This window comes from Schistocerca serialis, chromosome 3, assembly GCF_023864345.2.
Source record: "Schistocerca serialis cubense isolate TAMUIC-IGC-003099 chromosome 3, iqSchSeri2.2, whole genome shotgun sequence".
In the NCBI taxonomy this organism is placed as follows: Eukaryota; Metazoa; Arthropoda; class Insecta; order Orthoptera; family Acrididae; genus Schistocerca; species Schistocerca serialis.
Genome location: NC_064640.1, coordinates 465,976,259 through 466,048,347, shown reverse-complemented (window position 1 = coordinate 466,048,347; position 72,089 = coordinate 465,976,259).

The window sequence follows — 72,089 nt, the reverse complement described above, 5'->3', positions numbered from 1 at the left end:
ATTAAAATGCATGTCGGAGTCTTACCCAAGGAGAAGGAATTGAAGACGACATGTGACGTGTATCCTGTATTCAGGCTGACAACAGGCCGTGAGAAACTATACAGAATTCTGGATGGTTGCACCCAAATATTGGCTACTGCAGAAATGGCATTTAACAGACGTAAAACTAATTTTAGGTGGCCAGCGCTATCGCTGAGATTAATTAAAATTTGAGGTTCTGTCACTTGAAAAAATCACTGATGTGCTTAAGCAAGTAAATCTTGAGTCAATGTATGAAGGACACATGTTGACAGGAAATTTCTTCGTGGTTTGTAAATTGGCAACTGATCTCATAAAAGGAATGGACCCCCTGAGTGACTATGCTGCATTAACTGATGCTGGGATGCGGCGAAGTTACCATGCAGAGAGGAACAGAGTCTGGGAGGTTGTTTGCATCTATGTGTGGACTGTCATAATAGGCGAATTGAGAATAGTTATGAGGAGAAAGAAGACGATGACGATTCGAGGACTGAATAAGTACAAATGAAAAGAGACACTGAGCTTCCCATTCACGAACGGGTAAATCGGATCATGAACATAGGAACAGAAGACAGAAGAACTACGCTCAACCCTACTTGAAAATCGCGATGGATTCCTGCTGAAGACATGTGCAACCGACCACTTCCAGTACGTGTTAAAGAGAGCCAATGAACATCAAACATCCTTTGTAACTCTGTACGCTTTCCCATCAGCTCACCGAGAAAAAGAGCATCAGGAAATATTGGGAATGTTACGAGAAGGGATAATACACTACTGGCCATTAAAAATGCTACACCACGAAGATGACGTGCTACAGATGCGAAAATTAAACGACAGGAAGAAGATGCTGTGATACGCAAATTATTAATTTTTCAGAGCATTTACACAAGGTTGGCGCCGGCGGCAAACCTACAACGTGCTGACATGAGGAAAGTTTCCAACCGATTTCTCATGCACAAACAGCAGTTCACCTGCGTTGCGTGAAGAAACGTTGTTGTGATGCCTCGTATAAGAACGAGAAGTGCGTACCATCACGTTTCCGATTTTGATAAAGGTCGGATTGTAGCCTATAGCGATTGCGGTTTATCGTAACGCGACATTGCTGCTAGCGTTGGTCGAGATCCAATGACTGTTAGCAGAATATGGAGTCGGTGCGTTCAGGAGGGTAATACGGAACGCCGTGCTGGATCCCTACGGCCTCGTATCACTAGCAGTAGAGATGACAGGCATCTTATCCGCATAGCTGTAACGGATCGTGCTGCCACGTCTCGATCCCTGAGCCTACTGATGGGGAGTTTTGCAAGACAACAACCATCTGCACGAACAGTTCGACGACGTTTGCAGCAGCATGGACTGTCGGCTCGGAGACCATGGCTGCCCCGGCCGCGGTGGCCAAACGGTTCTAGGCGCTTCCGTCTGGAACCGCGAGACTGCTACGGTCGCAGGTTCGAATCCTTCCTCGGTCATGGATGTGTGTGCGGCCCTTAGGTTAGTTAGGTTTAAGTAGTTCTAAGTTATAGGGCACTGATGACCTCAGATGGTAAGTCCCATAGTGCTCAGAGCCATTTGGACCATTTGAACCACGGCTGCGGTTACCCTTGACGCTGCATCACAGACAGGGGCGCCTGCGATGGTGCACTCAACGACGAACCTGGGTGCACCAATGGCAGAACGTCATTTTTTCGGGTGAATCCAGGTTCTGTTTACAGCATCACGATGGTCGCATCCGTGTTTGGCGACACCGCGGTGAACGCACATTGGAAGCGTGTATTCGTCACCGCCATCCTGGCGTATCACCCGGCATGATGGTATGGCGTGCCATTGGTTACACGTCTCGGTCACCTCTTGTTCGCATTGACGGCACTTTGGACAGTGGACGTTACATTTCAGATGTGTTACGACCCGTGGCTCTACCCTTCATTCGATCCCGGTGAAACCCTACATTTCAGCAAGATAATGCAAGACCTCATGTTGCAGGTCCTGTACTGGCATTTCTGTATACAGAAAATGATCGACTGCTGCCCTGGCCAGCACATTCTCAAGATCTCTCACCAACTGAAAACGTCTGTTCAATGGTGGCCGAGCAACTGGCTCGTCACAATACGCCAGTCACTACTCTTGATGAACTGTGGTATCGTGTTGAAGCCGCATGTACACACCATCCAAGCTCTGTTTGACTCAGTGCCCAGTTGTCTCAAGGCCGGTATTACGGCCGGAGGTGGTTGTTCTGGGTACTGATTTCTCAGGATCTATGCACCTAAACTGCGTGAAAATGTAATCACATGTAAGTTCTAGTATAATATATTCGTCCAATGAACACCTGTTTATCATATGGATTTCTTCTTGGTGCAGCAATTTTAATGGCCAATAGTGTAGAATATGCAGTGTCTAAGAACAACAGCCCGTTACGTTTCGTTGAGAAGATGGATTGGACCACTTGGTACTGGATTCCAGACATACTAATACAATAATAACTTTGAAAATAGACAGACCCCAAAAAGCTGGGAGAACTGTTACGGAGGTTTTATAGATTACGGTTTTTCGTCAATAGACCTTCAGTAAAGTTTCTGGCAACGTGAGCTACACCCATCCTGAAGCTACGTCGATGGCCTCTTAATCGCTAAGAGATGTTGGAAGGACCCTTCAATGAGTTGCTCAGTGCATAAAAAAATCATAAAGTACTTGCCAACCTGGAAAAGTCATATTTCGGCACAACTGAAGTTGAACTTTAGGAGCACATATGTTACAACGGCAGAAATGATCGATCCGAACACAGAGTAATTACAGCCTGCTACCCAGTTTCCTATGCCTCAGACACAGAAAGACTTTACAGGGTTGCTTGTTGCATTCAATTTTTGCAAGAAATTCATAAAGATAGACTCGTTAGCAGCGCTCGGAATCTGTGCACTGACAGGAAAACAGACGCTGTGGATTTGGAACGAACTAGCTGAGAATGAGTTTCAAGCACAGTCAGGGGCACTAATAAATGCACCAGTATTAGCACATCCTGATCGGCAGACTTATGAGGTAGAGTACTGATGAAAAGCGAGATAAATTCCCCCAAGACCAAGCTCGAGGCCTTAGCCGTGGTTGGAAGTCTAAAAATTTCCGTTACTACCTGTTTGGATGAAAAATGAGGATATCAACATACCACCACATATTAGAATTCCTTTTCACAGTCAAACTCACCTGTAGTATGTTAACCCATTGGGTAACCTATTTGCAGGAATTTGACTTCTCTATTATGTATGTGCCAGGAGAAACGAGTATTAATTGCCGATGGACCATAAGAGAGGACACACGAAGTGTTAGAGATCACCAAAGTCACCATTTCAGCCTGTACTATATAAGAAATGGGGTCTTTGAAAACTGCGTAACGGTAACTCTGCAAGACATACCTATAGAACAGGATAAGTAGACTCCGCTTCTGGAGAGACTGTTAGTGCCGTGCATTCTGTATCTTTATACTACTGAATACAGTCTGCGAAACGATTTCCTAGTGGAAAGAGGATTTGATAAAATGGACAGTTTTTGATTACATCTAGAGGAAACTTTCTGGACGAGTTATCGATCTAGAAAGCTTTGTAACAGACACAGGGAGTCCCTCATAATGGGGGTCACAAGCTTCGGCCCCCTATTCAGCAACTAGTTATAAGACATCTGGATCGGCTGGAGTATCACGATATAAAATTTTTACACGCAAATTTGTGGAAGAACGGTTTTAATACACTTGATTTGAAGAGCCTCATTTCTCCTTACAGTGGTGGAAGTACAGAATCGTCTGAGTAATTTTTTCACTGGAGGAACCAAAATGTTACTTTCTGATCCGAAATTCCTACTTTAAAGGCGGTAAACGTCTGCAAAATCGACGCCCTCTAAGCATTTAACTTCACTTCGGATTGATTTACGGATAGAGTGACTTCAGATTTCTTACAGAGCGGACACTTCGGCCTCTGTTTACAGCAGTCTCTTCGCCCTTTACACTCGGCAGACACACGGCATGTTCCACACACATCTCTGAGCGGTGACTGCAGAGCACATTTCTGGCTCAGACGTCATCTGAAGACAATACAGCAGATCTGAGGACAATGCAGCAGCGACGTACACACAGGCACACTTAGCGAATCATCGTCACCACCTGCAGCCAGCATGTTCATAGTCACAGCATGGTGAAATTTACTGGCTGCACAGGTGGTGTATATCGCGCTGGATTTAATAACCCGTAATAATGTCACGGGTAGATTGTACTGGGATAGCACAGTTGCATTACGACTCATATTCCAAGTATGCATGCAGCCACTGTTGACGAGTCGTCGATTTGATTCTCGGAAAGTTTAACATGTTAGATAGCTGAATTTACCATCATATGTTTTCCTTTATGAACTCTGCCAACCGTAATTCACTTCAGTTTTGTCTTGTTTTTTGTTTATAATTAATGTCGTTCCATCTCGAGTAACTTTCACTGAAGTACGTGGCAATGTCTTAAACCAAATAAATTTGTGCTAATAAATTTCATTTTATAGCTAGTGGCTCTTTGCATAATTAAGGTAAGTATGTCATTACCCCACCCACTGATCTATTGCTGGGCCGAAAATTAGCATTCATCACCTCTGTTGTCAAAAGTTCAGCTACGGTGGTTAACTAGGTAAGATATCTAGAGAGGTAACTAACCAGCGTCATTTCTCACTCTCTATAATAGCGAATGGGGTTTAAACAGTGGATGGCAGTTGTCATCCTGTGGGGGATGTGGCAAAGTGAAATTATTTTTGATACTAGTCTCGACTTGGAAATTTTTCTGTGAATAGAGAACTTCACGTGGGATAGTCTGGGCTTGAAAATGGTATCTTCAAAAAGTAACTTCGAAATTTCCAAAGCTCCAGCAGTCAGACCAGCTTGGTGACAGCATAGCGGGCGAAGGAGTCAGTGCTGAGTATCGATCAGTTTCCATTGGTCGATTTTGGGAACCTCGCCAACAGGCCGATTACAATTACATGGAATGGCTCTGCTGCCGGAAGACGTGGTACCAGATGCACTGGAGATAATTGTACTACATGCTTCTGCCACTATCATTCCTTACAGTAACTCACATACTGACTAATGGATTGGTAGAGATCTGGACAGTGACACCTGTGTTGATTTTGTCTTGAGCCTCCACGAATCCCAGGTGACCAAATGTTGGAGCATCACGGAAATACTTCAGGACAGCTGGACTTAGACGTGCTGGAATGGTGAGCAATCATTTCTGTTCCACTGCATCATAGTTCCTCTCTTGAAATTTTCAGTTTATTAATTGGGATTCTCTTTGGCTGGATCCTCCTTCAGGGCATCTATCGTTTTCAGTAGTGCTGGATATTCTATTTCTTCAGCAGCAATGTCATTTGACAAATTGACAACTGAGGTTACATCCATGCTGCTGTTTTCTATCAAAGGATTCCTTGAAAGGCAGTAGGCGTCCTTATGTTTGCATCCACTTTTGTATACCACTGTAAAATCGTACTCCTGAAGCGTCAGTGCTCATCTCGCAAGTTGATCCTACAGATCTTTCAGTCTAGTCACCTAGCATATTGAATAGTATTCCATGACAGCGGTAACTAATTCACTAAATTAATTTGACTGGAAGTTGTTGATGGCCCAAGTACCTGTGTGGCATTCTTTCTCAATTGTATGCCAGGTCATCTGTGGCTCAAAGTACACTGCACGCAAAAGTTATTGGCTTTTCGGTACTTCCCTAAATTAGCATTACAACTGGTCGTATCCCACATTTGTTGGCAGCGATGTGAAGTGGTGTCGCGATATTTTTGTAATATTAAAGCAATGCTAGTTAGGGAGGTATTAGCACCTCTTTAAGGAGAGGAAAGGCCTCTCTTATATTACGTTCCAGGAAAATTAGGCGTCTCCCTGGTGTAGTACCTATAAGAGATACACGTTCATGCAAAAACTTTTATGAATCGACAGCAGTATGGTCACATTGCGAGAAAACATTTCACAATATGAACGAGTGACTGCTTTTATTTTTCTCTAAATCGAGATGGATTCCTTTGCTATTCATTATCTGTACCAGGATTATTATTTCTTTGGTGGTGAAGAGGCACTTTTTGATTTTCAGATGGATGTCTTCCAACTGAACGCACTTCATCATAGTTGTCTTCTAACTTAGATGTCTTTAAATGTCTCTGAAGGAACGACAATATTGTCCATATAACAAAGAGTTATCGTCCATTTACGATGTCCAAGCAGGTTAGCATTCATACATTCATACATTCAAATGTGGCGGGAGAGTTACACAGTCTTAACATAATAACTTTGAACCAACAGAGACTGTCAGGAGTTACGAAGGCAGTCTGTTCCCAGTCAACATCTATTTGCCAGCAGCCTATTTCCATCTCCATAGCTGATAAATAGTTGCGCCTTTTCTAATAGTCCAGGGTGTCAGTAGCTACATATAATTATTTACGATTTTGCTCAGTTGTAGGTAGTCCATGCAGAAGAGGTATGGGCAGTCCTTCATGATGATCAGTCCGGCCGGTGTGGCCGAGCGATTCTAGGCGCTTCAGTCTGGAACAGCGTTACCGCTACGGTCACAGGTTCGAATCCTGTCTTGGGCATGGATGTGTGTGATGTCCTTAGGTTAGTTATGTTTAAGTAGTTCTAAGTTCTAGGGGACTGATGACCTCAGAAGTTAAGTCCCATAGTGCTCAGAGCCATTTGAACCATTTTATAGCTGTCTAGGAATCCGCTGGTCTCACGAATATACGTACCATTCGAAAGATTTACTGTTTTTATTCTGGTTCTTGTCTGTGTAACAGACGGCTTTAATGTTACCCAAATGGAAGCATGTGCTGTAGATATTCTAAAGTACTCGGCGTCTTCACCAAACAATAGCTGTTGTAATCACAGTCTCAGTTGTAACAGAAATTCGAAAACAGAGTCGTCAGTGAAATACAATACCTAGCACTGCAAATACATGTATTACTAACATCAACATACAGTCTAAACAGAACTTGCGTCCTGGTCAGAGAGTGCTGTTATGTTTATAAACATCGTATATTCCAGACTATGCAAGCATAAAAAATGTGCAGTGGCGACCAGCAGCACGCCATGGCACGCCAACCACTACGCCACACTGAACGCACCAAACTTAGCGGCAGTATACAACTTGAGTAGTACAATTATATTATTGTTGAGGAAATTTTCCTGAATAAAAGTATTGTACAAAATATAAATGCCTTTGGGGTAATGGACATGCAGTCAACAGTATCAAGATGTCTGTACTCTTCCGATTATATTAGCACTTGTATCCTTTTTTACAAACTTTCGTCCTTTTGCTGTAACAATACATTAACGGCAATTAAGCATTTAAAAAGCATGCAGCAGTCTTTAAGGGTTTAGGATTTCTCACGAAACAAAATGAAACAATAACAAGATGAACTGTGCCAGTTTTCTTATTTTCGTACGATCTAGGTTTCGAGCTGTAAGAACATTTTGCCGTAAAAAACTGATTCCAAAGATGGCACCAAAGAAAAGAACACATGTCAGATCTTTTAATCTATTGCTTCTCGCCCTGAACTGTACAGGTTCTCTTAAATATTTTACTTGTAGAACAATTACATCTCTACTGAACAGCTTCATGATACTTATTAGGATAACATCTACTGTGTTACATATCATATACTGGAACAGAGCTATGTGCACAGGCCTCACGATATTGCTTACGTAAATAGGTATTTGTTTGATTACCCTTAAATGATGGCTCCAAGGCGCCAAAACCCATCCGCTTCATTCCTGTGTTGAAGTTATCTAAGAGGGTGAATAACTGATTTGAGACATTCAGTCGATCAGTAAATGTAGGGATACATCATTTGCTTCATTTCTAATATTTCTTATAGTGAAAACTCTGCAACCCTTCCCACTACTTGTAAGATTTCTATATCTATTATATGTTATTTCTTTAATTTCCAGTTTGTGTCGTGTTCTCTGAACCTAGTACAGACTGACCGTATGGTTGTTTTATATAGTGCTATTTAATTCTTGGCGCATGATCTCATAAACTACACTTATCGTTATGGCAGCTTGTTAATCCGTTGAGCCGGCCGAAGTGACCGAGCGGTTCTAGGCCCTACAGTTTGGAACCGCGCGACCGCTACTGTCGCAGGTTCGAATCCTGCCTCGGGCATGGATGTGTGTGTTGTCCTTAGGTTAGTTAGGTTTAAGTAGTTCTAAGTTCTAGGGGACTGATGACCTCAGTAGTTAAGTCCCATAGTGCTCAGAGCCATTTGAACCATTTTTAATCCTTTGAATTAAAGAAATATCCACTAAATGTCTATGGGATATAGAAAAACACAAAGGAATCCTTTGGTTCAAAATGTTGTATATTTCGACAACACTTCTTGGTGAAAAGTGGCCCGAAACCGGTAGAATGTGTGATCAAAAGTATGCGGCTAATTATCTGAAAATGACTTACAAGTTCGTGGCGTCCTCCACCGGTAATGCTGGAATATAATACGATATTGGCCTACACTTAGAATTGATTACGGTTTCCACTCTCGCAGGCATACTTTCAGTCAGGTGCTGGAAGGTCTCTTGAGGAATGGCAGGCCATTCTTCACGTAGTGCTGCACTGAGGAGAGGTATCGATGTCGGTCGGTCAGGCCTGGCACGAAGTCGGTGTTCCAAAACATCCCAAAGGTTACCAGAATGAGATTTTCACTCTGCAGCGGAGTGTGCGCTGATATGAAACTTCCTGACATATTAAAACTGTGTGCCCGACCGAGACTCGAACTCGGGACCTTTGCCTTTCGCGGGCAAGTGCTCTACCAACTCAGCTACCGAACCACGACTCACGGTCGGTACTCACAGTTTTACTTCTGCCAGTACCTCGTCTCCTACCTTCCAAACTTTACAGAAGCTCTCCTGCGAACCTTGCAGAACTAGCACTCCTGAAAGAAAGGATATTGCGGAGACATGGCTTAGCCACAGCCTAGGGGATGTTTCCAGAATGAGATTTTCACTCTGCAGCGGAGTGTGCGCTGATATGAAACTACCTGGCAGATTAAAACTGTGTGCCCGGTAGCTCAGTTCGGTAGCTCAGTTGGTAGAGCAGTTGCCCGCGATAGGCAAAGGTCCCGAGTTCGAGTCTCGGTCGGGCACACAGTTGTAATCTGCCAGGAAGTTTCATCCCAAAGGTGTTCTATAAGATTCAGGTCAGGACTCTGTGCAGACCAGTCCATTACAGGGATGTTATTGTCGTGTAGCTACTCCGACACTGGCCGTACTTTGTGAGCAGGTGCTCGATCGTGTTGAAAGATGCAGTCGCCGTCCCCGAATTGCTCTTCAACAGTGGGAACCAAGAAGGTGCTTAAAACATCAATGTAGGCCTGTGCTGTGCCAGGCAAAACAAGAATGGGTGCAAGCCCCCTCTATGAGAAACTCAACCACACCACAAGAAAATCGCCTCCAAAGTTTACTGTTGCCACTACACACTATTGGCAGATGACGTTCACACGACATTCGCCATACCCACACCCTGCCATCGAATCGCCACATTGTGTACCGTGATTCGTCACTCCACACAACGTTTTCCCACTGTTGAATCGACCAATGTTTACGCTCCTTACACCAAGCGAGGCGTCGTTTTTCATTTACCAGCGTGATGTGTGGCTTAGGAACAGCCGAGCGACCATGAAATCCAAGTATTCTCACTCCCAGCGTAACTGTCGTAGTACTTGCAATGGATCCTGATGCAGTTTGGAATTCCTGTGTGATGGTCTGGATAAATGTCTGGCTATTGCACATTACGACCCTCTTCATTCAACAGACGAGTTCGGCCTGTACGCTTTTATGCTCTCCGTATCCCTTCACGTTTCCACTTCACTATCACATCGGAAACAGTGGAACTAGGGATGTGTAGGACTGTGGAAATGTCACGTATAGACGTATGACACAAGTGACACCCAATCACCAGACCATGTTCGAAGTCCGTGATTTCCCAGGAGGGTCCCATTCTGCTCTCTTACGATGTCTGATGACTGAGTCGCTGATATGGAGTACATGGCAGTAGTTTGCAGCACACTGCATCTAATATGCAGAACGTATGTTTTTGGGAGTGTCGGGATACTTTTGATCAAATAGTGTATGTCATGTGGAGTAGAAACCTTAACTTCATGAGATGTGGACTCGACAGTATTAAAGGAGCCTTGGAGTGTTGTGTTGTGAACAGGGTAGCACTAACACCAGGATGTCGGGGTCAGATTAGGTGAGTAATTTCGAACTGGAAAAGTCATTGGATATACAGAGTGAGTCACTAACTATTGCTGCCAAGAATGACTCCGGTAGTATGATAGGAGCTGAAGCTCTTGTGGGACAAAAGCTACATGGGACAACGAGGGCCATAATATGACTATTCTTGTTGCTTGGTGGGATCGCTTTCTTTAATGGGATGCTATAGTTAGGTACTTGTTTTCTGTTAGCGGCTATCGAGACCAATCCAATGATGTCCAACAGTAAGGTCTTTGAAGGTCAACGGAAGTCACAAAGGTTTCATGAACGTCCATTTACATAAAGTGTTCGAAGGGATAACCATTGGTAACAATGCAATGCTTCAATCTTCTTGTCATGAATTGAGTGGTATTCCTTATCACATGCTCTCATAATTCTCTTTCGCATATCTTCAGGTGTAGTTGAAGCATCTTTATAAACAATATCTTTTACGAATCCCCACAAGGAAAAATCCAGAGGCGTGAAGGCTGGCGAAAGAGCCGGCCACGACACATCTCCGCGTCAAATCCAACGATTTGGGAATTGTCTCAGCATCTCGTTTCTAGCCATCAGCGAAAAATATGCCGGGCACCCATCGTGTTGATACCACATTCTGTTTCTTGTTCTTAAAGGTATTTCTTCCAATAACGTACACAGTGTTGCTGCAGGAATGTGGTGTAATTTCCTTCGATGGAATAGGGCCTATAATTCTGTCCTCCGGAATCTCACACCATACATTCACCGACCACAGTTTTTAGAGTGCAACATGCCGCAGCCAACATGGACTTCCAGTTGCCCAATAATGCATGTTATGCAAACTAACATTTCCATGGTTCGTGAATGTAACCTCGTCACTAATAAAATCAAATTAATAAATGTATCATCCCCCTGAATCTGAAGTTGAGCCTATCGGCAGAACTCAGTGCTACGCATATAAGCCGTACGAGTTAATTCTTGGTGGAGACTGATATGGTAAGATTGATATTTATGGCGATGCAGAACACGAACAACACTACTCTGGCTCGTGCCAGATTCCCTTGCGATTTGAAATAACCAAAGGATCTCGAACCACAGTGGCAAGAGTACCAATTTCTGTTTCCTCGTTAGTAACTTTCCTTGGCCAAATACGTTTCCGATGAGTTAAAGATCCAGTTGTTCTCCATTTATGATACACGTATTTAAATGTACGACGTGTCGGTTGAGTACGCTGAGGATATCTTTCAGCGTGTAAGTCTCTACTCTCACTGAATTTCGTTGACATTTTCCGTAAATGAGAAGCATATCGACTAGTTCTTCGAAGGAATACATCATTAAAATTTGCTTGAATCGTCGACACTAGTCTTACCGTTCCCATTAGTGTTGTATTGCGAAACCGTCGAATGGTGTTTACATGTAAATGGCACGGTATATAGATACGCCGTATTCGGCGAATATTTGCTATGTGCACGATATAAGAGAAAGAATTGTCAGAGCATGTGCTTCGATAAGTGCCGAAGTGATAAGGAATACCACTCAATCCATGCTCCAAAAATTGCAACACTGCGTTGACACCAATGGTCATCACTTCCAACACCTTCTGTAAATTTACGTTCATTCCACATTTTTGACGCCGGCCGGGGTGGCCGAGCGGTTCTAGGCGCTACAGTCTGGAACCGCACGACCGCTACGGTCGCAGGTTCGAATCCTGCCTCGGGCATGGATGTGTGTGATGTCCTTAGGTTAGTTAGGTTTAAGTATTTCTAAGTTCTAGGGGACTGATGACTTCAGATGTTAAGTCCCATAGTGCTCAGAGCCATTTGAACCATTTGAACCACATTTTTGACCTTCAAAGACCTTACGGTTCCACATCAGTGGATTCGTTTCGATAGCCAACGTTATATTACGGCCCCCATTGTACTATGCAACTTTTGTCCCACAAGTTTTTCCTCTCCTATCATACTTTCGGAGTTATTCTAAGTGGCAATAGTTTGTAACTCACCCTGTATACAAGCAACAAATCTATCAGGGACACTTCAACTCTTATAAAGCTGCCCAAGACGACTGTTGGTGCTGTGACTCTGAAGTGGAAACGGAAAAAGACAACCACAGCTAAACCAAAACCAGGCAGGGACTGCCCAGCACTGCGAGAAATGGTTGTAAAACATTATATTAACTCAACCGAAGAAATTATTCGTGAATTGCAAAGTTATACCAGCAGTCCAGCTACCGCAATGACTATTCGTATGGTGTTAAAAAGACTGGGGGACAGTGATCGAGCAGTTCCTCGTAGGTCACTTATTTCCGTAGTCAGTGCTATGGGTTGCTGGAAGTCACGTAAAGAACGACGCCACTGGAAGTTGGATGAATGGAAGCGAATGATTTGGAGTGCTAAATCAAGCTATGACTAATGGCAATCCGATGGAAGTCTTTGGGTGTGACGAATGACTAGAGATTGCTACCTGGCATCATGTGTAGCCGACAGTGAAGCGCAGAGGAGGTGTTGTTACGGTATAGAGTTTTTTTCGTGATTGGTGTGTGGTTCCCTTATTAAGCTCAAGAGAATTCTAAATTTGAGAGGACTTGAGCACATTTTGAAGCATTGTGTACTGCATACAGTAGGGGAGAGTTCGAAGACGATAACAGAGTCAGCATGACAATACACTCTGCCAAGAAGCAGCATTTATGGAGCGACGGTTTGTGGACAATTACATTTCTGAAATGTACTGGTCTGGCCGGAGTCCTGACCTGATACCCAAGGAACACCTTCGGATGAGGTAGAACGTCGATTTCGCTACACTTCTTACGTCCAAATACCTACCTTCTTTGGTTTCATCTCTTGAGGAAGAATGTAATGTAATTCCTGCACATACATCGAGACCCTCATTGAAGGTGTCCTTGGCATAGTTCAAGCTATAATAAAAGTGAAGGTACGGCACACCCCACATTCATTTCTGCGAACAGGTTCAAAATGGTTCTAATGGCTCTGAGCACTATGGGACGTAACTTCTGAGGTCATCAGTCCCCTAAAACTTAGAACTACTTAAACCTAACTAACCTAAGGACATCACACACAACCATGCCCGAGGCAGGATTCGAACCTGCGACCTTAGCGGTCGCGCGGTTCCAGGATGTAGCGTCTAGAACCGCTAGACCACTCCGGTCGGCTGCGAACAGGTGTCAGAATACTTTTGATCAGACAATGCCTCTACAAACAAATAAAAAGCATCGTTTTTTGAACAATTTAAAACCCATCATTACGGGAAAACGTTGATCATGAATCCTTTCGAGCTAAAACATGGAAGATTTCTGTTTCAAGATAATACTCGTTTGAGAAATCCAAATCTTAAGATGATCTGCGCTAATGCATAAAAATTATTGTAGCATCTCTCCCCTCGGTAGGTATCTTATAAAATTTCTCTTTCTTCTGGGCTCAAAAAAGTAAGACGAAAGTGTAGAGTTACAATATTTCAGTGTAAACTTCTGAAAACATAATACGTCCTATGCTATAGATATAACTGAAGAGTCCATTATGGCCAAATTCGTGATTTTAGTGAATCACAAACAGGAGTTGGTGAAAACGAAGGGGAAAAGAGTGGCCACATTTTGCCCCTAAACGGACCCTTAATAAAATAAAAATACGGGTGAGCGCCAGTATCGTTTCCATGATCGACAGTTCTCTCACTGGAATCTGTGGGTAATAATCAACTCAACTCCTAAAAATGTCACTTAAGACGAGGTATAGTAGTTTCACTATAACTAAGCATCAAAATTTGCTTTATACCGCCTCCGACGGCGGAAACGTGATAACATATAGATGTATGAAATATTAAATCATGAAATCGAGAATACTTCCACGATAACGGCCGACTGGCTGCGTACTTACAGTTTCACTTTTATAGCTGGTGTGACGACTGTTCACAAATTGCACATTTTAGTAGTAGTTCAATAACGCGATGCTTCTACATTCCCTACCATTCTGACGATCATCAGCGTGAATGGACGTCTCAGATACGACGAATCGAGACGTAGTTGTTTTAACATATGTGATGAACAATATGTGCATGGCTGTTAAAGTGTGCACGCACATTTTAATTCTAGCTGTGGAAACTAATCCATGTACTTCCCAGGATGCACAGTTTTCCCTTCTATGGTGTGTTTCATATAGGAGAGTCCTTGTGGCCGTTCTCATTTAGCCCTCCCTGTAATAGAACCGTAGCTGGTATCCACCTTTCAGTTTAAGGATTTACAGAAACTTCTGTACCAACAGTTCAACTATGAGATTATATGCACAGCTAGTTAATAATAATTTCCAACAGTATTAATAATAACTACTTCAATTTTCCCTATATAAAAGTAGATGTTTTTGCACAGTTTCCTCGTGCGCCTTGGAGATGCTCCTGTCCCACACTACCATAACATTAGCTACTCACTACGGGAGGCAGTTGTATTTGCAAACATAGTTTTTGTCGCGGCAACCCGCCTCCCCTTTTTCCTCTACCGTGTAACTCCGTTCTAACCTACGACCTGGTAATGCTTCAAATAGCACACTGATATGCTAGTTTACATAGTTTTCACACAGCGACACCTTACGTAGCCACACGTCTAAATGACATCTGGGTAATTACTTGTAGCGACAGTGACCGCATTCTTTGTAGCAATTCGTTATACGAGATGTGCAGACGGAAGCGCTAGTGTTCCCGACTGGTCCCCAGTACAGGAGTGTAATTGAAAAAATGAGCAGTCCGCCAATAAATACCCTCTCTCCTGAGATTTTAGAAACTTCTCCGGCGTAAAGAACATTCCATTCGGGGTTGCAGCAGGATAACATTGACTTCTTGCCACGATAAATCGGCTGACAACCGTTCAGCCACCTTGAGGTGAGTGATTTGCACTGGAAATTGCTTCTTCATATCACTACACTTACACCAAAAAATGGGCACGAAGACGCATGGATAAAGGCAGACGCAACGTGAGGGACTTCGGTTGAGTTTCGAAGTCCTCTACGCTTATTGCTCCATCTGTGGCGTTCAGGCGGATGCGTAATAAGATACTACATATACGCTCTCTGTTGGAATGCCGCCACGCCTTATTCAGGTGAAAGCCGCCGTGCTAATTGCATTTCCATCGATTCCTTTATTATTGAATCCTAGACGTACTTCGTCGAGGCCAAGATTTCTATGGCAGAATAATACATCGCATGTCCTGTGGAGACACGATGTCCGGCTACAGCTGACTTACTGGGCTACGACAGGCGAGTGTGGCGATCATGTTCAACGCATCTTTGACGGACTGTTTGCGTCGTATGACCAATGAAGGTTTGGCCACAGTGAGACAGTAGTCTGTAGATTCCAGCCTTCTGCAATCCCAGATCGTCCTTTACTGAACCGATAAAAAAACAAGTCTTTGTTGGTGGGCGGAATTTGTTTGACATGAAGTTTCCTTAAGATTCTGCCTAGTTGCGTTGAGCATGATCGCGACAATAGCTTTCCACAGGAAAGTTACTCAACCATTGCCCAGCACTGTATCTCCACAAAACATTCCGTGGATTACTGTGTCACATAAATCTTGGTCTCGGAGAGATCCCTCGGGGATTCACTTAATAATGAATCGGAGGAGATATTTTTAGCAAAAGGTCTTATTGACCCTTAAACTGACATCTCTCTCAGATGTGTGTAACTAGAAACATGTGGTCTCTTAGACCACGTAATTTTTTTTTTAATCATGTAACTCCACAGTAACTGACAAAAATAAAGAAAACAATCAGCTACTTCATATTATAAGTAAATTTAATACTATTCAATGTGTACAAGGACTTCGTTGTTTACATTATTTAAAAGGAACACGAAATACCCCGATAATATGTGTTCATGTTGTATCACTCCTTAGATGATTGTTACCATTGTTACTCAAGCCCTGATATTCATAATGCAAATGAAAGATTGCAGAAAATATGAAAGAAGTTATTCATTATATGAACTGAAAATATAAAATACAACGCTTTTGCATAGTCGAAGCACACATATACCCCGTATGGCCATGTTTAGTGCACTCGTATGCCGGTTTCCTTTCCTAGGACCCACACCGCCTCATACACGTCCCATTCGAAACTATTTTTGCCATAAAGGGACTTTATTTGCTGTGAGGAATTATGTGGGATGCAGATCGCACCAGGATCTTCTTTTCTCCATTAGTATAGCTAACGCAAAATTTGGACCAGCATCAGAATAGTCAAAAATCTGTTAATCGTTCGTGTTTTCCTCTTCAAACACAACACGTAACTGCTCTAGCCATCAAGCTTCAAGATTTGGATGTGCTGCACACAATGTCCTCTTCTTAGGAGGTCGCTTCATACTATAGCTGAAAAATAACAAATTCCCTTATATAATAAAACGCTATCAAATACGAAAATCCGAAACAGCAATTAAGGAAAACGTGATAATTAGAATAATGTGATCTTTTGGACATACTTAATTATTACACGTAATGCGAAACATGAGATATTACTCGCATCCCATTTCAAGCTCAGCTCTAAATCACATATTTTAGCACTAGACTGATAAAACCAAACAGACTGTTGAATGTTGCTTCACATGTGGTAGGCATTAAGATGGAGATAATTGTGAAGGGAGGTCATAATGTAATTCAGTGCTACCACACTCGATTTTAAAATGAACGATGGATGTGAGAGACTAGTGTTTTGGATTAAGGCTTAACCGTGATGGCGGCTTTCAACTACATAAGATGTGGGACCCAGTCATTTCTTTAATTTCTTCAGAAAGGAAATATTTTATGGCCAATGACACATCTAGCGCCATTTAGTTTTATTAACTCAGATGTTTGAATGCGCATTCCGATAGAGCGCGTACGTAAAACCTCATTATGCATCCTTTCTACGACAGTTTTCTATATACCTCCACACATAGAAATTTTAACTTTTCAGTTTCACTAATAATACGCCCATTCTGTGAACTTAAAACTTCAGATTTTGTTGAATTGTGTGTTAAAAACTGTAAAAACTGAGTCTTACTGTGATTTAGGGTTAGTTTATTTTCTACTAGCCCCAAACTTATGTCATGAACTGCACTATTTGAGACAGAGCCAGTGTTGCAAACAACATCATTTACTATGAAGCTAGTTTCATCAGTAAACAGAAATATTTTAGAATTGCCTGTAATACTAGAGCGCATATCATTTATATAAATAAGAAACAGGAGTGGCCCCAACACTGAACCCTGGGGCACCCTCATTTGACTGTACTCCACTCAGATCCGACATCACAGCCATTCTCAACACTGTGGATATTGACCTTTTGCTGTTTGCTGTTAAAATAACAGATGAACCAATTGTGAGCCACTCCCCGTATTCTGTAATGGTCTATCATCTGGAGCCTTGTTTTGTGATCAATAGAATTAAACGTCTTAGTTAAATCATCAGAACCTTTGGTTTAATCCATCCAGTATGCCACTGAGAGAAGGGAATAGAGTATTTTCGGTTATCAAACGACTTCTAAAGCTGAGCTGTACATCTGATAGTAAATTATGTATCATAAAATGATCAATTGTCCTCACGTACACAGCTTTTTCAATAACTTTAGCATACACTGATGGGATTGAAATAGGTCTAAAACTGTACACACTATTCCTTTCTCCATTTTTATAATGCAGCTTTACTACTGAGTACTTTCATCGTTCAGGAAACTAACCATTCTTAAAGGAAAAATTACAAATATGGCTAAGTACAAGGCTAATATGTGCAGCACAGTACTTTCATATTATGCTAGGCACTCCATCATATCCATGAGAGTCCTTAGTTTTCAGTGATTTTATTGCTGACTCAATCTCCCCATCATAAGTATCACAGAGGAGTATTTCAAACACCAGTCTCGGAATGGTATTGCCCTGTACGAACTATGTTTTTGTTTAATTCACCAGAAAACCTCAGAAAGTGATTGTTAAATACTGTACATGTGTCTGACTTATCAGTAACAGAAATGTTTTTACTACGAACTGACTTTATATTGTCGACTTTGTGCTGCTGACCAGACATTTCCTTCACAACTGACCGCATGGTTTTAATTTTATATTCTATTTGCGTACCACATGCTCTTTGCTTTCATAACAACGTTTTTAAGCAACTTACAACACTGTTTGTATTGGACTACTGTAGCTTGATTTTAACTTCCTCAAACATTTTGATATAATTACAGTTTTTTCTACATGATATCCTTATCCCCAAGCTGCCTTTTACTTTTAGTAGCGCGTTTTGAATGTTCTAATGGAAAGCAACTCTCAGAGAGATAAAGAAATGTGTTAAGGGAAGCATTAGATTTGTCATCTATGTTATTGGGACTGTAAACCTCCTGCAACTCTTGTTCCTTAACGAAGTATAAAAAATTCTCTATTGCCGTTGGTTTAACTTCCCTACATAGTTTGTATGTATATATGTGTGAGATAATTTTGGGTACAAAAGCCTTTTAGTATTAAAATTTGTTCATCATTGTTTGAAACGCCTATTACCCTTTTACTAACATAATGCCCATCCAGTAGTGAAGAATAAATAAAAATGTTGTCTATAGCTGTACTACTGCCCCCCAGCAACCTAGCTGGAAAAAATATAGACTGCATCGGATCATATTAGTTTAAGAGAGCTGTCAACATCGTTTTCCTTGCACAGTCTCCAGTGCAAAACACTCACCTTTAGATGGCTGAATTGTTGTCAGCTGCTATATCTTGGCAATAAGTCATCGTTATCGGATTGAAGTCCCTAATCTTCATGGAATATCTTAGCTGTTGCCTGACAACAGAAAAGACATGAGAGATGCATGACCGACGTTTCGAAACATATGTGGCATCATCAGCACAGCCGTTCAAAATACTTCAGGGAGTCAGAAAAAGTTTCATCCGTCAGACAGCATGAATTCTGAAGAAACTTGAGACAGCTGTGGATTGTTATAGTGCGAATCAGAAACGTATGTACTATGTAATGTGATAAGTGTTAAGTGTGCGATGTTGCATAGTTTAAACGTTATGTGCGTAAACAAATCTGAGGAACAAGTGTGCACCTTCTACAAACATGTCTCCATTGATGGAGAGACTAAAGTTCTAAATACCAATTTAAGAGAGGAGTAAACACTAGCCATAGAAATGTGCATTTTGTGTTGAATAGTAAGAAAGTTTGTTGCCAGGCTGGGAGATATTGCACTTCACTGGTCATCATTCGAGAGTATAACAAGTCATATAGCTTTCACACTTGTTGCTGAATCACACAAATAACGGCTTCTGGTATCCTACATAGTGCAAAGCTACATGACAGAGTATCTAATAAATAAACGAAAGATACCAAAAATGATTTACAGTTGCAGGCTCTAAAAACACTAAGGCCTTCAGAGATCTCCGAAACTAAGCTTATCCGTGGATATGAAGCGCAAACAGTGTGTCAGCACCATAGACCCTGTGTTATATTTTTACAGGATGAATCAATAGTGAGATCTGAATCAATTCAAATGGTGAAGGATTGTAACAGTTCATGAGGTCAAGTACAGCATCAGCGAAACTCGGTAGGAGCTAATCGATTGCCATTATTTGTTCCAAGACGACGTATCCTATCCAAAATTTCTTCCTCCATGAACCCACTAAAACGAATCAAAGTTATTAGGTGTCATTATGAAACAACTTCCTTGAATCCATTCGTCCATCTGACGTGAGCAATGTGCAGAACTGTAAGGCGCTCTGCTTTATTCAACATATTATTATGAAACATATCAAAGAACGCCTGATGGTACGGTCGACAGCAAAAAAAGTGGGTTACTGCCGAATACAACCAACATAAGGTAGCTATGTGGCAGGTCCTCTAAACAACAAAACCCTATGGGGTACAGTCGTTCGACTACACGCAATGGATACCGTAAGAGACCACAAGAGACCAAAGGTCTTTAGGGCAGTCAGTCTAACCGTCAACTAATATCGTCATACAAATCATATTAGAAAACACGTTCTTAACGATGGGACACCCCATAACACCCATAAACCAACCTTCATTACAACAACTGACATTCCAGAAGTTCTGAGAAAACGGATTATTTTGCATATATAGTACAGTAATCCTTAGGCAAGATTAAATACTTGAGACAATATATGGAGTTACAAAGCTGTACAGCAATTGGAAAAAAGTTTTTCGCTCTCGAAAAGGTTTTCCGGACACGTGCTGAACATCACTCAACGACGAGTGGCTCTGGAAACTGGATATTGGACGAACCAGTAAGAAAACGCAATTGACGGCAACAATCACTCTACGGATATCTCAACATTAACAGCGAATCACCAGTAAAATCATTGTTCTAGTATCACATCAGCAGCTACGTGTACACAAATTTGAACTTGAAATTATATGACCAACGTCGTCGTTCTGGACCTGGATTCAAACCAAGCACATATAGCCATTGCTAACCAAGCTAAGCTTTGTTTGTGCCTTATTGAGATCCGATAACTAGGCATAAAGAGACGTGAAGTGTAGAAGTTTGCACCAGTATCAGTTATCAATTCTGATCCTGAAAAAAATTACGAAAATGTTTGTACTCAACTGGGAATCCTGTCATAACAGTTACCTTCCTGGGAACTACCCCCAACGACGTTTAATATGGTGTCATTCACAAGGAACAAGGTATGCACATGTTTAAAATTGAAATGCCATCATGTACAGCTTATGACAGGGATGCGAACCCAGCATCTAATCAAATTGTTAACGAAGTGCGTAAAATCAGAAGGTAAATATCAAACGTTTTCACCAACAGCGACATGTTATTTTCTTAAATGAACATATCAAATTCTTTTCCAGCAATAGGTAGGAGTGGCATGTTAGTACTTTTAGTGATGTGATGGAAAATACTGTGCTGGCCAGAAGCTGAATCCACAACATATCGTCATTGGTGATCACAAAGAACACAATGTCAAACCCAAATCCATTGTCGCCAGTAGGATGGAGAGGATTGTTTGAACTTGAAAAGATGTAAGGAAACGTTTGATCTTGTAATGTTGTGATAAAGAGCGCATTATGTGTCTGTGAGTTGAGACGAACACGTTACAGCTGACAACGCACGAAGAGACGTTGAAAATGCCACTTTTTTTCACTAGTAGTTCGGAGTGGTGATGAAATGAAATGAGATGAAATAATGGATATTTTATGCTGATAAGGATTCGAAACCAGATAGGTGCCTTTCAGGGAGGCCTAGAAGAGTTTGCAGTCTTGGGGAACACAGTGAAAGTGAATTCGAATCCCAGTCCAGCACCACAATTTTCAACGTCTCAGTTTCAAATAAAGTAAGAACCTTCTGAACTTACATGGCCATTGGTTCATTAGATGAAATACGTTTTCTAGTTTACGACGGCTTGCTGGTGACAGGGTCTCTGCCTTCCGGGGTTTTCCAATCTATTACAGCTCAAACGAATGCCGCTTTGTCCCAATCGGCCGCAAAGGGATGTTATCTTTACTGCGGATATTAAACTAGGAGCTTACTGGCGTTCTGCGCCAGGCCTTACTAGGGGTGAAGGAGAGTTACTTGAGTGTGTCAAAAATCTACGCCTGACGTGAGATGTGAACCTACACGTTTTACACATCAATACAAGATTAATCCACCAGACCACAGAACACCCCGCCAAACACTACATTATGAATTGCAGAGTATTCATTTAGATGTAGATGCAGATGTCATGGGACGGGTAACAGGAAGGAGGGCGGGATCTGGGAATGGACAGAAGTGCAGAAGTGCAAAATATATGCGTGAAATGCTTGTAAAGTATTGCTTACTTAGATGTGTGCCGCAGTTCGATTTATCCTAGGACCGAGAGATAAGGAAGGACTGTTTTCAGTACGAAGAATAGGTTATAGGGAAGGGGAGATAAAAGAATACGGTTTCATAGGCGTTGAGAGGAATCATAGATAGTAAAGACCGCAGCAATTAAAAGAGAAACGTAGCGTCAATGGAAACCGCTAGATTTGTTTATAAAGTTTTGGGGGAATGGAATAGAAGGGCAGTTGCGGCGATAGTGTCAGACAGAGAGAGTGTAAGAGAGAATAGAGGAGATACTAACAACGAGTAAACGTAATATGAAATTGTTTGCGTTTGGGTGGAGGACGGACGCTGTATTCTTGGATGGAGGGGAAGAGTGATATGTATTTGAAATAACAAAAACTACTATGACAGAGTCCATCTACTCAGATTAGTTTGTAAATATCTAGATACAGTATAAATGAAATCAAAATAGAATATTTAACAAAATGTATATTCAAAAGAAACCCACTTGAATTAAAAAGGCAACTCAATGGAAAACTTACCCACATTGTACCTTTTCTGTTGCCACGCGATCTTCCAATAGCTCCGAATGAGGAAAAATCACGAAAAAGAAGACATAACAAAACTTTTTAAGAACTCTAATATTTTATCCAGCGTCCTTCATTATTTTGTACTTCTGTCATTCGTCTTGGCATAGAATGTACAAGCCGTCGGACGTGGCAGCCTGAAGAAGCAACGTCCTTCCAAGCTTCCAGGATGCAGTCCCAAAGAGCGTCTGCAATAGGTGGTTAGTTTCGTGGTCAGTTCTCTGTTAAAGTTCTGGCGACCTCAGCCCATATGTTTTCCATGGGGTTCATATAAGCCGCCCTTGGCGGCCAGTCCATGACGTAGACTCCAATCGTGGAGAGTCGCTGCTGAACAAATGCAGACTTATGAAAGGGGCAATGGTCCTGTTGCAATGTGACGTCCCCTTCTGCCTACAGCATTCGCACTGAGGGAAGCATCACATATTCCAATATGTGGGCATACTGAACGCTGCCCAGAGTTCCTCCTATCCTGTGAAGAATTCCCGCCCTTCTCGCAGAATTCCAACCCCAGCAGGTAGCAGGTAGCCGGCCACTTCTTCTCGTCGTGGTTACATATTCGCGTCGATGGCGAGTCCCTTGCGGCCTGTAAACGATTCGTGGATCCAACGTTACTGGTGGAAAACAGCTTCTCATCAGTGAAAATGACGTTGTCCCACGACGCCCTCAGATGAAGCTCCGCAGATGCTAGCCGGTATAAAACGTTGTCTTCGCTGAGCTCTTGTTTCACGGCGGATCTACGCGCATGAAGTCCAGCGTCCCTCAGCCTTCGGCGAATCGTGTCACTGGAATCGGTAATGTTGGTCTGCCGACGCAACTGCTTCGCGATCAGAAAGGGATTTTCTCTGCTCCTAGACACTAGATGCCTGTCTTCCTGCTGTGAGCTCACTCTCATCCTGGCTGAGCCAGGAGCCCTGTTGGTGGTGCCTCATTCATGGCAGATCCTCCACTATCTCGTTGCAATGGTATGTGGTACGCCATACCGTCTGCCAGCTTCTCTGACGGATCATCATCCTTCTTCAATGAGAGCGACGACTCTATACTGAATAGACCTCTACGGCAGACAGCCTGATGTGTATTTCTGATTGCCGCTCTTATACTGATGCCAGGAGAGGAGGTAAACATAATTACGTCAATTGGAGCGGCAGAGGCAGAGGCATGCGGCGCAGCCGTGCTGCCTCGTCCCGTGATGTTGGCCCACCAACGCCATCGCCAACTCGCTCACTTCCGTCTCGCCTCGGCCAGCCTGGCTGGCCCGTAGCTCGCGTCCAGCTGCTAGTACAGACCCGGGCCGCCAGGCCACGATCACCCCTCGAAGGATCAAAAGTTATACCTAACCTACCCAAGTCTGTAGTATAAACTAACGCTGCTACAGCTATTATCCTATAACATGTGCAGGCACACCTAGGGTTGACGATTCATTCAAATATTTGACGAACAATACGTTCAAAAATACATTCATTTTAAACATTGCTACCACAAAATATTTCACCTAGTTAGCAATAGCATGACGCAGGAAACTATTCCTTCTTGTAATCGCTATGCATTAGATGTAGCCTTAACAAACGTATGTTCAACCACGACAACTAAGCGGAATGTGAAAGTAAACAGATTTAGTGGCAGCTTCTCCAAATAATAGTATATAATACACGATTTCTGCTCTTATAACATGTAATCAGCGTCTCTGAAACAATACGTGCTGCACGATGGAAATTACTTTCTGCTGAGGCACTTCATTTACATCTCAATGACACACAACTACAAGAGAACATTGCTCTTTACGGCATTCAATCCACTTGTAAATTAACACAATGATATCGCAGATGTTAGGCAACACGTTAGTAGATATGAGAAAGGCCTTAAGGTTTGTTAATAAACATGCTAATCCTAGCTACTACTGAACAACAATTTCATTATTAACGTGTCTTCACAGCCATTTCTAGTTAAACGGGCGCACATCTCGCTATTGGTGGACCAACAATGGATATTTCTCGTTTTGTTCCTGGTTAGACAAGGATGGCGGTAGGCGCCGGCTTCGAATCCCGTTAGGGCAATACAACTTCAGTCGTCATTTAAGGTTCCAACCTCACTACTGGTGACAAACTGTGATATCTACATTCTGATTTTACGAACTTATTCAACAATCCGATTAAGTGCTGTTTTCGCATCCTTGTTACCAGCATTACATGATAGCACTTCAATTGTAAACATGTGCATCCTTTGTTCCTTGACAATGCAACAATATACAACGTCTTTCGAGGTTAATTACCAAGACGGCAATTGTCATGTTAGGGTTCCTGGTTTCGTACAAACATAATCGTCATTTACGTTCAAGTTGAGAATTGATAACTGATACTGGTGCAAACTTCAATATTTCACGTCTCTTTCTGCCTTGTGATCGTGTCTCGATAAGGCACAAAGCTTTGCTTGGTTAACAATGGCCATACGTTCTAGGTTTGCATCCGGATCCAGAACGAAGACGTTGGTCATGTCATTTAAAGTACAACTTTGTGTATAAGTAACTGTCGATGAGTAATGTGAACAAAGATATTACTTGTGATTCGCTGTTAATGTTGGGATTTCCGTAGAGTGCTTGCCGCCGTTAATCACGTTTTCTTTTAACTGTTTAGTATTACATAAAGTTGATGCGAAAGCACTCCCTGTTGAACGTTGAACGACGTTCAGCATGTGTTGAGTAATCCTTTTAGACAGCAAAGAACTTGTTTCCAATTGCCATACAACTTTATATGTCCATATACTGTTTCAAATATTTACCTGTGGCCAAGGATTACCGAACGATTTATGAGACAAAATTAGCTGTCCCATAACGTATGAAATATCAATTATTGTAATTAAGTTTAGTTTACAAACATTAAGGACCGTCTGATCTCTTCTGTACTATCGTAATGTTACTTTTTATCTGGACGGACTGTCGTAAAGACCAGTGTTCTATAGTAGTCTCTAGTGGTACCCATTAAGTATCTTACAACGACTGTACTGTGGAGGGTTGCGACGATGTGCAACACAGATATGCTATGTTGCTTGCATACATTCCGGTGCAGCCTACACGTTGGAATTCAGGCGTGACCCACTTTCTTTGCTGTCGAGTGTATATTGTCGCCACACTGCTCCTGTTATGGAAGCTGAACAGATTTCGAGACCACCTTGCGTTATGTCAGTGACTTCTTTTCGAAGGTTTGGGGTTTTCAGTTTGTGTATGTGTGATACAAGCTGTCGTAACAATATTTTCCGGTCTTTCGAACGTTATCCTAGTTTCCGAATTTTGTGTGCTGTTGAACGTTTTGTGTTTATAGCCGACATTCGTTACTGACACCCTTTCGTTTGTAAAATCTTTCTTCATTAGTATGTGAAGCACACAATAGTTCTTAGTTATGGCGTTCAGTTCTTTGCGAGTATGTTATCACTTTTTCGATGGAAAAGAAAGAAACGAACAAGCCTAATAATTTTGTCCACCGGTAAATATTGTTGCCTGATATGGACAGAAGACGCAAGTGGCCCTTTCGTCTCATCGATCAACCCTCTTCGAGAACATTTTATGACTTGCGTGCGAAAAGGTTTCTGCAACACCTTCCTGCTTGTACCTTTGTTCTGGTCACAGGGCGAAGGTAGTGCCCCCAACGGATGGTAATACTATTTTCTTAGCCGATTACTAGAAAGTTGAAATACTTAATTGCAAAATGATATTAATAGGAAGTGTGTGACAGTTTATGTATTGTATTGTATTCTAAAAGAAGCAAGGAACTGGGGCTCTAGATATTGGCTGTATCTATTTTAAACTACAAATTTTGACAAATTTAAAGTACCTTATAACTCACAAAATAAATTTAATGACATAGATATTTTTCATTAACAGACGACGCTCTGAATAAGCAGCCACTGGTCTCAAGTTACAATGTGCGTAGGCCCTAAATAAAGAAGTGTTTATGACTGAAGACTGCATAAATTTATAACACACAGCCTGTAGACTGCATTTTGCATCCGTCTGCACTTGTTTTTCATGTTATGTGTATTGCGTCTATTCCAGTTGACCGCGAGCGGCACCATCGATTGACGACTGACGTCATCTGTCGACGAGCACTCCTGCTAATAGGACAATAGCCGATGGCAGGAGGCAGCGGACACAGCTGTGTCGCTTCGTGCAGAGCTTTCATGTTTATGTGTTTCGTCGTTGCGGGAGTCTTTGCTGTACGCATGGCATGGTCAACAAAATGTTGTGTGTGTGTATTTATTGCTTCCTCGATAGGCGCAGGGAAATTCCTTATAATCTGTGAAACCACTCATCTTGGTATACTTCTGTTTCAGTATTTAATTATATAAATAAGTGTATTGAATGTTTATCTAACAAAACTGGCCGATTCTCATAATGAAATCATTTTCCTTGTTAATGTTCTAGTTTCTCCATCATCTATCAGCCTTTCCTTCCATATCTTAATCACTGGTTCAAATGGCTCTGAGCACTATGGGACTTAACAGCTGAGGTCATAAGTTCAAATGGTTCAAATGGCTCTGAGCACTATGGGACTTAACTTCTGAGGTCATCAGTCCCCTAGAACTTAGAACTATTTAAACCTAATTAACCTAAGGACGTCACATACATCCATGCCCGAGACAGGATTCGAACCTGTGACCGCAGCGGTCACACGGTTCCAGACTAAAGCGCCTATAACCGCCCGGCCACTCCGGCCGGCTATCTCAATCACTGAACAGGCTGTGAAGTAAATAAAAAGGCTGTCTATAATGTAAGTTACGTAATGCTTGGGTAAAAGGAAAACGTTTTAAAAGCAATGTCGCACTTAAAGTGCCCCTGTAACCTGCTTTACCTCTTAAAACTGACCTAGATATTAATGTTAGAAATTGAGGGACGTTAGCGGCTCATATTAATCTTCCTCCCGAGTCCTACATGTCATTGTTCCCTTGACACTCATACAGGCAGCAACAGCTGTGTTTGTGGTTGCGAAGCCGGCCGGGGTGGCCGTGCGGTTCGAGGCGCTACAGTCTGGAACCGCGCGACCGCTACGGTCGCAGGTTCGAATCCTGCCTCTAGCATGGGGGTGTGTGATGTCCTTAGGTTAGTTAGGTTTAAGTAGTTCTAAGTTCTAGGGGACTGATGACATTAGAAGTGAAGTCCCATAGTGCTCAGAGCCATTTGAACCATTCTTTGGTAAGCAATGCCGTCCAGTGAATTTCTTGGACTCCACCTGTGAAACAAGACTCCCTTTCGTACCAGGCAGAACAGCCAAACAGAAATTTCTTCCATGTCTCGCTATCTATCCTTCAGTCGTTGCAGTGCGATGTCTTCTCCTTTTCTATAGCTATGTTTTGCAGAGTTACCGTTAAGCAGGTTTCAAAGACCCCATTCCTTATATAGAACAGGCTGAAAAGGTGAGTTTAGGTTATCTCTAACACTTTGTGTGTCCTCTCTTCTCGCGAATATGACAGTGCAGTTGCAACAATACTCGTTTCTAATGACAGATATATAATAGAGAAATCAAATTCCTGCAAATAGGCTACCCAATGGGTTAACATATTACAGGTCAGTCTGGCTGTGAAAAGGAATTCTAATATGTTGATAGCCTCATCTTTTATCCAAACAAGGAGTACCTGAGGTTTTGAAACTGCCAAACACGTCTAAGGCCGTGAGCTTGGTCATGGGAGAATATTTCTCACTTTTCATCAGTACTCTACCTCATAAAGTAAAAATCAGCCTACAGGTCAGGATGTGCTAATACTGGTGCATTTATTAGTGCCCCTGACTGTGCCTGGGACTAATTCTCAGCTGGTTCATCCCAAATCCACTGCGTCTGTTTTCCTGTCACTGCATAGAGTCTTAGCGCTGCTAACGAGTGTATTAATTTCTTGCAAAAGTTGACGACATCAAGTAACTCTTTCGAGTCTGAGGCGTAGGAAACTGGGTAGCAGGTTGTAATTTCTCTGGGGTAGGTGTGATCATATCTGCCGGTGCAAAGTATGTGTTCCAAAAGCTCTACTTCTATTGTACCGAAAAATTAGTTTTCCAGGCTGACATGTACTCCATGATTTTTCAATGCACTGTGCAACACATTGAAGGGTCCTTCCAAGTTCCCTTAGCGATTAAGAGGCCGTCGACTTAGCATGTGATATCTCCCATCTCCCGTTACGAGCTCGCTAAGAAGACCATTCAGTCTGTGGATGAATTATGCCTAAAATATTTTTACGCCAAAGGGTAACCGGCGAAATTTGTAGCTATGGAGTGAGATTATGACGCTATGTGCTTCAGGATAGGTGTAACTCATGTTGCCAGAAAGTTTACTAAAGGTCTATTGACGAAAAATCCTTAATCTATGGAACCTCTGTAACAGTTCTATTTACTAAGTTATTATTGTTTTGATTTGTCTGGAATCCAGTACTAAGTTGACCAATCCACCTTCTCAACGACTCGTAACGGACTACTATACGTAGACACTGCATATTCAATGATACTTTCTCGTAAAATTCCCGATATTTTCTGATGCCCTTTTGCTCGGTGAGCTAATGGGATAGCGATCAGATTTACAAAGAATGTATGATGTTCTTTGGCTCTCATTAACACGTACTGGAAGTTGTCGATTGCGCATGTCTTCACCACGAATTCATCGCGATTTTCATGCAGGATTGTGCGTAGTACTTCTGTTTTCTGCTCCTACGTTTATAATCAGATTTGCCCGTTCGTAGATGATAAGCTCAGTTTCTCTTTTCATTTATTGTTCTTCAGTCCTCGAATCGTCATCCTCTTCTTTCTACCCATAATTATTCTCAGTCTGTCTTTTATGACAGTCAACACACAGATGCAAACAACCTCCCAGACTCTGTGACCGAATAGCTTGTTCCTCAAATCACAGTTGTACCATTCCTGCTCTTTGCATGGTAACTTCACCACATCCCAGGTCAGGTAATTCAACATAGTCACTCAAGGTGTCCATTACTTTTATGAGATCAGCTGCCAATTTACAAACCACTAAGATATTTCCTGTCAACATGTGTCCTTCATACACTGATTCAAGCCTTACTTGCTTAAGCTCGTCAGTGATTTTTTCCAGTGATACAACCTCAAATTTTAATTTATTTCAGCGATAGCGCGCGCCACCTATGATTTGTTTTACATATATTAAATACGATTCCAGCAATTGCAAATATTGGGGTGCCACCATCCAAACTTCTGTATAGTTCAACATTGCGTGTTGTCACATTCAATATAGGATGTACGTCCCTTGTCGTATTTAATTCCCTCTCCTTGGGCAAGACTTCGACGTGTCATTGTACTGCATTTCGTCGAGAAGACTGCGTCTGGTTAATGATGTGGGTGTTGAATTTGACTTTACCACGCTCTCCAGACGTCAGTTCCTAGGAGGGATCTAATCACATTGATAGTGTTTTGGGTTCAGTCCTTGTAATTAGACGATCTTTTCTATACAAAATTGTTAAGGCTTTCGTGGCCACTTGTTGACAAACTGCCTATTGGCTTCTGTCTCGGGTTCTTCGGCCGACGTTCATCTAATGATTTTTCTGACGTTTGGCCAGCACGAGTGGCTGGCATTGTCAAAGCTTCACCCTCCATTGCCGGTGGTGAACTGGAGCCGAGCTCGCGGGCGCAGACTACCTGTACCTGGCGCGCCAACGTCCGAGGGCTTCTCTGCGGTCATTTCCGGTGCGGTTCTCCTCTTGCTACCTGCGACGGTCGTTCGCTGCAGTACGGGAAGCCAGGATCCGTTGACCTTAAGGCTTTCCTCTTTCTTTTTCAAACTGTTCGCGTGTTTTTGTATTTCTACAGCTTCTCTGAACAAGCGCGTGTGATAGTACTTCTCTACAGCCAGAACTTCCTTGTCGGCGAATTTTATTACGTGGTCGGTCTCATTGAGTGCGTGCTCTGCCACGGCCGATTTCTCCACCTGTCCCAACCTACAATGTCGCTTATGCTCGTTGATCCTGGTGTTGATGAATCATCCAGTCATTCCGACATAAACTTTTCCGCATGTGCATGGTATACGGTATATTCCCGACATTGCAAGTGGGTCTCTTTTCTCCTTCGCCGATCTAAGGCACTCTTTGATCTTCCTTGTCGGTTTGAAGATCGTCTTTACGCCATGTTTGCGCAATATACGGCCGATTCTGTCCGTCACTCTGGGAATGTATGGCAGAAAGGCCGTACCCGACATTTCTTTTTCTGGTTCCTTACTTCGCCGAGTGTTTGGCTCTGTCACACTTCTAATATAATTTTTGGAGTACCCATTGCTCCTCAGGACAGTTTCCAGGTGTTGCATTTCTCTTTTGAGGTGTTGCGGCTCGCCTATTCGTCCTGCTCTCGTTACGAGCGTACTAATCATGCCTCTTTTCTGGCAGTTTGTCAACAAGTGGCTACGAAAGCCTTAACAATTTTGTACTACGCCTCTACGGGGAGGTGATTTGCAGATTGTACTGACGCCTTGACCAACGACGGAAGAAGAAAGCGCGACTGATGTCCTCTCTCGCCTTTCTGTCACGGTGCCGAGATGAATGTGCTACACCGAAGTTCTTGAGATGTAAGCGCCTATTCACCACCGCCGAAGCACATCGTATCTACGACAGAATGGAACGAGCTTTTCTTCGTGAGCGAATACATACAACACGGAGAGACTTGGCAAGAACGGATCAGGAGTTTCTGGACATTTTCTATCAACTAAGTAGCAGAATGCATCGAGACGACTGGGACAAGATCGACAGCATCACTCACAGGAGCATGCAGAACGAACTCGAGCGCTGTACCGAGCGACAGAAGAAAAAGTTTGAAAGATGCCGAAAGCAGACCGACAAGGCGATTCCCGACATATCACACACAGTGGTCACGACAATTGACAGAAGAGGAAGTGTCTGTTCTTCAAAAAGGAGGGACTTTCGCTATCATCCCGAGAACTATACCTATGGAGGATATCATGGAGTTCCCACCTTATTTAGTAATTACATGCCATGTGCTAGGCTTATCATAGGTGTAGCATTTCTTTATTGCAGAACTGAATATGTTGTGACTTTTTGAAAAGAAGACCTAGGTTATTGGCACAAAACCTCTCAATGACACCTTTAACAACATTTTTTCCTCTGTTGCTGTATGTATGCTTGCATTGATTAGAATACTATTTTTATATGCAAAAAGAACTAATTCTGCCTGTTGCGCATACAATTGAAAATCGTTTACATATAAAATGAACAATGACAGTCCTAAGAGTGAGCTTAGGGGAAACCACTTACGTGATTTCTTCCCAGTCCCTGATTGTATTGCTTGAATTGCTAAGTAAAACCTTCTGAATTTTTTTTGGTAAAATGCGACGTTATCCAATGGTGGCTGCACCATCATTTTCATAAAAGCTCAGTTTATGTGGGAGAATATTGTGATTTTCTGAGTAAAAGTTACTTAATTTGTTAGTTCGTTATCTATTCTATTGACCAATCTCACGGTAATTATTATGAAGTGGAACTTGTCAAGTGCATAAGAAGTGCACACATGATTCAAGGCACCCTTTTTTTGAAGTTAAAAATTTTTATTACCTACCCCATTCCCTTATATGGCGCAAAATGAGTATATTATACCCACAGATTTGTATATCCCTACTCATGAATTCATCTGTGGCACAGAAGGAGTTGTAAAGCAGATATGACGTCAGTTTATTTTTGAAAGTATTACTGCTGTCCGTCAGACATTTTATTTCATCTGGTAATTTATTTAAAGGTTTCACAGCAGCCTATTTTACTCCTTTATCTGTCGAAGATAGATTAAGTAGAGGATAGTGTAAGTTTTTCATTCATCTGGTATTGCAAAAATAATTGTTACGCTTGCTTTTAAACTGGCCCCTGTAGTTGAGAAGAAATTTCATTACTGGGTAAATGTACTGTGAGGCTGTTGTAAGAATTCATAACTTTTTAAACAGATGCCTACAAGATGTACGACAATGAGCCCCACACATTATTCTAACCACTTTATTTTGAGCAGTGAAAATGGACACTTATTCTGATTGAAAAAAATGACTGTACCTAGTCGCTTTAGGGGAACCAAAATATGTATTTTCCAATTAAGATTCTCATCTATATGTACACCCAAAAACTTAATATGCTCTAACCGGGCTACTGAGTTCTGTTAATGTGTTATACTTACTGGAGGAACTGTACCACTTTTGCAGAAAAAAATGGATGCCCTTCTTTTTTAAAATTTGAGAACAAGCCCATTTGCGTAGAAAACCAATTAATATCTTTTCCAAAGAAATTATTCCTATTATTTTCAATTGCAGTTTATTTTACTGGATTAATAATGATTCTTGTATCATCAGCAAACAGTGTCAGTTTAGCATTTTGTTTCAGAGAAGAGGTGAGGTCTTTCATATATATCAAAAATGGAAGGGGATCCATGATCGAATTCTGTGGAACACCTAATATAAATTCACCCCAGTTAGATGGAGTGGCAAAATTCCTTAAATCCCTAAAACCATATAAAGAAACTTTCTGCTTCCTGTTCGGTAGATATGCCTTAAACCGCGCTTATGCTGTTCCATTTATACCATAGAACTGTAATTTCTATAACACAGTGCCATGGTTCACACAACCAAATGCTTAAGATAAGATTAGCTTAGATTAGTACTTGTTCCATAGTTCATGAATAAGACACTTCATAATGATGTGTAATGTGTCATGTTAATAAAAGGTGTCTATAAAAGATATTACATTACACAAACTGTTACATGACACTTGATATTTCTAATTCCTTTTTTTTTTTTTTTGGTGTGGGGTGGGGAAATTACCAACCTACTATATCCAAAATTCATCTAATAAGTAGAATGACTTGCCATTCAGAAATTATTTTAATTTCCTTTTAAATGCTATATGGCAGTCTATCAGACTTTTGATGTTATTAGGTAACTGACCAAAGACTTTTGTGGCAGCATAATTTACCCCCTTCTGAGCCAAAGTTTGATTCAACCTTGAGTACTGAAGATCATCCTTTCTCCTAATGTTGTAGCCATGTACACTTCTATTACTTTTGAATTCGTTCAGATTGTTAATAACAGATTTCGTAAGTGAAGATATATATTGTGAGGCTACAGTGAAATCCTTAGCTCTTTAAATAAGTGTCTGCAGGATGATCTTGGGTGAGCTCCAGCAATTATTCTGATTACATGCTTTTGTGCAATGAACACTCTTTTACTCAATGATGAGTTACCGCTGAATATGTTGCCATACGAAAGCAGAGAATGAAAACAGGCGTGGTAAGCTAATTTACTGAGATGTATATCGCCGAAATTTGCAATGACCCTAATAGCATAAGTAGCTGAATTCAAACGTTTCAGCATATCTTCAACGTGTTTTTCCAGTTCAACCCCTCATCAATGCATACACCTAGAAATTTTGAATATTGTACCTCAACTACCGATTTCTGATCGAAGTCTACGTTTATTAATGGTATCATTTCATTTTCTGTGTGAAACTGCATATACCGTGTTTTGTCAAAGTTTAATGAGAGCCCGTTTGCAGAGAACCACTTGATGATTTTCTGAAAAACATCGTTTACAATTTCATGAGTTAATTCTTGTCTGTTGGGTGTGATAGCTATACTTTTATCATCGGCAAAATGTACCAGCTTTCTATCTTCGAGAATATAGAATGGCAAGTCATTATTATATATTAAGAACAGCAGAGGACCCAAGACCGAACCTTGCAGCACCCCGTTCTTGATAGTTCCCCAGATTGAGAAATCACCAGTTTTTTGCATGTTATGTGAACTGCTTATTTCAACTTTCTGCACTCTTCCAGTGAGATATGATTTAAACCATTTGAGCGCTGTCCCGTCCATACCACAGTACTTGCGCTTATCTTGAAGTATTCCATGATTTACACAATCGAAAGCCTTTGAGTGATCACAAAAATTCTCAACAGGTGACTTCTGGTTACTCAGAGCATTTAATATTTCTTTAGTGAAAGTATGTATAGGATTTACCGTTGAAAAACCGTTCTGGGAACCAATCTGACATTTTGTTAAGACTTTATTTTTAGAAAGGTATGAAGCTACTGTACAATACATTACTTTTTCGAGAATTGTGGATAAGACAGTCAGAAGAGAGATTGCACGGTAGTTGCTTCAGAGAGCTATTACATATGTGGCTAAGAATCCCACTTATCTCATGGGAACAAACTTTTATAATTTCATCTGAAAATGTCATCAATTCCATGTGAGCTTTTATTCTTTAGAGATTTTATTATCTCCCTAATTTCAGAATTAGAGGTGGGTAGAATTTCAATTGTATCATTTTGTGTGGGTAAGGCCTCTTCCATTAACTGCCTTGCTTCTTCTAATGAACATTTAGATCCTATTTTCGCTAAAACATTTGGAAGACTGTAGCACCCAGAACCGCATGGCCACTCCGCCTGGCTCCATTTTGTGGTTACAAGATTTCTATTCCTTTAGTAAGACAATGTTTCTTCAATGGTTTCTTATAATTTGATTTAATTACTTTCTTGGGGAAACAATTTTCAAATTCTCTTACAAGTATAATGAAATAAGTTGTATTTTAAATTAGCATCGGGTTCCTTGTACACCTCATCCCATTCTAGCTGCTGAAGATTTTCCCTGAAAATTCTAATTGTTGAGTCATTAATTGAATGCACAACTTTGGAGGGTAGTTTTTGAATTACTGAATGGAGCTATGATATATACTGTAACTAGCTGAGCTCCATGATCAGAAGGGCATTCTCAACAGGACAAGACTTTAGGTTTTTAAACTTATCTTGGTCTGTAAAAGTAGTGTTATCAATCAATGTGCTGCTGTCCTTTACTACCAGAGTAGGAAAATCAATGACAGATGTCAAATTGAAAGAAACGAGAAAGACTTCCAGGTCATTTTTCCTATAACACTCTTTCAGTGAATTAACACTGAAGTCCCCACAAATAATAATTTGCTTTCCCTTATCTGACAGATACCAAGATATATAAGTTTTCCAGGAATAAATGAAAGTTTCCTGAAGGGGACCTATATACTGTTACAATTATAAAAGAGCCCTTCTTTAGTTTAAGTTGACATTCACATGCTTCTATATGTTGCTCTAGACAAAACTTTTCTGTATCTAAGCTTTTTACACAGTGATAAATTTTGACATAAATGGCAACTCCCCCTCTCACCTTATTCTCTCTACTCATGTGTGCAGCTAGTTTATAAGCACTGTTGTTTACCTTTTCAATATCAGACACTATGTGATGCTCAGACAGGGGTAGTATATCTATTACATTACGAGATTCAATGTCATCCAAACAAACCAGGAGCTCATCTACTTCATTCTTCAATCCCGGAATATTTTGGTGAAAAATGGTAACATTATTTTTTACTTTACATTTGTGAGAATCTTCAGTTTTCTTTAATCCACCAATATTTTGGATAAATATGGTAACATTATTATTTACTTTACTGTTGTAAGAATGTTGTGAGTTTTGGACATCTTTAGCACCTGCCTGCCTGAACTTCTCACTGGACACTGATATTAGTCTAAAAAAGGGGTACATCCATTAGTACCAGTGTCCTCCGTTATGGATTTCACTAACGACCCTGCCAGTTTACCCTTCCCTTTCCTATTGAGGTGTAGGTCATGCCTTGCGAAATCTTCCGCTATCAGTAGCTTCGACAGGAACCAATCCAATATCTAACAGAGTGGCCGCCCTTCGCAGCTGATCAAACTCCACAGTTACCCTCCTGACAGAGCGGTTCAACTGGGGCTGATCAATCATGCCGCACGAAAGCAGGCACCAGCCCAACATTGGTATGGGTCGCTTCAGAGGCTAATATCACCAGGTCACACTAAACACTGTAGCCCCGATTCCTATCAATACTGTTTCCCTCTTAAGTCACAGAAAGTTCCTATTGGTGGCATATTACTAGTAAAGACTCTATTATGTGGGCAGTTAAAATGCATATTGCTGTCAGAATGGAGCAGCATTTTCGAAATTCGGAGTGTGATTTATTAAGTATCCCATTACTTCTGAGATGGCTAACCACTGCTTTTTCGGCGATTTTTGAAAATGCAGAATGCAAGGATACTGGCAGGTAACTATTGACATCTGTGCTGTTTCCTTTTTTGTAGAGAGGCATGACATCAGCATGTCTAGTAAAACCTGTCTAGTAAAATACCATGTGTTAGTGATGCATTACAATTGTGAGTCTGAACATCAGCTTACAACTGCTCCACAGTGTCATAATATCTTGTGAGACAGGTCTCTGAATATACTAAACTGTCCTACTGTGTTATTGAATACTTCTAGAATTTGGTTAGTGAAAGTGTAAACGGCATTAACAGTAGAGCAACTCTTCTGAAATCTAAGCTGTGATTTACTGAGATTATTATTGTTGCTCAGGTGGCTTACTAGTCTAGAATACACCACCATCTCATAATTTTTGAAAATTAAGTCAACAGGGAAATGGATTGGTAGTTATTGAGAGCTATATCTTCTTTCTTATTCAGGTTTTCAACACAAGTATATTTCAATCCCTCTGGAAAAAAGCTTTTAGTTACTGATGTCTTACATATTTCAGATAAGACAGGGCTCATAATATAGGATCAGTTCTTTTGTACTCGGTTAGAAACACCATCAAATACTGACAACTATAATTATGAGTGAATATATAGTTTTCTTAATTTCAGAGGGAGAACTTGGTATTACAGTCGTACGATTGAATGTTATGTGAGTTCCTTTTTTAACAAACTGCTGTAGCTTTTCTCTTGAACTGTTTGCTCCAATTCTTCTACAGTATTTAAGAAGTAATTAATAGTAACATTTGCTACCTTTGGCTCATTTATAGCCCTTCCATTTAATTCAGTAGTGATGTCACTTTGTCCTTTGGTCAGTTGTACTATCTCTCGTTTCTCTACATTTATTTTGCCTTTCCTCTGTTGTCAGAATTACCGATTAGTAACATATTGTGCATGTTCATTGACTTTTAAATGTCTTTTCTTAGCAATGTTGAGGAGTTCTTCTAGTGTGCTACTACTGCTGGACCTTTACTTGTTCTTACCAACAGATGAATTTTTTCATTCCTTTCACAATTAACTTTAATCTCTCCAGTCATCCACAGTTTTTTACATGGCTGTTCAATGTCCTTTCTGATTAGCATATGCCCTAAGTTGTTTTCAAATAATGATATGAATTTATCCTGTAACAAATTAAATTTTATGTGAGTATTTGGTTCATTAGGCAACGGCCTTGCCGCAGTGGATACACCATTTCCCGTCAGATCAGCGAAGTTGTGACGGGAGTGGCCGGCACTTGGATGGGTGACCATCCTGGCCGCCATGCGCTGTTGCCATTTTCCGGGGTGCACTCAGCCTCGTGATGCATGTTGAGGAGCTACTCGACCGAATACTAGCGGCTTAGATCAAAGAAAACCATCGTAACGACCAGGAGAGCGTTGTACTGACCACACGCCCCTCCTATCCGCATCCTCAGTGAGGATGACACGGCGGTCGGATGGTCCCGGTGGGCCATTTGTGGCCTGAAGACGGAGTGCTTGAATTTGGCTCATTACAAATTTCATGCCAAGTCATCTCTTGTAAACTATTCTTAAAAACATTTCTTCTACAGTCATTAAATATACAAACTGATTTTCACTGAGAAGTGTAAATACGTTAAGGTACTATCTTATTTACGAGACATACCTGTACACCATTATCAGACACAGCATTTGTTACTGGGTAAACGGTTATCTCATTACTTTGAGCTTCATCAAAGATAATACTATAATTTAGGATCCAACTGTCATTTTCCATAAATATAGGAAACTTAATTACTGATATTAGATTTTACGATATTGTCACTTGGCGAAGGTTTAATTAGGTGAATGACGATCACTAACTTCTCTTAACGAAGGTTTATTCAGCACTTGCACATACAAGAGCGCGGAGCGAACTGCCTCAGGCAAGAACACATACGGTGTATATATAGCTACAGAACATTGCACTACAATGATGTTTGACATTTGTGGATACTTCTAGAATGTACTCGTACCGAATACACAAATTAAAATTTTACAGTCCAAGAGAGTTGCGAACTCAGGGCCCCCAAGTAACGAGTTTAGTATCATTACCACCACACCGCGGTGCTACTACACTTCTTCTACGACATTACTCCCTCCTTCAGGTAACAGCGTATCGGTATTACGTCGTCCTAATCCGGGAACGAGTTATCGGTCCGGCATTTTCCGACTTGTGATGACTGATTCTCGGCCTGGCGGTGATCTTCTTACAACTTTCCACTTGTTCCCTGTCACTGGAGCTTCGAATTTACCTTTGGTGGCAGGATCCTTATAGGGCTTCATTCGAAGGACGTGGACCGTATCTCTGATCTTTCGTCGTCTTGCGTCGGGGTCTAAATCTTCAACATCATAATTAACACCAGACAACTGTCTTACAATCTTATAAGGTCCAAAGTAGGGCCTGTGGAGTTTCTCAGAGAGAACAAGAGTGAAGATCCAGACGAGGTCACCAGGCTGGTAGATACCAGGGCGGTGGCTCGCCTCATACCTTCGGCGATCGTTTTCTTGAGCCTGCAGCGTGTGGAGATGAGCTAACTGCCGAACTTCCTCAGCTCTGGTTAACACCTGGACGATGTAGTCGTCGTCCACGTCATCAGGATGTTACGGAATCACAGTTTCCATCGTCGCAGTCGCCTCACGCCCGTGCACCAGGAAAAAGGAGGTAAATCCTGTAGTGTCTTGTTTGACGGTGTTGTAGGCAAACGTCCCAAAAGGTAGCACCTCATCCCAGTTGCTCCGCTCAACATTGACGAACATTCATAGCGTGTGGGCCAAGATCTTATCAAGGTTTTCAATAAGCCCGTTAGTTTGCCGATGGTAGGCAGACTTCATGTGATGAGCAATGTTGCACCGAAGGTTTATCTCTGTCACAAGATTAGTTTGAAAAACACAATATTCGTGGATTGAGTAATAAAGTAGATCTTCTTGTCTGTCTAGAAAATTGAGAGAGCTCTGAAAAGCTAGAAAACCTGCACCTATATGAGCACCACGTATCCACAAGGTTAGAGAAGTTTAACATAAAAGATTACATATTAGCATCTTACTCATGTAGAACTGATATAGGATAAGGAAGAGTTGTTGCATGCATTAAGACAGAACACAAGTTAAAAAACACTGTGACCAATAGGTGCGGTACTGTTCAGAACACAGAAGCGCATGTGTGTGAATTAATGTTAAAGATATAGTTCACTTTTAAGTAAACAGTATATTGACTTGCATCGGGACCTGCAAAATTGATCATTGGGAATTTGGATTGCTTACCATACTATCTGTCAGACAGGAGCTAGGAGTTAATGCTCTGTGGTGATTTCAATGTAGTTTCCCGAAAGCATTCTGATAAGAAAAATTATTTGGAAACCTTTTCATATTGTCCCAGAAGAAGACGAGTAGCTCCGTGGTGTAGTGGTTATGATACTTAAGTGTTGCATGGGCGGTTGTGAGTTGAGAACGTACCTGTACTGCACAATTTTAATTTCTATATTCGGTTCGATTACATTCTAGAAGTATCCACAACCGTCAAAAATCATTGTACCGGAATATTTTATAGCTGTATATATATTGTATGTGTTCTGGCCAGAGGCAGTTCGCTCCGCGCTCTTGTATGTGCAAGTGGTGAATAAACCTTCGTTAAGTGCAATTAGTGTTCGTCATTCATCTAATTAAACCTTCTTCCAAGTGACAATATCGTAAAATCTAATATCAGTAATTAAGTTTCCTATATGTATGGAAAATGACAGTTGGACCCTAAATTATAATATTATCTTTGATGAAGCTCAAAGCAATGAGATAGCTGTTAACCCAGTAACAAATGCTGTGTCTGATAACGGTGCACAGGTATGTCGCAGTAAATAAGATAGTGCCTGAAAGTATTTACACTTCTCAGCGAAAATCAGTTTGTATATTTAATGACCGTACAAGAAATGCTTTTAAGAATAGCTTACAAGAGATGACTTCGGATGAAATTTGTAATGAACCAAATTTAAGCACTCCGTCTTCAGGCCACAAGTGGCCCACCGGGACCATCAAACCGCCACGTCGTCCTCACTGAGGATGCGGATAGGAGGGGCGTGTGGTCAGCACACCGCTCTCCTGGTCGTTACGATGGTTTTCTTTGAAATGAGCCGCTAGTATTCGGCCGAGTAGCTCCTCAATATGCACCACGAGGCTGAGTGCACCCCGGAAAATGGCAACAGCCCGTGGCGGTCACCCATCCAAGTGCCGGCCACGCCCGACACCTCTTAACTTCGGTGATCTGACGGGAATCGGTGTATCTACTGCGGCAAGGTCGTCGCCTAATGAACCAAGTACTTACATAAAATTTCATCTGTTACAAGATACATTCATATCATTATTTGAAAACAGCTTAGGGCATACGCTGATTGGAAAGGACATTGAACAAGCATGTGAAAAGCCGTGGATGACTGGAGGGATTAAAGTAACTTGTAAAAGGAATGAAAAAAATTTATCTGTTGGTAAGAACAGGTAAAGATCCAGCATTACTAGCACACTGTAAAAACTCCTCAACATTGCTAAGAAAAGTCATTTAAAAGTCAGGGAACATGCACAATATGTTAGTAACCGGTAATTCTGACAACAAACGAATGGCAAAATAACGTGCATAACGTAAGGCACACTTTGCTGTGCATAATACAGTTTGGGATCGCGTATCACATTTTCTCTCAGCCGTGTTGATGTGTATCAGGTGAGTTCCAAACATTTTTGATTTCTCGTTCGTGGGACACGGACTGGATGATTATTCTGAAGTGCAGATAGATGTGGCAGCTTCTAGGTCCAAGTTTTTCCATATGCGGAAGAAACCGCACCTATTGCGTAGACAGGGGAAAGAAAAACTTAGGGGCCAGATGAGGTACCGTAAATTCAAGTGTACTTCAGGAAAATCTTGGCTATGTCACGAGATTGCATTAGGCCAAATGTTTTCACCGTAGGAACTGAAACAGACATCCGAATGTTGCTGAACTTCAGCTTAGAACAAATGATTAAAATCATAGAGCACCATGACACACCTTAAAGTGCAGAGGTCGATTTGAAGGCTCCGGCTATTTCTGATGTTGAATGTTTTGGTACCCGTCGATTTGTGAGCCACCGAACGTAGCACGGCAAACCAGGTGCTGTTCCAGTACGTGTCAGCCCCAGCTCTCGCCGTTAAATCCTGTTCTTTGTGGTTCAGTACGTATGAACGTAATGAGCGTCCTTGCGGAGAAACAAAGTGGTTTTCTGTGGAAAGCAAGGCCATCTACAGCCTGTGCTTTTGCATAAACTTGAAACTAAGCAGCAGGGTGGATCAAATTTAACGTGTTTCACCCTGGATGTCGATGTGTTTACCAAGCCCAGCAGCAGAAAGCACCATATTCTCTGGACGGTGTCACAGGCTATTCAAAGAGAGTCAGACAAGCCTTTTGTACAATTCTAGGTTGCTAACCACAGTGTTCGACGACAGTTGGATACTGGCGCTTCAGTTATGCTCCTGAGCTTTGAGTTCTTTGCTAGTCGTAAACTTTACAAGTCGCAGACTGCACTTCCGGAGTATAATACTAATGGCATTTCAGTACTAGGTGCTTGGAACCTCCGGGTGATATATTCTGATACAACGGAAACAGTGTTCTTCACAGTGTTGTGTTCACTGGAGAGTTCGAATATTTCTGGCGGTATACAAAATAACGTCCTGCAGGTTAGCTTTCTTATTCCCCATGTGGGTATCAGGAAGTTACGTGAGAAATAACCCTGTTTGTTTCAGGAGGGACTACGAAAAGCCAATAATTACGATGTATGCATTGCATTGAAACACAGTGCTCAATTTAGATTTTGCCGGATTCAGCCCGTTTACCTGGCAATGTTTTTTTTATATGTTTAACCAGATCTGATTAGCTCCATTAGGTTCTCTGTTACATCGGACCACAGGTTCACACATGCAGTTCGTTTTTTACATCATCATTTCCTAAGATATGATGTTAAAATTATTTGAGTGTCTGAAATGGCAATGTGAATAAATAATACTTACTATGAACTAATAAAGTTAATACTAGCAGTACTTTTACTACTGCAGCTGATGCCATTAATTGTAATAATGATAATAATAATAATAATAATAATAATAATTATTATTATTATTATTATTATTATTATTATTATGACATTAACTAAAATAATGATGTGACAGAGATAAAAATACGTTATAGGTTTACAAAATATATGCTTTCTGGTATAGCGAATTATGATGAAAGCAAATTTATGGAGGATGCACCAGGTAAGAGATGAGGAAGACCTGATACGAAGGAAGGATGTACAAGGATAGCGAATGGGTACAATGAGTTATAAACCTTATTCTTACTTTAATAGGTATGTCATTAACTGTCTTCTGACAGTTCTCTAATATAATGCAGGGGGCTATTCCAGACTCGGGTTCCTGCTACTGAGATGCACTTCAAGATAGTGGCTGAACTGTGGAGTGGGGCTGAAAGAATTTGTTTCTGATAGAAACTGATGTTTCTGCCATGTCGTTCAGATAAGACAGTTAAGGTTGAGGACAAGTATGAGGACAGTGTTCGATCGTAAAATAGTGGAGAAAATAGGGGATAAGGAATTATATAATGTTTTCTGTATACAGTGAGGATAGCGGTGCATATGACGGTGAATAGTGATCAAAGAGTCGAACATCATCAACGTAACCAGTTACTGCAGCTGTGAGCCTTCCTCAGAAAGCCCTTGCAGATTAACATAATTGTAATCAATAATTGGAAGTTTGAGTGCTTGTACAAATTTCGTTTTCAGGTCATGAGGGAATGGCTTTTAACATTTTTGTGGGCATGGAGAGATGCTGATGCCTTCTTGCACAGTGCATTTACGTGCTCAGTCCATTTTAAATGGCTTTGAGCACTATGGGACTTAACATCTGAGGTCATCAGTCCCCTAGAACTTAGAACTACATAAACCTAACTAACCTAAGTACATCACACACATCCATGCCCGAGACGGGATTCGAACCTGCGACCGTAGCGGTCATGCGGTTCCAGACTGAAGCGCCTAGAACCGCTCGTCCACACCGGCTGGCAGTCCATTTTTGATGTTCATCTGCTTTTACCTCTAGACTCTTTGCTGAAAGGTTGAAGTTGTTATTGATCAAACTTATGGTAAATATGATAGACCTTCCAGATTTTTGGGGCTAGCGAGCCGAGAATTTCCGGCCATTACCGTTTGGGTTTCGGATAGGATGAGTGTTAACCCTATATTCTGCGCACATTATAACAGTGCTCAAAGGTCGGTATTGAGATTCTCGACAGCTGACTTCAGGTTTATTGGTTTTGCACTCAGATATAACAGAAGGACATCAGCATACATGTAGTTTTTGCAGTACGATGAAACTGATGACATATCATTTATGTACATCGAAAGGAGTAGAAGAGACAATGCCAAACTCTGTGCAACAACTGATACTAGCTGCCTCCACTGCGACTTCATGGTACCAGATGTACCGCATTGCTGGCGAGAAATCAGATATCGGCGCGACCACTTCGCTAGGCGAGATAGTTAGGCTACTAGGTTTGGCAACAAAATGTCAAAGTGGACAGTGTCAAACGCTTTGATTATGTCAGAAAAGCATGTGGTAGTTTCCTCTCATGCTTTCACGGCCAGCTTAATGTCATCTGTTGCCTTTATTGTGGCAGATATTTAACTGCGATGTTTACGGAAACAAGACTGGTGTTTGAATAGAGTGTTGTTCGTAGTTAGTTGGTTAATGGCGACTGAACTGCAACAATGGCAAGACAGTCTGGTACCGAGCGCCATGGGTTTTGAATCCTCGCCAGATGGCAAGGATCTCGATTGCCACTAGAGGTCTCTATAGCCATCGCACCATATGCCGTGGCTCGCGTATAACGTGAGGGCGCCACAGTGGAGAACGTGCTCCCAGCAGCCAATAGCGACATACCTTGTCCTGTATATAAGCGCCTGCCTCTTGCTGAGCTAGGCCCCACCCCCCGCCACATTTTCACTGTTGTGTCCCCCCTACCCTCCATCTCTACACCCTTCATCTCCTTTCTCAAGGGGGCTTCCATCAACTCCCCCTCTCGGATGATGCCCTCTCTCCCTCCCTTTATCCCTCCTATCAACTCTGATCCTCACTCCCGCCTCTGTCCCTCTGTCCTTTCCCTGGCCTCCCTCTCCCCCCACTTCCATCTTGTTTTCTCCCCACCTAACCTCTCCCTACCTCCCTTCTCCCCCCCCCCCCAAGTCCTTTTGTATTCCCCTCCTCTGTCTTCCCCCACTCCCTGTCGAATCGGCCCAGCAACCCCCCCCCCCCCTATGGGTCCTCGTCCTCCATCGGCTTCTTTCCCCCTTTCCCCACCTCTGTTTCTCCTCTCCTTCCCCCCTTTTTGTTTCCCATCATCTGTTCACCTTCCCCCCACCTGCCCTTGGCTGTGGTATGTCGTATTTGCCAACTTTTTAGTGCAGTGTTCAGTGTTGTTCAGTGTTGTTCGTCTTTCCAATGTGTTGCAAACAGAAATCATTCTGTCGGTGGGTGTGAATTTTATGTCTCTTGCGAACAGAAACCAGACTGTCGCCGTGATTTTTAATTGTCTGTCTATTATTTTACCTGCCTGCTTCATATGTACACTGCTGGCCACCGTAAATGCAACACCAAGAAAGACAAGAGGTAGCACAACAAAATTTATTTTGTAGATAACATGTTGACCAAGTATCAAATGATTACGTTTACAGACGTCTGTGACATGTGGTTCCTGCCAGAATCAGTAGCCAGAGTAGCCGCCATTGTTGGAGATCACCGCTGCCACACGTCTCGGCATTGAGTCAAAGAGACGTTGGATATGTTCCTGGGGTACAGCAGCCCAAGCAGCTTCCACACGTTGCCAAAGATCATCTGGTGTGGCAGCTGGGGATGTAATCTGGGTCACTCGTTGAGCAACCATGGACCACATGTTTTCTATCGGCGAAAGATCCGGAGAGCGAGCCGGCGAGGGAAGCACTTCAATCTGGTTATTGACGAAGAACCTTTGGACAATGCGTGCCACGTGTGGTCGCGCATTATCCTGTTGAAATATGGCTGTGGCCGAGCCCTGAAGGTAAGGAAGGACAACTGGCTCCAGCACCTCGGATATGTAGCTCCGGCTATTTAAAGTACCGGCAATGCATACTAGAGGCATGCGAGAGTAATATCCAATACCGCCCCATACCATAATACCCGGTGCAAGACCAGTGTGGCGGTGCATAATGCAGCTGTCCAGCATCCTCTCTCCACGGTGTCTCCACACTCGAATCCGACCATCGTGGTGCTGCACACAGAAGCGTGCCTCGTCAGTAAAGACAACGTCATTCCATTCTGCCGTCCACATCCGTCTGTCATCACACCATTGGCGACGGAGACGTCTGTGGTTCTGCGTTAATGGTAGACGAAGCAATGGACGTCTTGCGGACAGACCACTCTGCTGTAAACGGCGTCGAATGGTACGCGCAGACACTGGATGATGCGTTACAGACGCAATGTGCTATGCTATCGTTCGGGATGTCACTGAGCGATCCGTCACTGCCATGCGCACAATTTGCCTATCAGCACGTGCAGTGGTGCACCGAGGTGAATGCGATCGACCACGTCGGTCCGTCGTACCCTCCTGCATCCAACGGTCACATATCCGCATTACAGTTGTTTGGTTTCGTCCAACACGACTAGCGATTTCTCTGTATGATAATCCACAATCTCGGTAAGCCACTATCCTTCCTCTGTCGAACTCGGATACTTGATCAAACGATGTTCGCTGTTGTCTACGAGGCATAACTGATCGTTTTGTGAAACAACCACAAGGTAAACACACGTGCCGAACGTACACTCGTCGAAATCGCCAAGCCTTAAATGGCGCTATAAGGTGGCGCCACAGGCGCTCGTGATGTGCGTCTGCGCTGAAATTCTAATCAGTTGCATATCTCATCGCTGCAAACCCATGGTGTAAATTTCACTTGATTCGGATGCTTTCTTCAGGGTGTTGCATTTACGGTGGCCAGCGGTGTATTTTATTAGCATCATCATCTCTTTGTTCTATGTTTAAAGTTCCACGATTTTTCTGCCATGTTACTATTTAAGTCTCCGATTTCATCGGCTGTTTTTATTATTTATTATCTTCACCTTTTTAAAACAAATTCTGTAGGCTGGAGAGCGGAAGAGCGGCATACTCAGCTGCTGCCAGCCCGCCCCCTTCTGGGGGACTCGAAACTCAATAAAGAAAAAAAAAAAGGCTTAGCTAATCAGACTGAAATTCGAGGAGTCTATCGACATCTCGGCGATAGACAGCGCGCTTATAGTACTTTGTTTTCGTTACCAGCAGACGTTGTGGATTCGCTTGGTTGTCTCTTATCACCCCGTTGCTTCTTGTGTGTTGTCGTCGTAAGGTCTCGCTCGGTCGTCCGTCGTTGTTCATGTCCGTCCTATCCCGTTCGTTTGAACTTCGCGGGCTGCTCTCATTTGGCTCTGCCGCGATTCGTTCTTGGCAACCCCACGACCGTTCCCGTCGCGGTTACAACAGACAGAAGGGTGATTACTCCTGTTTGTGCAAATCAGAGGATCTCAAAGATTCTTATTATAATAAAGCCGTCAGGCAGGTTGCATCTTTGTGCAGATTTTAGGTCCACTGTTTATCCACAGTTGGTGAAAGACCCATTTCCACTCTCCCAACCTCATTAACTTATGGATAAATTAGGTGCTGATTGATTCATTTCAAAGACTAACGTACGAAATTCTTACCTGCAATCCTCATTATATGGCTCGTCATTAGTACTTCAATGTCTTAATCACCCACGTGGGGTTGTTTCAGTTCAAAAGATTGCCTTTCGGCTTCACGTCGCCTCCAGTGATATTCCAACGCTTGCTGGAACATCTGAAAGCTTAACAGAGGTAAGTGTTGCTTTTTTCAGACGGAAATAGAATATCTGACATGTTATCAACGATCAAGGCATTCTCCTGTTGGTCTGCTATTATGCATCTCTCCTACCCTCTCATTGTTATAGAACTACAGCAGCAATGTGTAAGCTAGCTTATTACATAATGTTCATAACTTACACAGTGCAAATTGTAGCACCAATGCACCAGCTACGCCAGAAACATATGCCGTTTATTTGATCTCAGGATTGTGAAAAGGGTTCTCATCACTTCCAAGAGGCCTTGTTTAGTGATAGATGTTTCTCTCATAACGATCTCAATAAGCCAGGCATGCACGCAGTTGATGCATCTTCATACAGATAAAAGCCCTGCTCTCCCACACAATAAGATATACAGAGTGAACTAATGGTATCCCCTCAAAGCTTCTTGTTGTTGTTGTGATCTTTAGTCCTGAGACTGGTTTGATGCAGCTCTCCATGCTACTCTATGCTGTGCAAGTTTCTTCATCTCCCAGTTCCTACTGCAGGCTACATCCTTCTGAATCTGCTTACTCTATTCGCCTCTTGCTCTCCGTCTACGATTTTTACCCTCCACGCGGCCCTCCAATACTAAATTGGTGATCCCTCGATGTCTCAGAACATGTCCTACCAACCGACCCCTTCTTCTAGTCAAGTTGTGCCACAAGTAATCTTCTCCCCAATTCTATTCAATACTCGTTGTTAACAAATCTTTCTTCTTCAGAAACGCATACCTTGGCGTTGCCAGTCTACATTTTATATCCTCCCTACGTCGACCATTATCAGTTATTTTGCTCCCCAAATAGCAAAGCTCCTTTACTACTTTAAGTGTCTCATTTCCTAATCTAATTCCCTAGGCATCACCCGACTTAATTCGACTGCATTCCATTATCCTCGTTTTGCTTTTGTTGATTGTCATCTTATACCCTCCTTTCAAGACACTGTCCATTCCGTTCAACTGCATTTTCCAAGTCCTTTGCTGTCTCTGACAGAATTACAATGTCATCGGCGAACCACCAAGTTTTTATTTCTTCTCCATGGATTTTAATACCCACTCCGGACTTTTCTTTTGTTTCCTTTATTGCTTGCTCAATATATAGATTGAATAACATCGGGGAGACGCTACAACCCTATCTAACTCCCTTCCCAACCACAGCTTCACTTTCATGCCCCTCGACTCTTATAACTGCCATCTGCTTTATGTACAAATTATAAATAGCCTTTCGCTGCCTGTATTTTACCCCTGCCACCTTTAGAATTTGAAAGAGAGTATTCCAATCAACATTGTCAGAAGCTTTCTCTAAGTCTACAAATGCTATAAACATAGGTTTGCCTCCCCTTAATCCTTCTTCTAAGATAAGTGGTAGGGTCAGTATTGCCTCACGTGTTGCAACAGTTCTACGGTATCGAAATTGATCTTCCCCGAGGTCGGCTTCTATCAGTTTTTCCATTCGTATGTACAGAATTCGCGTTAGTATTTTTCAGCTGTGACTTATTAAACTGATAGTTCGGTAATTTTCACATCTGTCAACACCTGCTTTATTTGGGATTGGAATTGTTATATTCTTCTTGAAGTCTGACGGGATTTCGCCTGTCCCATAAATCTTGCTCACCAGATGGTAGAGTTCTGTCAGGACTGGCTCTCCCAAGGCTGTCAGTAGTTCTAATGGAATGTTGTCTACTCTCGGGGCCTTGTTTCGACTTAGGTCTTTCTGTGCTCTGTCAAACTCTTCACGTAGTATCATATCTCCCATTTCATCTTCATCTACATCTTCTTACATTTCCATAATATTGTCCTCAAGTACATCGCCCTTGTATAGACCCTCTATATACTCCTTCCACCTTTCTGCTTTCCCTTCTTTACTTAGAACTGGTTTTCCATATGAGCTCTTGATATTCATGCAAGTGGTTCTCTTTTCTCCAAAGGTCTCTTTAATTTTCCTGTAGGCAGTATCTATCTTACCCCTAGGGAGATAAGCCTCTACAGCCTTACATTTGTCCGCTAGCAATCCGTGCTTAGCCATTTTGCACTTCCTGTCGTACTCATTTTTTAGACGTTTGTATTCCTTTTTGCGTGCTTCATTTACTGAATTTTTATATTTTCTCCTTTCATCAATTAAATGCAATATTTCTTCTGTTACCCAAGGGTTTCTACTAGCCCTCGTGTTTTTACCTATTTGATCCTCTGCTGCCTTCACTATTTCATCCCTCAGAGCTACCCATTCTTCTTCTACTGTATTTCTTTCCCCCAGTCCTGTCAATTGTCCACTTATGCTCTCCCTGAAACTCTGTACAACCTCTGGTTCTCTCTGTTTATCCAGGTCCCATCTCCTTAAATTTACACCTTTTTGCAATGTCTTCAGTTTTAATCTACAGTTCATAACCAATAGATTGTGGTCAGAGTCCACATCTGCCAATGGAAATGTCTTACAATTTAAAACATGGTTCCTTAATCTGTGTCTTACCATTATATAATCTGTCTGATACCTTTTAGTATCTCCAGGGTTTTTCCATGTATACAACCTTCTCTCATGATTCTTGAACCAAGTGTTAGCTATGATTAAGTTATGCTCTGCGCAAAATTCTACCAGGTGGCTTCCTCTTTCATTTCTTAGCTCCAATCCAAATTCACCTACTATGTTTCCTTATCTCCCTTTTCCTACTCTCGCATTCCAGTCACCCATGACTATTAAATTTTCGTCTCCCTTCACTACCTGAATAATTTCTTTTATCTTATCATACATTTCATCAATTTCTTCACCATCTGCAGAGCTAGTTGGCATATAAACTTGTACTAATGTAGTAGGGGTTCGTGTCTATCTTGGCCACTATAATGCGTTCACTATGCTGTTTGTAGTAACTTACCCGTACTCCAATTTTTTGGTTCATTATTAAACCTACTCCTGCATTACCCCTATTTGATTTTGTATTTATAACCCTGTATTCACCTGACCAAAAGTCTTGTTCCTCCTGCCATCGAAATTCACTAATTCCACCTGTATCTAACTTTAACCTATCCATTTCCCTTTTTAAATTTTCTAACCTACCTGCCCGATTAAGGGATCTGACATTCCACGGTCCGATTCGCAGAACCCTAGTTTTCTTTCTCCTGATAACGACGTCCTCTTGAGTAGTCCCCGCCCGGAGATCCGAATGGGGGGCTATTTTACCTCCGGAATATTTCACCCAAGAGGACGCCATCATCATTTAATCATACTGTAAAGCTGCTTGCCTTCGGGAAAAATTACGGCTGTAGTTTCCCCTTGCTTTCAGCCGTTCGCAGTACCACAGCAGCAAGGCCATTTTGGTTAGTGTTACAAGGGCAGACAAGTCAATCATAAAGACTGTTGCCCCTGCAACTACTGAAAAGGCTGCTGCTCCTCTTCAGGAACCACACGTTTGTCTGGCCTCTCAACAGATACTCCTCCGTTGTGGTTGCACCTACAGTACGGCTATCTGTATCGTTGAGGCACGCAAACCTCCCCACCAACGGCAAGGTCCATGATTAATGGGGGGTGCAATGCTTCTTAACAAGGTTAAATGCAGCTATTATCCACCGGAAGAAAGGCGCTCCCTGTTGTCTATGGTGTGATAAAGTTTCATTAGTACCTATACAGACTAATGTCCTTCCACGATAGCTGGGGAGACAGATATCGACTCTGATCTCAGGGTGTTATTACAGTGACGGTACATTAGTGATGGACAGCCTCGCAGTAAAAAGGCTGTTCGCAATCCTCTAATTTTTCATATTTGGTGCAGAGGTATTCTCTCTCTCTGTTCACCTCCGTGTTATCGTGGTCCATGCGGATAACGACGAATAGCGGATTATTATTCCTCAGTCCCTCCAGCAGGAAGTGTTCCACTTGTTCCACCATTGTCATTGGGGCACTATATACGCAAAACAGTTAGCTAGGTGCCAATACACATGGCCTGACATGGAGGCATAGATCGAACGGTTGACTGCCCACTGCACAGCATGTGGGGTACGTCAATCCTCTCGTCCACAGTGTTTCTTTGTGTAGTCGTGGCCAAGTGGCTCATAGCGAAGACTCATTCTATTTACTCCGGAACTTACTGGAACTGTCATCGGCTAGTCACTGTTGATGTATTCACCAAACTGTTTTCGTAATTCCCATATAGTCCACATGATGGTCAGTATGGCGGGGACCTCATCTCGATCTTTCGGATCAAAGGACTGCTCATGGTTATACTATCAGACAGCAGCCTTTAGTTTACTTCAGCAGACTTTCGGTATTTCTGTCAAGTTAGTGGTCTTGAGCTCGTTACTATTACTATATTCCATCCGCGGCTCGGTGAGGAGGCTAAATATTTTGTAGGAACCTGCGCTCAGGTGAATAAAGTGCTCTGTTCCCACTACCAGCAATAGGCCCTCATTACGTTTTTGTTGTATTATCGCTTCCTGTCAAGTGATGGCAGATCACCTGCAGATATCCTCCAGGAATGCGAAAACAGCTAGCTTATGCTTTGCGTGCACCCATAGCAGAGTATTACATTCTGCTTCGGCACACCATACTTAAGCCTCAGCACGAAGTTTTCTCTTCAGTGTTGAGTAACTATCATCACTGGGAGCAGGGCATCGGAACAAGGGTTTTGGGCAGATCCTTTTACGCTGCGCGTGATTCCTCTGGGCTGCACCTGTGACAACAGAATCATTTGCTTTTCTGAGTGATCCTGCTGTGGACGTTCCGTTCACACATGCTGCCCCTCACAGGACTTTGCTGCACCATCCGTCTTCGCCTTCCCTGAACCTGGCGCAGGCTCATGCCTGGGAAGAGGCACTGATGGAGATCGATGTGGAGACTCGAAAGACGCCATGGATCCACAGCCCCTGCTGCAGTGGCCGGCACCACTGCATTCATCCGCCTCCTTTGACATCCCAGAGTATTCGTCACTTGTTTCACCTTTTTTTCAGTTTTCTTTTCTTTTGTTTTATCTACAACATTTTACAAAGAGTAATACTATTCAAAATAACATTAATTTAAGGTTAAAATATAAATAAAATTTTGTTGTCTTTTAAGAAGAATATAAAAAGATGATAGGAAAGAGGAGAGATTTGTTATTGCCATCAACGATTGTGACTGACGGTGAATACCTCAGAAAGCTTTCTTCGAGCTGTTGACCCCCAGTAATACACACACACACACTCGCACACACACACACACACACACACACACACACACACACACACACACACGCACACACACGCAAAATAGGTTATTAGTAAAGAAACAATATTGTTAATCCTGTGTTTTGTTAATCCTAAGTATTGCCAATCATATGTATTAACTTTAGGTGCTCATCAGTGTACAACATTTAGTGATTTCTTGGCTAGATCTACAGCACCTTATGCGTATTTACTGTTGCATCTCGTCTTCCCCCTCCTGTTTCTCTTCGTTGTCATTGGTTTAGCTATCACTGTGAGTATCGATATCTACCCTCTGGAGACTGTTGTCTCGCTACTGACTACAGCAAAACTCAGCTTCCGCAAGTTTGCGCTCAGTGGCGTGACGTCACACATTTTGAATACGTGTGCGAAATTGGCCATTGTCGACTGCCGTCGTCCGCTGTTGCTGTCATCTTGCAGTGGTAGGCTCGTACAGAACTTCTTCAGCACCGGAATCCAAGTATTATTCAAGTTCACGCCCTTCTCAACCCTATTGAAATTCCTGGGGTGTTTTGCAATCTCTATGGCCTCTCTGTATAGCTTTTCATGGCAGCCGCTTGTGTTTGCCAGTACATGAGTCCTATCAAAATGATTGTGGTGGTCTCCTGATCGTAAGTCATGTTCCACAAAAGCTGATTTGTCAGTCTGCCCTCTCCTACAATTTCCCTTGGCCTCTTCGAGTTACTTTTTGACAGTTCTTTTTGTAGTACCCACGTACACATCACCACAACTACACGTAATCCTATAAATTCCTGCTTTTTCCAGCGCTTGCTGAGCATCCTAGGCCGATTTATGTGATTTTGTATCTTTCGTGTTGGTATGTTGATTACCGAGATGTTCCGATTTCTCAGGATTTTTCCTATGCGATCAGTCACGTCCTTAACGAATGGCAGGAAAACATTACATTTCCCCGGCGTTTCAGCATCGTTATAGTTTTTACGCTGTGGTCTTAACACTCTTTTCACCTCACTGAACATGTAACCATTCCTGAGCAATGCGTTGGTGAGATGTTTAATTATGCGTCAAGCAGCTGTGTTTCGCAGGTTTTCCTTGCTCTATCCGCCAACTTTTGTATGATGCCTCGCATTTGTTGTGGGCGGTGGTTCGAATCCCGGTGTAGGTAACGGTCTGTGTGGGTGCGTTTTGGGTAAACCGTGTGGCCCAAGCTACCATCTTATTTCCTGAAAACTAGTACCTCAAGAAAATATAATCTTCCGCCTGTCTACTTCTCCTTGGTAAACTGAATTTTCGGATTGCTTTTGCTGCACATAGTGGAAAAAATATGAATTACGGCGACTTTATTACTGCCAGCATTCGTGTAGCATGCGGGAGAAAACATATCACCGAATGGAAAAGCTGCGCATGGTCCTTAACGTCTTCCCGTTATTCCAGCGTTTGATGTTCCTCCACTTGGTTACGCTGGGGACGCAAGAGACATTTATGACGACGAGTTTGTGATTAGTGACTACCCAGATCTGTGAAAGACGATTTGACATTTCTGCATACGGAAGAAATCAATATATCTTTCCGTGTCGGCGAAAATAAATGAAATTTTTCATTTCTAGAAACAGCTAGGAAAAGAAAGATTCTATATATGTTGAACTTTGCATTGTTATTATTATCACTATTATTGCGGTGTTCCTAGATTGGTTGTATCTATTCTTCAAGTAATTTTAATTTTGTAGGCAATGCCAGCGTCTGTAGAACAAACAATCAATTATTCAGTTTCAGAGCTAACACATTCAGTCTTCGCTAAACAGCATATGTAATCTCGTGGAAGCTCTACTACTGAAGAGCAGAGTTCCTGAGGCCAGATGCCGCGTCGTCTCTTCCGCTCCGTTGATAAACAAGAGGAGGAATGGAAAGAATACCGGATACAGCTCGAGCAGAACTTCACCGTCTACAAAGTCGTAAGATACTCACCACATTCTTTCTTTTTTTCATGGCTAGTAGTGTCAGTATTTTTGTTGTACGGAAAATTGTTCCCGCAAAAAGGACCAGAAACCTGCCCTATTAGGAAGTTATTAGCAAACTTGATGAATTTTTTAAAGAGCGGATCGTGTAGTAGCTGCTAATTTTAAATTTTACTCGTGCGTCGTCGAGCTCAAGGGCATGACTCGGAACAGTAAATTCAACAGCACTTGTGGAATTTCCTATCAAGAGGAAACGCTATGCAGTGCAATTATTTAGAATCTTGCAGACAACAGAATATGGGGTGCTATCCTACAGCACCATAATCCTTGTCTCAATGATATACCTAAATTAATCGACAAGAAGGTAGTATAAGAATTGGCGGAAATAGACTTACATGGTACTATAGTCACAGAGATTCGTTCTAAATGCTCTCCACACCGTGTGGCTTATGTTCACAACAGCTCAAGCCAAGCGAGTTCTTATGGCATGAGGCGCGTCACCAATTAAACTGATAAATTCACGGACCATGAATTCTTGTGTCAAGTGTTATGTCATTCATGATCACAAACAGTGTTTTATGCATGATCACAAACACTGTCCAAAATTAGGACAAATGTAGGAAGTTGTATCTGCAGAAGAAGCGCAAAGCAAACTCTATTAAATTCCATCTACAATGGTGTCCAAAATTAAGGCAAAAAACCGTTATTTCCCTGCCCTGTGGCTAATTCGCGATATAATCAAACAAACTGTCAACCAGATGTGCGTACGAGATTGTTCTGCACAATGGAATTCCGATCAACGGACAACCATGCCAACGATGACGTCAGGACATTATGAAATGAGGAAGTGTTTTCCGGGCAGTCCCACATCCACAATCGCTATGTACAGTCACAGACGGTGTAGTATGGCACAGTAAAGATGCTTACCAGACTCTCCACGGTGGAGGACCATACAAAGAACGCAAGCAGGTCAGTCGCATACTCATGTGGCCCGATTGCATAGTGTGATTCGTTCTGTTCTTTCTCGGATGTGGCGACAATTTATAAAGACCGAAAATGTATCCCGACGACCAGGGCAGGGCCGACCTAGTGTGACTTCGGAAGAGACGACCGTCATTCGGATGTAAGGGCACGACAGTACCGCCTTAGTACTACGGCAAACGGTGTGCATAAGGCTTCGGCAGAGTGGCCTTTATTGCCAGAGACCTGCTGTGTCTAACTCTGCTTCGTCTTCACGGAAGCGACCATCTAGAGAGGAGTCATCAACATGCCACCTGGACGGTTGAACAGTGGGCCAATGTTGTTTCACAGATGAGTCCCAGTTTGGTCTGGTGAGTGATTCTCGACGGATTCGCATCTGGGAGAACGTGGAACACTATTTCGGGACCAAAACATTGTGGAAAGAGACCAGAATCGAGGAGGATCTCTAGCAGTGTGGGCAGAGATTATATATTACCGTTATAACTCCTTTTCATGACATTGTATTGGTGAATCGTCTAGGCTTAACAGCCGTCAGGTATCGTGAAGAGATCTTAGACCTGATCTGCGGCTGTTCCGAGGTGCTGTGGGCTCAGACATTGTATTGATGGGCGATAATGTTCGCTCACATATAGCACGGGTGGTTGAGGTTTTACAGGAAACGGAAGATATTGCACGCATGACGTGGCCTGCTTGCCCTCCCGATTTGAATTCCATAGAGCATGTCTGGGATGCACTAGGGAGGTGGCTTTCTTCACGTCTGCATCAACCCCTGCTCTCCAAGACTGCAACCAGCTATGTAGCCAGAATGGGCGTTATTCCCTCAACGTGAGACTGATGACATCATTCGCAACATGCCCCGTCATTGTGAGGCCTGTATTACTGCCACATGCGGTCACACCCCATACTGAGAACATTAAGTAGTTGTAAATATGTATGTGCAAATCCGTTAAGCTGGAAATAAGGAAGAACGTTTTTGTCTATCGTTATGCATATTGCAGTTGTTTATGTTCTGAATTCTTTGCTTTATTTCTACTTTATTGTCACCCGTTTATACTTTTTTGTGACAAAATAAAAACAAATTTGCAAAATACGCGTCTTTCTCTAATTTTGAACACCAGTGTAGGTTTGAGCAAATGGAGGGTACTATTATCTTACATTCTGAGTCTTTACCCCTCATTCCACATTTTTTGCAGTTTCTTCGTTTTAAAAGTGGGAATTTAAGGAGATGGGACCTAGATATACTGAATGAACCAGAGGTTGTACAGTGTTTCAGGGAGTGCATAAGGGAACAATTGACCGGAATGGGGGAAAGAAATACAGTAGAATAAGTATGGGTAGCTCTGAGGGATGAAATAGCGAAGGCAGCAGAGGATCAAATGGGTAAAAACACGAGGGCTAGTAGAAACCCTTGGGTAACAGAAGAAATATTGCATTTAATTGATGAAAGGAGAAAATATAAAAATGCAGCAAATGAAGCAGGCAAAAAGGAATACAAACGTCTCGAAAATGAGATCGACAGGAAGTACAAAATGGCTAAGCATGGATGGATAGAGGACAAATGTAAGGATGTAGAGGCTTATCTCACTGGGGGTAAGATAGATACTGCCTACAGGAAAATTAAAGAGACGTTTGGAGAAAAGAGAACCACTTGCATGAATATCAAGAGCTCAGATGGAAAACCAGTTCTAAGCAAAGAAGGGAAAGCAGAAAGGTGGAAGGAGTATATAGTGGGGCTATACAAGGGCGATGTACTTGAGGGCAATATTATGGAAATGGAAGAGGATGTAGATGAAGATGAAATGGGAGATATGATACTGCGTGAAGAGTGTGACAGAGCACAGAAAGACCTAAGTCAAAACAAGGCCCCCGGAGAAGACAACATTCCATTAGAACTACTGACAGCCTTGGGAGAGCCAATCCTGACAAAACTCTACCATCTGGTGAGCAAGATGTATGAGACAGGCGAAATACCGTCAGACTTCAAGAAGAATATAATAATTCCAACCCCAAAGAAAGCAGGTGTTGACAGATGTGAAAATTACCGAACTATCAGTTTAATAAGTCACAGCTTCAAAATACTAACGCGAATTCTTTACAGACGAATGGAAAAACTGTTGTAAGCCGACCTCGGGGAAGATCAGTTTCGATTCCATAGAAATGTTGCAACACGAGAGGCATTACTGACTCTAGAACTTTACTTAGAAGAAAGTTATGGAAAGGCAATCCTACATTTCTAGCATTTGTAGACTTAGAGAAAGCTTTTGACAATGTTGTCTGGAATATTCTCTTTCAAATTCTAAAGGTGGCAGGGGTAAAATACAAGGAGCGAAAGGCTATTTATAATTTGTACAGAAACCCGATGGCAGTTATAAGAGTCGAGGGGCATGAAAGGGAAGCATTGGTTGGGAAGGGAGTCAGACAGGGTTGTAGACTATCCCCGATACTATTCAATCTGTATATTGAGCAAGCCATATTGGAAACAAAAGAAAAGTCCGGAGTAGGTATTAAAATCCATGGAGAAGAAATAAAAACTATGAGGTTCGCCGATGACATTGTAATTCTGTCAGAGACAGCAATGGACTTAGCAGAGCAGTTGAACGGAATGGACAGTGTCTTGAAAGGAGGGTATAAGATGAACATCAACAAAAGCAAAACGAGGATAATGGAATGTAGTCGAATGAAGTCGGGTGATGCCCAGGGAATTAGATTAGGAAATGAGACACTTAAAGTAGTAAAGAAGTTTTGCTATTTGGGGAGCAAAATATCTGATGATGGTCGAAGCAGAGAGGATGTAAAGCGTAGACTGGCAATGGCAAGGAAAGCGTTTCTGAAGAGGAAAAATTTGTTAACATCGAGTATAGATTTAAATGTCAGGAAGTCGTTTCTGAAAGTATTTGTATGGAGTGTAACCATGTATGGAAGTGAAACGTGGACGATAAATACTTTAGACAAAAAGAGAATAGAAGCTTTCCAAATGTGGTGCTACAGAAGAATGCTGAAGATTAGACGGGTAGATCACATAACTAATGAGGAGGTATTGAATAGAATTGGGGGAAGAGGAGCTTGTGGCACAACTTTACTAGAAGAAGGGATCGGTTGGTAGGACATGTTCTGAGACATCGAGGGATCACCAATTTAGTATTGGAGGGCAGCGTGGAGGGTAAAAATGGTAGAGGGAGACCAAGAGATGAATACACTAAGCAGATTCAGAAGAATGTAGGCTGCAGTAGGTACTGGGAGATGAAGAAGCTTACACAGGATAGAGTAGCATGGAGAGCTGCATCAAACCAGTCTCAGGACTGAAGACCACAACAACAACAACCCCCTCTTCCTGGCTATACTCACATGAACTGTAAAGAAATCCGTAAAACGCAAAACTTGGGTAATTCAGATCAGTTTTTCTCACATGGACAAACAACAGAGGCTCTGTGCCTCACAAAAAGATTAAAGCAGTCTTACAAAAGTGAGAACTGCAATTACACTGAGACAACAATCCGCAAACTATTCTTATCATTACCGCTTTGCTATCAATCTATACCATTTCTGACAGATGCTGGTGCTTCAGTCACTCTGATTAATGAAACTGCTTACGAGCTACAGGGACACTCTCACAATAAAAAAATCACTTTTCGCCTTACAGCCTACAACGGTGACAGTTTCTCTGTTCTTGGAAAGTGAAATTTGTAGGCGAAATATCGAAGTGTGACAGTACCAATCCTATTCACAGTAGTTCGATCACCATCAAGTACCAACATCTTTGGGAAGGATACATTTGGTTGGGTAGCATTAGATATTTAGGACAAAGTGCATTCTGTTGGTACTCAAATATCGAATGCTAAAATTCAGCAGTTGTGTGAAAAATATGTAGATTTATTCAATGGTACATTGGTATATGCAAAGAGTTTTCAAGTGTATATTACGCTCAAAGACAATGTTCAACCTAACTTTCACCGCGCACTGCCGTTGCCTCACGCCATTCACAATGAAGTACCTTCTGAACTCAGCAGAACATACTGGTCTCTTGAACCCTATTGTTGCTAGTATAAAAATCGAATCGAAAAATTATCCTTTGTACTGACACTAACGCTCAGTGGTTATGGTTCTTTTCCGCTTACACGTTTTGAAGACCTAATGGATCACCTAGAAGGTGGACGATTCTTTCTAAAATTGATTTAGCCAGTGCTTCTAAGCCTCCCTTGGATGCGGAAACAAAGTAATTTATGGAGGTCAACAAACACGTCGACTTGTATCAGTACCAGTGTCTTCCCTTCGGAAACACATCCGCTCCTAAGTTATTTAGCGCTTTCTTGAACAAGTGATGTTGAAAGTTCCGTCATGTTAAAATTATTTGGATGTCACCACTGCTTCCGAAAAAAATACCGGAACAGCAAATCAAATACCTGGAACCTCTTTTCCAGGTATTAACCAATGCAGGTCTTGAGGGTAATTTACAGGAGTGGTTATTTGGGACCTCTTAAAAACGTAGAATACAGGCAGTTCTGGCCAAACTGACCTACCATATGAAATTTATTCCGAGAGAGAGCTGCACAAATTGCTTATCCTTGTATGATCTTCAGCGTAAAGGCACCCCGTTGCAATAGACTGGAGAATGCGAACATACATTTCAGAAGTTTAAAGATGCATTGCTTAGTCACCCATGCCTTAACTCGATCGGTACCACTATCTCCTCAATGTATCTGCGAAACCAAACGTTTCGTTCGCACTTTCACGCTCAGATTTCCAAAACTCGTGCTTCGCACTCGAGGGAAACTGCTTTGTAGTTGTCCCTGAAGGCCTATCGTACTCTGCCTTTTCATGATACCTCACCGGCAGAGTTATTACATGGTCGTCGTAACTGCTCTGCATCAATTTCAACCTCAACAGCCTAGTTCAGACACGAACTTCGCAACGAAGTTCTTCACGAAGGACGAAGTTTTCTATCGTCTTTTTAACAAGCATCAAAACTGTAAATCAGCCATCGAAACTCAGGCGACTGGTAGGGCTCATTATACCATTTAAGGCAAATCACATACCAATCGGCAACACCAAAATTACCTTTTGGTGATTTTTTGATCCTGCGATAAACGTTCACATTTCAGAAACGCTACCTACACCACAGACTGCTGCCCCGAGGAGATGTTGCTGGTGCATGACGTTTAGATCCTTGGGTCGTCAGACGACTCTACCACGGGACTCGGCCACTGCCTGCCCACGCAGCCGCCGCCACATCCACAGCCGCTGGAACAGCATCCACCGCAACTTCCAGCGACTAAAGAGAAGGATGTAGAGTGTGCATGAACTGCCAAGCCCTCTGCTTTCACTGCAGCACCGATAGTCGACCAGATTCTTGCCGCTGCATAGACGTCCTCCCTCCAGATCTTTTGAACGTTATTTGGGACATATGCAGTTTCATCAGCAGCACGATAACACAAAACTAACTCCGTTCGTCGTCTGTACCCCCGTTATGCGAAGAGAGTTAGCAATGCTTTCGTTTTTTGTGGGGGGGGGGGGGGGAGGGGGGGAGGAGTGCTGTACCGAAGGTACCATCGTCTACTGCCCTCGACACATCACGCACTGACCTCATCTACGCAGTCGGTTGCTAGAGAGGTCTCGTCAGACTCCGTCAGGTGGCGTCACACATGCAGCCAGAGAACGCCGAAATAACGTCACCCTACGGTCCGAAATTGTGATTGGTCTACTTGTCTCTATAAGCCGACAGACTCAGAGCTTGGCTTTATGCTATGCTAAGATTATCTTCATATTATCATATCGAACGGACAACAGTGCTATGAGAAATTTCTGCCCCGAAAAGGACTGCTGCGATTGCCAGTGACTATTGTAAATCCAATACTAGTGGAATAGAGGGAGATACAGCAGAGAGACTACAGGTTACAATGTTATGTATGCTTTCTAGCATATATATTGTAAATAAATACATTTATATTTTAGTCCTTCTAGCGTGTTTGATGAATTCTGAAGGGTTCATCCATCTCGTTACACTGGAGGAACGACAGTGAGTAAACTGTGGGCACTCATTTTTCTAGGTAACATCAGTCATGTTCACAAGTAGTAGGACTAAGAGAGAACGAGGTCAGTCAGCAATGTTGGCAGATTCCCCCTCCCACAACCCCTCTGATGTAGCTCAATTGACTTACATATAATATGATGGAAAATTAGAAGAAATATTGGGAAATTGAAAATAGACAAACAGTGCCACATATTTTTCCCACCACTCTAATATCACTGTGGAAGTAGCCCAGTACACGTGAGTGTCAAATGGTGGGAATTTTAAAACTACTATGAAAAATAGTCTTAATGATGCGCAGTTTAAATAACCAAGGTGTTGACCTGGAGACATGAGGACAGCCTGTAAGACATCAGAATCGTATATAGGTCATCTGGCATTACGAGGACACTCTGCATGGTTGTCAGGCCATTTACGTCGAAGGTGGTGGACCAAGGGATACACATCATTTTCCGATATCGTAGGTAGTGAGTTTACGATCATAGCCTAATGGTAAAATGGTGGGAAATTCAGAAATCCTTGGATTCCACCACTCCTGTGATACTACAGCTCAGAGTCTACTTGTCGCAAGTGTAAGTCCACTTGTGCTATGCTCATATTTAATGTGTAAACAATTTTCTCCACCTTTCTAACATTGTAAAGTGACACTCTAACCTTAACGTTTGCGACAGAACGAGGACAGCAACAACTGCATCTTTGTTTAAAAAAAAAATGTAAGGTAGAGCTCTCTTCTGTGGTCAGAGGGTCCATGTGCCCAGTCTTCTCTGGTAACGTATTCATAAATGCGAGCACCATCCGCCACTGCAGATGGCTGCCGTAATGTCTCCAGGTAACTCAGCACACCAACTGACTCGCATGTTGTGCAGCGGAAATGGAGGCTAAAAATAGTACCATCTCGAAGAAACCTCGGCAACATTATGAAACTTTCCAGCATATATGGCTGACAAGCCGGAGCCTGCCTGTGCTGACATGTCTGTACCTACATTTTGGAAATGTTGACTAAAGTATGTTGTTTATTATGGCTCTACTGTCATCCCCACAGCCCCTCTGGTGACAGAAGCCAAGAGACATAAGTTAAAAAAGCGGAGAAATTTGAAATGGTTAAAAGCATACCTATGAAAGTTTTGCTACTATAATGTCAAAATCCAGTCTGCGGTTACACAAGGGTAACTGAACCAGCGACCCTTTATTACAACAGGTCAGTTCTTCGGATGCCTAAAAAAGATGGATCCATACACTGGTTCTTGACTCACAGCAAATCAATACAATAACAGAAACCGGGACGGACTCATCAGAGACACGCGTTTTCACGATAAAGGACGCTCACATCAGTGAAACTCCAAACAAGCTATTGGAAGATCGAGTTACACCCACCATGACGAAAACACATGGTTTTTCTCTGGTTTGGTCACAGTTATCAGTTCCTAAAACTGCATTCAGGGTGACTATGTCATCTTCATCCTTCGTATGAGGGTTCAATACCGTAATCCCAGAGAGTTTAATAAAAAACGTTACGCTTTACGTAGATTTTGTATTGATAGGGAAAAGTCGTGGGAAGTGCATAATGAGGCCCTTGACTAATTATTAGAGTACTCAAGAAGTGAAATTTTTGGGGCATGTAGGCCTCAGTGCCGAGAAATTACAAGCCATTCCACATTATGTCATACCCGCCTCAAGACATGGAGGTCACACTTTTATAGAATTAACTAAGTCCATAAGAGATTTCTCAAGAACACCATAACGGACCCTAACCTTGATCCAGCTAACTGTCAAAGATGTAAACTTGTACTGGAATGAAGAGACGCAAAGAGAGTTTAAAGCACTGAAGTAGGCATTAATAAACGGACCGGTCTTGGTCCACCCGGGTTAGGAACTGAAAGAGTTATTCAGCACCAGGAGGAATACCGATGTGGCGCAGTTGGAGCCTCTCGCAAATGTCTAAGGATTTACTAAGTTGTGGTATTTTCTGTTTGGTACATCTACTAACGTATATTGCAGTCTTAAGGCTCTGCAATGCAATGAAGTTTATACTTGGGCTCTGACCCACTGGTGAGAGTAGGACTAAAATGAGGAACTGACAACAACTTATCTGAAAGCTGTCTTGATTTGTTTGCATACCATTTGGGAACCACAATGGTGTAACTGCAACGAATGTGCCCATTAATACGATAAAGACCCCGTACTTAACGAAGTGAAGAAAAAATTAAACGATGGAAACCAAGCGAATATTCAGCATTTGTCTATGGTTAAAAATGGAGTTTTCATCAGAAAACTAAGTCAGGTAGATGATAATAGCATGCTGTGTAACCTAAAGGAATTAACAAATAATTAGAAGTGGAACACACACTTGAGTTGGATACACTTTAATACGTGGAAGTGCTACAGAAAAATGTGAGAATCTGCATATTCCAGTGAGGTGGAAAAGAGATATAGAAGGTTTCTGCGTCCTGAAATTCCTGCCAAGAGACAAAACTGCCAATTGTTTCACTCAACAGTTAATTTTTTCCGATTGGGGTGGTGAGATTGTGGAAAATGCTACAGCTGGCTTGTCTGGCCCTTTACCTTGAACACAACATGGATTTCGGCACGTGTTGATGGAATTCCAATTTGGCGACTTTTGTCCCTTTGAGTAGTGGCATAGCAAGGCCTTGGACCACGGCGTTTAAGGATAAATTCCTAACAGAAATAGAGAAAGTGGAAAAGGTCGTTTTCAACAGTAGTGCTGTGCTGTTAAATTCTGGTCTCATAGATGACTGAATATATTGCTGTGGAGGAAGATTAAGGCCGTCTGTTCATCTCGGTATCATATGCCTACCAATGTAGCACAAAGAGTTATGAACATCTAAGAAAGCTATTCTGACTCTGTTGCTAAAGACAACGTGGAGTCTGGAATATCTTCCTCAAAGGTTTTCAAAATAAGATCAATGAACTGTCCTGTCTCACGATGCTGTGGGGTGGGTCCCATTCTTTATAGGAAAAAAAAGTGATCAGCTGATAAGATTAGAGAATCAATTCAATCTCCTACCGTGTGGAGAAACTGGCATTCAAGATTGTAAGATTGGTAATAGAGAAAAACATTGTTGCTCACAAAAGCAGAAAGATCACCAAAGGAGTGTCATGTCAGATGGATCTTAAGGGTAGACAGAAGATGTTAGTCAAATCACACGAACTGTTGAAGAGACACAAGCTTCCTTGCAGTATGTTCCTTAATGTGTTTTGCCACTCATTTCGAGAATGAAGGATATTAGATCCAAAAGTCGTCGAAGTGGAAATATCAAATATGAAAAGGTTACAAGTGGCTCTACATTTATCGAAGCTCCAAGAGTTTTAGAGAGGGATGTGAGTGGGAATTTGGCAAACAAAGGGTGAGAAAACTTTCCAGGATATTATAATAACGAAGTACGTTCTTTTGCTATGATGAGTAGCAGGATTTACAATAGGAATTACTTGACATTTTGTGTTATCATGTGAGGTGAGCTTTGCAGATTTAATTTCCTCCTGGAGTTTTTGTTGGTGAAATAGAGTTGGCCAAGTCACATGTGAAGATTCTTGACTGAAACCATCAGCAGAAATTTTGGAGGGTTGCTATATTATAATAGGTTTTTCATTAAAATGGCTGCTACGGAAGTTGCGTTGTGCATATGAGCTACCAGATGCACATGTTGTGTGGAGCCCATGTAAGGATTGCCAGATGCGGAATTTGCCCTGTGCTTATGTATTTATTAGCAGATGCAGAAGTTGAGGTGTGCTGCAGAACTGGCCTGAGAGAGCAGGGAGATCAGTGAATCGTAGGGAACTAGGCTGTATTAGAATCTGTGGTGAAGTTACTTTTTTCAGAAAGGAACGGTTCGTTCAGAGTTTATAAGGAGGATGTCATGGAGAAACTACAAATGTGTGATGCATGATGGCCAAAGATGCCAGAGGTTAGATCGAACAACAGAGAAAGAAAAAGACAGAGGTATGGACACAAAATGAGATCATCTTGCCCCATCAGAAGATATTTATTGAAGAAGTACTTAAATGAAGGATCGGTCAGGTAAGATATATATTTTGACACAATGTTTTAAGGCAATCTGAAGTGAAATTCTTATTATAATGTTTTATTCTAACTGTGAAAACTCTACTGATTGTGTCTGTAATATTTCGAATCGTGTTTCCTTTGACTAAGTGTAATGAAAAAGAGAATTCATTTGCCTGACTATTCATTGATCGAGATGATGATTTTTTTTTTTTTAGGGTGGGCAACACAAAAGATAAAAGGTCTACTGCCATCTGTGCAAAAGGGTTAGTTTTCACTAGAATGAGGTCTCGCAGGATGTGGATACAGAGATGTTTGCACACGTCTGGTTAAGGTTAACTATTAATACGTGTTGATCTGGAGACTGATTGGGTCGAAAGTTGAACGAGGGGTAGCGTTTTGAAGGGCGCAGAGGGAAAACTGCCAAGGCAAGAGCCAAGGGAAAAATCCTCTTCGACTTGGGTCGGGTTGTAAGAGCAGTAGCGGGTTTCTTGCTGCCTGCGATAGGTCACGGAAGGGTGGGCTTTGTTAGTAGTGGGTATCATGCTGAACCTTTGACGTTGTGCGGTGCTGTTACTCGGAGACTGCCGCTCGGTGCCGGTGTTGATTTCTCGGTCAGCGTCAACATACTTGTTAAAGTTAGGTTCATAAACGTTTTGTGTCCGGAAAGGTCATATATCAGATTCACAATGTAGGGTGACGTTGGCGATTATTTTGTGCGTCGGTCTCCCTGGTCGGCTTTAATAGCAGCTGGCATATCCAGTAAACGTTACTGATATCCAGGGGCTTGCCGACGTTTGTCGCTTGTGGGTTTTTGTTAGCGTGCCATAGTTGGTTATGCCCAACCTAGTAATGTATAACCAACTATGGAAAGCTAACATACATCCACAAGAGAGAAATATAAATGAAATATTCTCTGGGTGCAGACTTGTTGTCCAGGTTGTAAAGGTACTTATGCATGACTTGATTTCCTATGGAGCATGATGGAGAACACTTGATGAGGAAGAGGAGAGTTACAATCACAAGGAGTGAATATTGAAATTGTAGTTGAAGTGGATAGGTTATCTCTTCGTGTATAGTAGTTAACATGTGGAAGAGTAGTGAAGTTGGCAGGGGATAACACGATACAGTGTAACTTAAATGTTTGTGGTAACATTGTTTTTACTTATTATGTTGGGCGATTAATATCTGTTTGGCGGGTGATTACCATCTAATTCTGGAATTGGGAGGTTTGTGAATCCATTTCCTGACCCTATCATAGGATGTCTTATTTTCCTAAACCTCCATGAGATTATCCTATGAAAAAATTTTTTTTATCCAGAATCGGTTTTGAGGTATCTCAAATATGTTGTACATTTTCTCTAGGTAGCAAACTGTACATCTCATACAAGTGATGGAACATTATAAGGCTCTGCCAAATGCGCTTCCAAATTTTGTGTACCCTTTAGTGTTTTTATACTATGACGTGACAATCCTAATGTAAAATTCGATTTCATTTCATTTGTTCTTGTTGTATATCTTGTATTTCACTCTACGTTTTGTGTGTGTCTGGGGTTATGTCAAAGGACCTTCGTGTCAGGCACGCATTGAAAATCACTCTTGTTACTGTTATGAGGCTTTGTAGGTCGAATTCGAAAGATACGGTCTGACTTACGGCTTAGATGAAATCATTGTTCTCAGATGACCTTGTTTCCATACCCCTTCCGGCCACACGGTGGAGGTTGCTGCCACTACTGATGTACACGCGAGGAGGTCCTTCCTCGGCCCTAGCTGCTTGAGGCTCCATGTAAAAAATACCAGCATAGCGATTGCCGAGGCGAACGGTGGTTCAAAACATGATAATCCGTCTCCTCACTCGGCCATATGTAAACACGCTGACAGAGCAGCGACGAGCGGGTCTACCTGAGGTTATGTGGCCAGCGGTTCTATGAACAGTTGGAGCTGATCGACTTCCTGATGTCATATGAACAGTTGCGTGGGGGCATGAGCTATTGTCAAAAGTTCCGAACAAGTTCATCGCAGAGAAGGACTCGAAAACCGCTTAGTCAAGGGGACTTACTGTGAGAGGGAAAAAAGAGAGACTTGCCAGTTAGCTGTCTGCGGAGAGATGGAAAACGGAAGGGCAAATTGTTATTGGTGTATATACATATACGGTGCAGCGTTATCTTAACAACAAAGTGCTTCAATGCCGTTACGGTCGCCGTTACGCAAATGCTACAGTAACCGCAACCTACGGAGCTTTATGCACACACGTCGTTTCCAAACACAACGGACCGTTCTTTGAGGAGGCTGAAGTACCCGGCCTGCCTGTCTTGTAGACTTCAGAGTCATATTTCCGGACTAATCGACGTTTCCTCTATCGGGTGAAGGAAACCGCCATACTGTAAAAATTTAGAGGTCGCTAAATGCTGGTGCCGTAGTCGAACATGAAAGAGATTCAACGGAACTGTATGTGTTTTGTGCCTTTTCTGTTCACACAGTTTATGGACCTTTCTGTGGCAGGAATGTCATACCTGGACATGCCTCATGCGTGAAGAGTGAGCTCATGACGACCATTTTCTGCCTACAGTCAGCTTGTGCGCCACGCTTGAGTGTTAATGATTCTTAGATGAACTCAGTCACAAGAGTAGATGAGAGGGCAATCACTAAAACATAGTGGTAGGAACTATGAAACTGAGTCAAACTGGAGCTCATATTATGTGACCATTAATGAACAATACTAATATTGTGGAGCCACTGTGAATTTCAGGACGACGGAGTCTGAGCTATACTTTACAGATGAAATAATATTAGATGGTGTCTGCTATGTGCTGGAATTAACTAATGAATGTATAGAGCTGGAGAGAGCCGAGAGGCTGCACTTCAGTTTGCACGGAGGTGATTAATATTTCGACTGGTGTAGCGAGTCATTCAGCAAGAAAGATTTAAATGGTGTATTACTGACGAACTGTAAAAGCAGATACACATAGTGTCGGTTGGTCACAGCCAGTGTGCTCTCTGCCGCCGTTGGATAAGCAGCTGCCAGCAGAGAGTCGTATGCTCCTAGCTCACTTATTTGTTACATAGTTTAATTAATAAAATTATAAACAGCCGACCAGTTGCAATGGATAAAGAATTCTTTACCTAGGTTTCAACAGATTTGAATTTGTCTTCTTCAGAACTTGGCCTAAGGACAATGAACATCATAGCTTACATTAGAATGGTATGAAACTTAAGTCAAGAATAGATTTTAACACAAATTAGAGAGCTCTTGCATTACAAAAATATGAGAGCGACGACTGGTACTTACAATTTTACGTTAGTATGGACTGATGTATCATCGCCGTTTTTACAAATGTCTGCATAGATCCATTTGTCAAAATTAAAATATAGCCCTAAAAATAGGGTTGTCACGTAAATATAAATTAGTACATGGATGTTGCAGAGCTCACAACCGACTGAGTGTAATCTGCCAGCGTAGTTACTCTGCGGCCAGGGCAGGTGGCGCTCATGGCGCGAACCATGTGCCGATTGGCGTACAAAAGCAACGTGTAAATTATCAGCATTAATAACGTCCTTAGATAAAGTAACAATAAAAAGAAGGAAAGCGTTTAACACTCCCGTTATAACAGTATGGGAGCCTTGGTACTATTAATGTAGTTATACATAAAAAAGGTAGGTGGCGCTTACGCCGAGAGAGTTACGTACAGTGGCATATACAGCCAGAATATAAAAATTACATTACAATATTAGTGAAGCCAACACACGGTATATATGTCAGAACTTTAAAATTGATAATAATGGCTCTTAAGACAGAATTACGAACCCTGGTCCACAATCCAGTTTATACACATTCGCAGGGAACCAACGTTTTAGAGCCAGACAAAATCACATAAGGGCCGATGTAGTGGCAGCCATACTCCAGCTCAACTCCCGTCGCTCCGCCATTTTTGTTTCCCTTGACCTGCAAAATGCCTATGACCGTGTATGGCATCCCGGTCTCCTCTTTAAACTCCAAACCTACGCTCTACCTATCAATTTTGTCCGTCTAGTCTCTTCCTTCCTCTCGCACCGTCCTTCCTATGTCACCCTCCACAACACCAACTCCTGTATCTTTTATCCCACGGTTGGCGTCCCCCAGGGTTCTGTCCTCTCCCCTCTCCTTTATCTTTTGTATACAGCTGATATGCCCAAGCAACCCCCACCAGTCCACCTTCTCCAGTATGCTGACGACACTGCCTTCCTGGCTCTCTATCCTACCCTTCAACGGTCTCAACGTACCATCCAAACCCACCTTAACCAGTTCACCACTTGGTGTAACCAGTGGTTCCTTCGTCTCAACCCCTCCAAAACCCAGGCAATCATCATAGGCCGCACCACTCGCTCCTTTCGCCTCCCTGATTTCTACCTCACCCTTCATGGTCGTCCTATCCAGTTCACCCCCACCCTGAAATACCTTGGCCTCACCCTCGACCGACACCTCACCTGAACCCCTCATCTCCAGACCATCCAGCAGAAAGCCCATTCCCGCCTCCGCCTCCTGAAACTCCTGTCTGGCCGGACATGGGGATTGCATCCTTCTGCCATCATCCACACCTACAAATCCCTCATCCGTCCTATCCTCTATTATGCCAGCGTTGCCTGGACCTCCGCCCCCACCCGTTTTTACAAGACCCTCCAAATCTTTGAATGCCATGCGCTCTGCCTTGCCTTCCGTATCCGCCTTCCTTCCCCCACACGGCTCCAGTATGAACTGATCCCCTTCCCCCACCTCCTCCTGTTCTTCCAACATCTCCGCATCCTTTACATTGTTCGCAGGCTTGATCCCCCCCACCCTCTGGTTTCCTCCTTCCTCTCCACCCCCCACCTGTTGCCACGCCTCTATTGCTGTATCCCTCCCTCTCTCCATCTCCACACACTCCATCTCCTTCATCAGGGCAATTTCCAACGCCTCCCCCTCCTGGATGACGACCTTCGCCATGACATCTACCCATCCTTCCAACTATAACCTGGCCTTATTCCCCCCTCCCCAGGGCCCCCTTTTTCCTCTTCCCTCCTTCTCCCAGAGCGGATTTTCCTCCATCCCCCCCTCCCCTGAGACCCTGCACCCCATACTTGCCTCTTTCCTTCCCACATCCCTCCCTACCTGGCCTTCTTCAGAGCACCCCCTGCTCATCTCCTCCATCCCTTCCCCTCCCTCCCTTCTTCAGGTCCCCCTCATTTCCTAGCGCCTGGCAGATCCTCTGTATTGATCATCATCAGTGTGCCACATCAGTGTTGTCTAGTGCTGTTTCTCCTGTGCGTCAAAAGGTGTGATTTTAATTGTGTACTGCCTTGAGGTTCGCCGTCAGTGTTATGTTATGTGCTATGCCATCCGTCGATACCTTTATACTGTGCCTTGTGTTCTTTTAATCGTCGCAGTGTGTGGCTTTTTGTTTGTGCTACTTTTAAACAGTTTTTTATCTCCATTTTAGTCACCCCATTTTATTGTCTATTGCCTTCCATGTTGTTCCCCCTTTTTTATACCTAAGTTCACCTTATTCTCTCCTTTGCTGTTTTTAAATGTCTTCTATTGTTTTGTTCTGTGTCTTTCGGCTGAAGAGCAGCGCATATGCTGCTGCCAGCCTGCCCCGATGGGGAATTGAAATACAATAAGGAAAAAAAAAGGCAGCCATACATCGTGAGAAAACCACATTACATAAAGGGTAGTGAACTTAAAGATTTGAAAGTGCATCATAGCTTCCTGAGAAAATAGACCACTGAGGTTACCAGCATTAATGTTATACCATAAACAGTACAGGTTTAAAGCCTTCGAAAAATTGTCTTCAAGCAAGGTTCAACTGGTCGTTCAGTATATTACCGTCTTTGAGCTATAGATGTTTACAAATTTGTAACTCTTCCCACAGATCTAGTCTACGCCCATTGACTTGTCTGTGTAGGATAGCCGTGTCTTCTAACTGTTTAGGCGTATGGCCGGCTATCAAGAGGTGTTCAGCAAAAGTAGAGCTGTGTATATTCGCTCCTTTTTTGCCTAATAGTTGTTCTTTATATCTTGTTTTCACAGCTCTACCTGTTTCACCAATATAATATGAAGGACAGTTATTACAGGTTAGTTTGTAAACACCTGAATTGGAAAACCAATCGCTGGCAATCTCTACTGAATGTACAAGATTTCTTTTTAAACTGTTATCTGTAGAGAAGGAGATGTTACAGTTAAAATGGTTCAAATGGCTCTGAGCGCTATGGGACTTTACATCTATGGTCATCAGTCCCCTAGAACTTAGAACTACTTAAACCTAACTAACCTAAGGACAGCACACAACACCCAGACATCACGAGGCAGAGAAAATCCCTGACCCCGGCGGGAATCGAACCC